The following is a 72089-nucleotide window of genomic DNA, read 5'->3' on the forward strand; positions in this document are numbered from 1 at the left end:
TGTTGCACAAAAAGAGCAGCAGATGTTTATGAGAAAAAAACGCAAGAAACATTTGCAAGTGAAGACATTTCTTCCATGGATGCATGAAGTCCCAAATTTAGCAGACAAGCAGAACCCCACATATGGCAGAACAGAGCTATAAAAGTTGTCAGCAAGTGATATTCATCTCGATTTAGAAACAACTTGTTCCTACCATGTAACGTAAATGCAATGGAAAACATGCTTGTCTTTTAGCTGCAAGTGTAGTAGGCACAGTTGTTAGATGAGCTAAGCAAAGTGCTGGCATGGATTCACTTTCTTTTTATTCTTTTCTGCATATGGTAGTATCAGATTTTCTCCTGATGTTTCTTATTCTATTATTCAATAGGTAACAGCTTCAAGCAAGTGATGTTGGACAGAATTAAGTAGCATTATTTTGTTTCCTGCTTCAATTAGTGATGCAAGACAACAGACCACTAAGGTTTCCACATTCTAAGAATGGCATTACTCAGGGAAGCAGGCACAGTCTGAGATGCTGCCTTTCCAGGGCTTGGTATATATCTACTAGTAAAGGACATGCAGAATAAGGGGGAAAAAAGGCTATTTACTAGCTTCATGCAATTACTTTACCTCTATTGTTCTCAAGTCTTGAGGAGCACGAGGATCTGAGCAATAAAAAGGAAACCTTGATAACCTCCTTTCTTTGGTGAAAGGAGTGTTGTTTCAAAAAGCTGTTGTCCAGGGTATTGAAGCAACTCAAGCAGCATTTACAGACACTCCCACACACTTGCAACCTAAAAGAGCAGTCCTGTCACTGATGTTTGTATGCTCAGACAATCCGTGAACACAGACACAAAGGTCAGTCAATCTAACACCAAAAGGAAAAAAAAAAGGCCAGTATTTACAAAAATATCTTCGCAGCAGTTTTGCTCAACAGCTTAGCTGGCAGGAAGATGTAACTGAGGAATGTGATATGCTTTCCACAGTCTGGGTTGGCTTTTGCCTTCACACAATTCTGTTCTAGAAGAGAATATCCTGAGCTGGAAGGAACCCATGAGATCATTAAAGTTTTGCTGCAGACCAGTGTCCCACCCCTGATGCACTGGTGCTAGCCGTGTCCAGTTGCCTTGTTCTGGAACATTGCCTCCCTCACAGCACCCTGAAGGTATTTTATTTCACTGGGCTCAGACAATAAAGCATTTGTTGTTCTTCATTGTAGCCATGTATTTTTTAGAGCTTAGTCTATCGGGCTGGTCAGGTCATGCTCAGGGCTACAAACTAATCCAATAAGCTACGATAGGAAGAGCCCACTCCATGATCATACCCCATCTTTGTCACAACCCACTCCTGAGAAAGGTAAAGGCTCACCTCCTCCATCCCAGCCCTTGCTGAGGGCCTCTCAACTCCTCCAGTCTCCCTTATTTTGAGGCCCTCCAACCCTCCTTCAAATCCACCCCTCACATTCACACCCAGTGCCACAGTCTGCCCCGGGTGCCCAGCAAACCCCACTGTTCCACCACCTCTGCAGCCTCCCCCACACTTCCTCGCACTGGGGTAAAACAATTACCATGCAATTTATGAACCCCAGCAATAACCACTGCTTCTGGGATGCCATCTGCTTCTTAAAGCCTCATGAGGCCAATTCTCAGCCCTTGGGCTCCTGTCAGGAAATCAAACTATCACCCCTCTTCTGACAGCAGCGCATCAGTGGCTTGTTTCGCTCAGACCACATTCACCTCAGCTCTAGCTCTCAGTCCTCCCAGTGATAAACCTTTCCCCATGAACTCACACTCTCATAAATTCAACCTGGTTTATTCCAAATATCACATAAATTAAACACATTTCCCATGAATATTGCAAATACACATGAAATGAACACAGCAATTTTTAAAAAAAGTTTTGGCTTTGTTTATGCAACAAGAAGTGCCAAATGTGGTTAGAACATGAACTTCTCCTGTATTTACTAGATACAAAAAGGTGCAGATTAATAATTTATATTTATACATATGTACACGTTCCATTTCATTTCTAGCTTTAAAACAGTAAAAAATGGTTTCAAGTTTATCTACATTAAACATACTCATTTACATCTGGTCAGAAGCCCCAGATAAGAGTTGATACAATCATTTCACAACTGCAAAATTAAGGCGCTACCAAAATACCAGTTCCACTAGTGTAAAATGTAACAGGAATAGAGTGTACAGCTTTCTATTTATCAATTTAAAAGTGGACTGGAGGACAAGGAAAAAGGAGCAGTAAGAAACATAACAAGTTCTACAGGTTAGAAGTACAAAGAGATCTTGATGACTATCAAATGAACATATTAAAATACAGTAGATAAAAGGCCTCAGTGGCAAACAATTAGTATGCTTCTGAAAGACAAAAAAGGTTAAAATATATATATCATTTTGTAGCTTGAAATTTTACAGGTGAACAACAGGTGTAGAGGTAGAGGGATTTTTTTTTTCTTTTTGGCCTCTTTATGATGTATAAAGAAGGGCCACATTCACCACAGTGAAAAGACTCATCATATACCCCAGCATCCTTGCTTGGACAGCAAGCAAGAAAAGTGTAATGAGCTAGAAAGGCAACAAATCCTGTCTATCTCTTCCAGGAGCTCAGCTCCAATGCTTCCACATGTACCTTGGCAACAAGTTACACCTAAGCGCAGACTGGCTGTAGCGTGGACATTTCCTCTAGAGAGCAACAAGACAGTTTTTCCTGTGAGGTACTACTGGATGCTGCAGATATTATATGGCAGAGGTGATTTGGTAAAAATGAAACTGGTACTTCCCCTTAAAAAGCAAGTACCACAGGGCAGTGGTGATTTTATCTATTTATTAAAGCTTTGCTATTTGATCAGCATTCAATGTTTTGGAAGAAATGTCAGCTTTGGGCTGCTAATATTATTATTTGCATCCATACACAGACAATTCCTTTGTTGTTATAATTTATCCAAAACATCAGTCACTGAAATATTCACAAACCGCTTTAAACCTTGACTAAAAAAAAATCCCTCTACAGTTCAGCTTTCTTTTCAATAATAATCACTCTATTAACTATGCAGGCCTTCATGAACACAGTAATGTCACTTCCCATGTAGAATGTCTTTACACATTACAAAACAGCAGTAAACAACCTCTCATTTCATAGGGTTTTCTGTCAGAAGTACCTCAGAAGTAGTTATCTTGAAAAAATCACTTTCGCAGAGAAGAATATTAACATTAACATTTACTGAGGCAAAGCCAAGACACTAACTAGCACCTTGATATTTTTTTCTTAAATGCACTCCTATCTGTAAAATTAAGCACATATACGATCAGGGACCAGCAATATACAAATACCATCAGCAACCTCTTCCAGCTAAACTAGTAATACTCAAAACTAGGCCAGACACACAAACAAGCAAGATGAATGAGTCTTGAAGAAATACACAGCATGGAAAGGAATGGGAAGAACACGAAGCTAAACACAAAGGATTGCGAGATCAAAAACAGTCCATCTTCTGGTCCAAGAATTAGTTTGTGAAATCACCCTTCAGTAGCTCAGCTGACAGTCGGCTGAAGACCTACTGACTTCTGACATTTCCTCCCCACAAATATAATTCCTTTATACTTCAGTGAATTCCTCTTCATCATCTTCAAATCCTGGAGGAAATGCATTCAACTTGAATTTTGAGTATTTTGGTGGTAGTAGCAGAACTTGCAGAAGGCTATTGTAGAGGTTATGACATCATTTGTTGTACATTATGCACTTCACAATTCAGAGAATATACTTACAAACTACTTAAATAGAAAAGGCGTGTTCAAGGTAGAGGCAGTTACAGTACATTCAGGGTATGTTACAGAAACCATTTGTGGTAGCCATATGCTGAAAGGAAAAAAAACTGAATTTTTGTTTCCCAGACCACAGAGGTTATAAATACAATACCCAAAGAGAGCAGGTAATATACGCCAATCACTGCATTTTAATGCAGTCTTCTTCCAGAATTCATGTACAAAGTGGAAAAAAAAAAGTTTAAATACCTCTTTATTGACAAATAAGGAGAAAAGAACTAAAAAAGAAACCAGGCACTTTGACCATTTAGGTAAGCAGCCATTTCTTCTTACCAGACTTCTGCACATGAACAAGTCTTTACATTGGTCTTGCTATGCTTGCAGCACATCGAGATTCAAGTCAACTTTTTTCCCTGTTGGTAGTATCAGTTCTAGTTACAGGAAACGATGCCAATTGAATTGGTAACACTGAGTTATTTCATTGGCAGTTGAGCATATGTTGATCATTTGACAAGTAATCAATTTAATAGCTATCAAAGTTAGATATTAACAAAACAATACATAAAAAAATAATCAAAGACACAAATGAAGATTAACACCTGACTGAAGCTTGCATTGAGACTTGCCTTTATAGGTTCGGTTTGTGACTCCTTTCACGGTGTTACTGTGGACTGATTTCCATCACATACAGCAACTGGTACTAAACTACAATACTTTCGGGTTTGAAACACGTTCAGTAGAGACCACCCCTACGTAACGGGAGGTTGGCATGACTCTGCAGGAAGGAGGGAGATGGGAACCTCCCCACCGTTCATCCTTGCTGGTTCCACTCGTGGAGCAGGTGTTCAGAGTAAACCGCAGCATGCCTCCCTCGTACTTGGGGTGAAATCATTATTTCACAGCAGTGTTTATCATACTTTAGTGAGCAACTTGGTATGAATTTAGCAGTAAGACTGGCTAGGATTACTTTGGGTTTTCTCTTCAAAGAAACCAAAGTACATCTTTCCAAACATTTTGTATATACTTATTCTGCTACAACATGTAAATCACAAAAGAGGGATTACCTAAGGCTACTGAATAGTGTGCTTATTCAGTAGCTATTATTCTTTCAGATAAATATCCTCAGATGCCTTGACGACAAACGGCTTAACCTGTTTTTTCCTCAGACTGTTATTTGCTGAAGAGAGAGAGAGAGGGAGATGTGGGTATATGACAGACTGCCTTCCAATTGACTAACAGAGAGTATTGTTGGTTATAGTCCTCGTGCATACTTCTGCTGGGCAGCACAACTCCTCTTCTGTTCACTACCTTCGAGAAAGTCTAGGAAACACCTCTTCAATCCACTGTCCAGTTTCCTCTTCCTACTGAGTGAAAATCCAGATCACATGCAGGCCAATGGTGCTACTCAGCTAGAAACATCAATTCTATCAAAGTACTTGAAGCAATTATCCACATCCATCAGCTACATTCTAAATGTAGCACAGCTCTGTAGAGGTTCAGTTTTCACCAGGACAACAGGAGAGTGTGCGAGGTTTGGTGAATACCCAGGTAACAAACCGATGCAATCGATGGATGCAGGATGCAGTCAGAAAGGGCTGTTCCTTCTTGAGGGAATCTTAAAAAAAATGCAAAAAAACAACCTCTCCCCCTTTGCCCTCCCCCAGAACAACTGTCATGAGATGTTCTTGGTGCCCACTCCCAACACAAGTCCATGTTATCTGGGTCTTTTGCGAGTCACAAATATCAATACACGCCTGATGGCGATCAGACGATCTTTCAGGGAGGTCATAGCCAATATAGCCAGCTGAGCTCTGTTTTCCAGAGGCAACACTGCCAAGAGCCACCAGTACCAGGCAGGACCACTGGGGTTGCTCTGCAAAAGGATGGAAAAACATGCAGTTACGTATTCACCAGCCCAGCCCCATGAAGAACATCACCTTCCTTCTCACCTTCTATTTGCTAAGAAAGTCACCACAAAACAAGCAACAGCTGAACACTTTATTGCAGGTGTTCTCTCTATCAGTATATACCATTAAAACTTATCTCTTCAGCTACCGAAATTACACAGGTATATTGTTTACCATGCTTCATGCTAACAGACCTAAATTCGGTAAACAAGAGTCTAGAATGTATAAAACTGTAGCAAAAATCTGTCAGAAAACAGTCTAGTGTTATAATTCTATGTAGAATAAGGTTGCATAAATAGGCAGGTTTTATTACCTGTGGCTCTGGTTCTTTTCCTGGCATAGATCCAAAATGATTGAGAATTTGCACTTTCATATTGTCTTTAAGAGAAGTGAACCAGGCAACAGCTTGATCATAGACTGAATCATGAAGGCGGACAAGTTCTTCATATTCTGGTCCTTCAACCTTATTGTTAAAAGAAGGGAGATGGAACAAAATAGGTTTGATACCGTGCAGTCCATATGCTTCCCCAGAAGCAAACGAAGCAAAATAATGCAGTGACTACAGCTGCTCAAATGTCCTTATCTAAACCAACTGTGACTAAGTCTCAGATTTCAAACCTATGATGGAGTCTTTTTACCCTCCCCTAGGTGTTCTGAAGCGGTATTTCTTGGAGCAGTAACTGCCTCACTAGTATCCATTCCTAAATGCTGGCATAATAGAAGAATATGCTCTCTAATCCTGGGACATATTTATCACCTCAAACCCACAACCTCGAGTCCTTGTCACAGTATGACCTCTGGACAGTGGTACATCATCTGGCAAAACAAAACAAACACTACTGCCACCGAGCACAGAGATGGGGGACTACAGCACTTCAGAGACCAGCACTACTTTATAGAAGTGTTAAGGCCATGGTAGGACAGCCAAGGAGAAAGGAGGAGGGTAGACACCCAAGCAGGCAGGAAGTAGGGAAAGTGATGCTTTCCCAATACCAGAAACAGCCGTGAAGAAACACCCTCATTGAAGCAGAGTATTTTAGTTGCACAGGCCTACTATCAGCTATTAGGGAAAGGAAAAAAAAAAGCATAAGCAAAAGTCACTACAAATTGGTGATTTGTTGCGGTTTTTTAGGGGGTTTGATTCTGGATTTTTGTTTCGAGTTGTTTTGGGGGTTTTTTTCCCTTTAACACGTGCACATCACACAGGTGATTTCACCTAGGCTACTCACTCAGATACGCATCTGATCTAGCTGCTGTGGTTGCCCTTCACAATTAAGAAGTAGTTCTAGAGAGCAATTAATCTCATCTCAAGGTAAGTATCTAAGAGCATATAAAACAGGTATCCTTGGACTGAGATTTTTGACCATCAGACATATCATGGATGTAGGGCACTGAACAGACACCAGTCTCCAATGTGAGACAAGTTAAATCTCACTCTAATTATGAAGAGATGGATCTCTATAAACAATGCCTGTATACCTGAGTTCCACTACTCTTCACTAGGGTTTTTAACAAAGCACAGCCCTCACTCTGAGCAGACTACCTATTCCAGCCTTTCACAGGCAGGGGCACCTCCATGAGCTCAACCTTTCATGCCCTGGCATCACCCTGCACAGGTTGGAAAAGCACTGCTATGGCTTTACAGACTTTCACTTCAACTGTGAGAGTGCACTAGAGCTGTATGACCAAACTGACTTCAACTGGCAGCAGATTGCCGCTAAGCTTAATGTTAACAGCTACCAAGGTTTTATAGACATGGTCTGAAGATGATCCAGAAAGCATGGCCAAAAATTCAGCCTTTGGCCAACACCCATCACAAACACCTGCCTTGATGCAGGTTTGCTAAGAGGACTTGTTTTTAAAAGCAACTCCTCTCTCTACATTTCTCTGCCCTCAGCTCTGATGGATGCTTGTACAAGGCATGGTTAACTACGTGTCCCTAAGAACTCATTTTAAGAGCAGACTCCCACGGTTATCGGAGGACCTGTTCCGTAAATGAGAACTTGGAGGACAATATGAAGTGTGCCAACTGTTCAGTGCAAGAGAACAGTCAGTTCTCTACCAACAGGAGCATGTGCTTTCAGAAGGCTTTAAATTCTGTACTGGTTTTAAAATGTTACTCTGACCTCACCTACACACCATGACCTCAGCATCCTAGAAGCTACTTTGAGATCCATGAAAGGAGTGTAACACTTTAAGCAGGGATAATTATAAGGGAAGAAAGGAAGAAAGGGAAAGAAGATACAGTTTGTTCCATGGTTTTTAAAACAGAGCTTTAGTGTATTTGTAATGATATTGGCTTAAAAATAATGCACAGCTAGCTTGAAATGCAACAAGGAAAGGCTATTTAAGTGAATCCAGCAATACATGGGTATGAATAACTTTGCACCATAGATCACCTTTTTATCTTCAAGATACTCGATGTTTGCTGTGTTATATCCATCTCGCTGGCCATGGCTTAAGACCCTAAAACGACGGACACCAACTGTATCAACAACTGAGCGTCCATCAGGAAAAAACTTTACGTCCCTGATCTCTAATATACAGCCATGATCTGCAAATCTGAAATGACAGAAGGGCATAAAAGTGGAAGTCATCAACAAGTGTTTACAGACATTAGGACAAATACTGGGCCTAATTCACCATTTCTTATTTGAAAGAGGATTCTGCTTTGGTGACAATACATTTCTGCTTATTCACATAAGGCACACAACCCCCACCCTTTCTGCCTTCCCTCAGAGGACCTGGGCAGCAGCATTTTCAGGGCAGGTTTGTGGGGTGGGAGGGTTGGAAAGGGACAGGAAACTAAATGAAGCATGTTTCATGCTGGGAGTTGCCAGCTGCTGGTGGCAAATTCATCTAGTTTGCACAGGAAACAAGATGAGTAAAGCTACTGTAAGGAAATACAGAAACTGAGGAACAAATGCATGGTTGTGAGGGCTATCCCCCCTACTCCAAGGTGTAAGTGGAAGACTGCAGGCTTTAGAAGAAAAAGGCTTCCTATATAGCAAGTCTTTTCTTGCATTTGTTTCCTTTAAAAAAAAATAAACCCAAAATATCCTCTTCACAAAAGCACATTTATATCCATTATATTTAAAGTAGGCACAGGTTTTAATCGCACTCTGGAAACAGGCACACAATAAACTTTTACTTTATCAAGCTTACTTAACTCTACTTTTGTGGTGCAGTGATTTCACTAGAGAGGCTGATTGCACAGTGACTCTTCACACCCCAATACATCTGCAGGTCTACACCTCAGCCTACTGTTAAGCAGGACAAAGCACTGTATGCAGTCTCAATACTCAAACCCTGCGGGGTCTGATAAATTCTTTATCATGGATATGCTTGTTTTACTAGGGCTTGGCCATTTCTCACAACGGAGTGAATGAAGGAATGACTCGTGTGTCTGCTCTACCAGAAATCATGGGTTTAGGAGGGGTAGGGGGGAAGCACACCACTGTGAACAACTGCTCACTCCCAGCCAGTGTACAGGAAAAAATCAGGAAGAGCAGGAGGAGCAGAACTGCACACAGCTAAGTCCTGGTGCTCTACCAGTAGGACTGTTTTTAAAAAGCAAGTCTGTTAGTTTATTATAGCAATATTACACTATACACTATTTAAATAGCTACATAACAATTGTTTTTAATTAATGATTTTAGTGATATCCATACTGGATTTAGAAATTAATATAGGAGTGATGATTTTTTCTTTTTTGTTCTTAGAGGAGTTACTTTTGAGTACACAGGGACCTGAATCAGCGAGACAAGAAAGCACCTGGCATAAAATGTGCTGACAACATGAAGAGCTTCTATTCTTTTACCAATTATAAGTTAAAATGGAGAAATAAAACACAGGAAGGTAATGAACTAAACATGCTTTCTCACTGTGTTTTTCAAGGGAGGTATGTATCCATGTCTCAGCAGAAGAGGCAAAACAAGTTTCCCCACTTCTTGTATTCCCTAGTTGATTTCGCAATTTTGAATAAACAGAACTTCTTTACTTGTGTAAGAAGCTGGAACAGCCTGCCAGGTGTCTGCACATGAAGGTTTCCTGCGCTTCAGTATTTAAGTTATCATACTCAAAAAGCTTAATTCTTTTAGCAACTCAAAACAGACAGGACATAGAAATCTAACCATACTGTTGCATTTTAAAATACCCTTCATGATGTTATCTAACAAACCAATTATTGTGTTTTGGGGATTGTAATGCCTTGGCCCTCTGTATCATTACACTTAATTCCAAATAAGTTTGGCTCTTCCACAAGCCTGCAGGGTTAAAAAGAGAGGTATCACTGAAGTCCTAGGGTGATTCTGTCCTCACTCTCACAAGTATTCACTTCCAGAAAATTGCTAATAGGCCTGAAAGGGACTGTGGAGCATCAGCTGCTGCTGGAGTCTGAACTCCACTGAGTGCATTTCTGACAGCATGCCAAATGGCATTGCAGCACAGCCACAGCTGACTGGAAGCTGCAGCATCTCCTGTATTCTTACAGCTACTTTACTGTCCAGTCTGGGAGAAAAACAAAATTTCCACCCCCACCCAAGAAGCACAGAGTAGACAAGGAAAGGCTGTCATGCCTCAGTAATGACTGCTCCCCTCTCAGCTCCAGTGATGATCACATACAAAAATGCTGCTCCTGAGGATGCCCTGTCTACTGTGTTCTTAAAACATGTTTGTCATCAATTCTACAGTCTGTCCATGTAGCTTCTGAAGTCAGCAACTATTGCACCTGGTAAGGCAGACCTCTCAAGATCACCTCATGCTTCTGCCAGGAACATGGTCTCAAAACCCCATTATCTGTGAGATACCTAAACTTGAAGGCTTTCGCAGAATCAGAGAATCGTTTTGTGTTGTAAGGGACCTTTAATCTAGTCAGTCTCTGCATAATGAGCTGGAAACTCATCAGTGTCAGAATTCCCAAAAATGAATGAAAGTGTGATCATATAGAAAGACAAACCCATTCATTGCAGATAGTTTAGACATTGCAACACAGCAGTAAAGACAAACACTCAAATTTAACATTCAGCAGCAAAACAGACTTCTCAGCCAAGGGTATACTTTGTCTCATTAAAATGATACCACTCTTTCAGGAAAGCTATGGGAGGTCTGGATGTTTTGCCTTATTTTTTTTTTTTAACTGAGTAGACAGAGGGGAACCTTACCCAGACAGTCAGTTTTCACTGGAACAAACAGGCCAGCAAGCTTTCCAAACACACAGCCAATTAAATGCTATTTCTGGAGCCTGTAGGAGCAGGATGAGTTGCACTCTTGCAATTATCCAACAGGGGAGTAATAAAATTACATTTTTGTGTAAAAAGGAATGTTTAAAGTTCAAAACTAAGAAGTAAGCAACTTTAGTATTTGTTCATACAGGCCTGGAAGGAATCACAGCGGTTTGGGGAGACAAGTATGCTGTGCTGCAGTATTCCATTAGCTCACAGCAGCTTTTGCAACCACAGGACATTCTCAGCTTATCTCCTTACCCTTTTAATTCATCAGCTAAGCACATGCCAAACTGCTTGGTACCAGTTTCCATGCATCTTCTTATCATTAGGCGATAACGAGGTTCAAAGACATGGAGTGGACAAGGGATGGTAGGAAAGGCCATGGTACATACGAAGATGGGAACATCTTTATTCAAGCTGTAAGAAAGTTGTTAAAAAGAAAAAACACCTTTTGTTCTGGGTGCTGCTATATTCAGCATATATCCTTAATACAAGACAAATGGCTACCTTAGATTAAATCTTTGTAAATGCCTATCTTTTTGAGGTTTGCCATTTTCACAAGACAATGTTTCAGGACTCTTTTCCTTAATACGTTAAGTAAACAATCCCTCTAAGCAACTTCCATAATGGAAAAAAGTCAAGATATAGCCAATTTCCCAAAAACATATCTAGTGATACATCTTAGATACCCATGGCAAGATTTTAGTGACAACTTTTCATAGTAACAAAGTACTTAAGAACAAGCCATGTTCAAAGCAAGATGGCAGAGAATCCCCAAACTCAGTAAACCCCTTTGATTTCAAAGCCCATTAATCCACTTAATTTTTTTCAGGATTAACTGCATGTTTTGTTTTACTTTTTCACTCAGTTATAGCATAACATTCACAAGTCACTGACAAAACTGGATCCTTGAACTCCTCCTGACCTGAAGTATAACCCCTTGATAATTTGAATTCTACTCCCAGAATACCCCCACTGTAACTTCTAAAGCTATTATGTTGTTTCAGAGGAAAAAGCAATTATCTTTATTTTAAGAATATTGTTGTGCCTCTCTACTATCCAAGCACATTGTTACTAGTTTATCTGCAACATACATGTCAAAAATACAAAACATCTGGCAGGTTCATTTACAAATTAATTCCTTTGGGCATTTTCATATCTTCTTCAGTAACTTAGATTGAAAAACACACTTCTGTAACAGCTGTCAGTAGTATAAAGAGAGCCTACTTTGACAATTCCTTCATTTCTTCCTCATAAACTTTCTTCCTTTCAGATAATTCCTCTGGCAAGTAACGGACTATCAGCTCTTCTGTAAGGACGGTCTTCTTGTAAGTTCTGCTCGCCAGAAACTACAAGGAAGAGTCAACTCTTAAGTCTGGTAACAAGAAGACAAGTAACATCTTTTCCTCCCAGCCCACTCTTCCCTGAGGCCAAAGTGCACATTAAATAGAACTGTACAGATTCCTTACCCTTTTCAGCCTCCAGGAACCAAAACGTCCATTTCAGCCTATGTGCTTCACCCCACTGTGCTTTCAACTCTAATCCCATGCCCGTTTTTGGCAGAAGTTGTACTACCAGGAAGAAAAAGCAGTCCATCCTCACTTCTGCAAACATACATGTATCTTTTTCATCTACAGCTGTCAGCTTACTGGCAAGAAGTACTAGGTATGGGATACCTCATATCTGCTGCTGACAAATATTGACCAAGGAGCAACCATTCCTCATACAGCAGTTTCCACACAAACTGGAAATCTGGTATGAATATGGCTATGGCTCGGAGTCCCCAGGCATGAGCCTGACGTGATACTGGAAGCCTCCATTTCTTTAAGAACCAGCAAAACCACTTGTATGGCATCGAATGCCAAATATATCCTTGAGTAAATGAGGTACCTATGCATAGCTTGATGCTGTCAGTACTGTCTTGTTTCAGTTTCACAAATCATAGAAGTTTGAGTTGGAAGGGACCTTTAAATGTCTAGTCCAACCCCTTCAGTGAGCAGAGACATCTTCAAATGGATCAGACTGCTCAGAGCCCCCCATCCAACATGACTTTTAATGTTCCCAAACATGGAGGATCTGCCAACTCCATGGGCAACCTCTTCCAGTGTTTCATCACCCCCACGGTAAAAAATTTCTTGCTTACATCTAATCTCTCCAAATCAACTCTCTACTTTAAAAGAATTACCCTTCTACTAAAGTGCCTGTCCCTATCTTTTTTATAAACCTCCTTGAAGTACTATAAGGCTGAGATCAGGTCTTCCCAGAGCTTCTCCTCACCAGGCTGAACAACCACAACTGTCAGCCTTTCTTCATAGGAGAGGTGCTCTAGCCCCAGACCATGTTCATGGCCCTTTTCTGGACCTGCTCCTCTGTGCTGGGGACCCAGAGTTGAATGCAACACTCCAGGAGGAGTCTCACCAGACAGGACTAGAGGAGCAGAATCACCTCCCTCACCCTGCTGGCCACACTGCTTTGGATGCAGCTCACAAGCAGAGCACGGAAAATCTCCACATAGGTGTTTTCAGAAGAACACAAGTTTGTGCAGTTTTGTTAATTGGGGCAAGGGCATACACTTACTTCTGACAGCTTCTCCTTGCAGAGTGGGCAAAGTGGATTATGGTCAAGGCAACGCTCAAGGCATTTGAGGCAAAAGGTGTGTCCACAGGGTGTGGTAACAGGTTCGTAGAACAACCTTAACATGAAAACATGGAACAGAAACACTAAGTTGTCAACAAAAGCAGTCCCCAATGTGTGGAGAGGAGTTACTAGTTCTAGCTCTTTCTTTCTTTTCTGCTTTTGGATAAAGCACGGGTGACTGCATTATCCACGAGTACAAAAAAGGTTTTCATTTTTACAAGTGGTAAACAATGGAGAGCTGCATACATAATGAAGAAAACCATATCTGTAAAGAGTCACCAGATCTAAGGTTCAGCAAAAAGGAACAGAGTAATGATGTGGACATTCTCTGGCAGGTTTCTCTTCTTACACCATGACAGCTTTTTTCAGAAGCTAGAGAGGCTTTGTTATGTTAATGCCAGGTCAACGCAGTCATACCTCATGCAGAGGGAACACTCAAAGTCTGACGCATCCACCAGAGTTGTTGGTATTTCACTTGAAGTGTCAGTGGTGTTTTCAGGTAAAACATCTCCATCTAAGTAGTCAAGAAGATTATTATAGTAAAGATGTAAGCATTATTGCATTTTCTAATGTTCTTTACACTGTTGACTTTTCATAAAGAACCTGATTCATGTCTTTTCTCAAGTTTTGTTTCTAATAAACATACTTCCATCTAAGTTATAGATTTTTTGGCAGGAGATCTTTTGGAGAGCAGAGGGTGATGCCTGTGGCCAGAGAGTACACTTTAGAGCTGAATACTCATTATTTGCTTCTCCAAAAATGATTGTGTTGTGGGTTTTTTTAGCCTAGTTTTTAAAATATTCTGCTATTGCTTTCCCACCACCACCCCCACATCAGCCAGGCCAGATGTTTTCAAGTACATTAAGTCCAGAATTTAATTTGTTTATACACAGTCAAAATATTTCATCACTGTTAATTATAGATTTCTCAGCAGGGGTAATTTTTCTTACAAATATAAAAAGGCTTACATTTTTCTAGACTAGGCTGTTGTAGAAATCCCAAATTTCAGACAGTTTAAAAGTTAAAAGGACTACTGGAGCGGCATTAGCTAACACCGCTTTTATTAGCTCAACAATCTGCAAACAGAGAGGCAAAACACTTCACTTAAAATTCTACCCAGACTGATTTTTGGGGATGGTTTATATCTCTGGGTTAAACTCACTTTAAGGCTAGGCACTTCAGACTTCACAGCAGCATTATTTAGGCTCAAAAGCTATCAGCTCCAGCTTCTGTTGAAATTTACACAAATTCTGCAACTTCTTTTATAATTTGCATCTTTGTGATGAGTTGCAACAGAGCCGTGACTGCTGCCTCCACGTTTTTTTATTAACCAAAATCTTGACCATTAAAAAGCTCTGCTTTTCGTGTTAAGTTAAAATGCTAGGATGCTTTGTTAAAGAGTAACTTATGCTCGACATCTGGTTTATCTCAAGCACAGACAGGATAGGTGGTGTGTGGCCTACAAAGGAAAACAGTGCTATCTTTAACCTACATCTCACTAAATGTTAGCATTTAGTAATAGCAAGAACCTGGCTGTGTTAATTCTGCAAATAGTAATATGGCACTGGGACCTAGCACAGACAAGAAATTAGTGCTTATGGGTAAAATACAATCTCTGGCCTTCCCTGTGAAGATACAGATGGGTCAGATTTCATAATGTGTTTACTAAGCCTGCAGTTCACAGGCAAATACATGGGTTTTTTTTCCTCCACAGCAACATGATCAGAAACTGGCCATATATTGATCTCTTGCAGAGGTCGCAGACAGGCAGCTGTACTTGACTTGGAACATTTTCAGGCAGAAGTCAAACTTTTCAAGGTGTGGGTTGTTTTTATTTTTTTTAAGGGAAAAAAAAAATCACACCAGCACAGCACCATTTTCAAAGTCTGTGTTAACCAATTATTACCCTAGTCATTGAAGTATCACTTTCAGCATATTTAGGCCCGAATACTGAAGCCACTCTGGAGGTCTTTGTTAGAAGCTTGAGAAGCACAGAAATTGTAAGTGCAGCTATATCAAGTAACAGAAAACTGGGACATGGGGACTTATTATCCTTTAAAAGGCTTCTTTGTTTGCTTGGAAAATTTCATGTAAAGTTGCATATGACCATTTCTAATCTCAGTTAGAGATTAGTTTCCAGGCTTACTTCATTTTTCAGTCATATAGAAAGACAGTGAAGTTCAGCTATAGCTGATACCTAGAAAATGGAAATGGCACTACCAACATGAAGACTAAACTGAGTGGATTACACACACATTACACTGGAAATGGCCCATTTGAGAAAGAAAAATACAGTTTTCATTCAATGAACTTAAACTGCTCTGGTAATAAGGTAAATAGGTTGTTAGAGCAGAAATAGACATACCAAAGAATAAAATATTATCCTAATTCCTGTAGAGAATGTTTTATTGACACCTATGAAGCAGGAGGAGTAGAAACGTTTACAGTTTTTCAGTATGTGCAAAAGAAATTGCTTTTCTAAGCTACAACACAAACCTTTTTTAAGAATTTTATTGGGGACATCCAAACTCTGCAAATCCCTCATATCACTGGACAGCTTTCTTTTTAAGCCAACCCCAGGTAAACTGGAGAGAATAGCTCCCAAAGACTTCTTGTTGTCATCAAAGTAGAGATCCAGAACATGATGGGTAACAGAAGAATCAGTGCTTCTGAATACATCAGATTCTTGGGACGGGGTTTTTGTTAACCTGAACACAGTATCCTAAAAAAATAAGAACAGTTACATACAACATGAGACAATTTTGGTTTGCTTTTATCTGTTAGTTTTATCAGCAATAGATCAATGTTGCCAAAAGAAGCCCAGCAACGGAGAAAGGTCTGTATCAAAGGTCACTTCCCAATTGCATGAAGTAGGGCCATGTCTCTCCCTACAGCTCCTATCTCTAGAAATTATGTTCCTGTCATACTAAAAACTTCAGTACAAAAAGGCACAAACACAAGTGACCCCCACATGAAGGCATCACATTGTTTTCTGAAGAAAAAGGTTCACTCTCTTATTAATCTGAGGAAGTACATCCCAATAAGAGATCCAACAGCAATGGAGAGAATAGGCTTACCATGAAAGTAAGGGCCTACACAGGTGCAGACAAAGACAATGTCACACAGATGAGAAAGATCCATGTGCTATTTTTGATTTTTTTATGTTCAACACTTTTTGCTTTACCTTTGAGGACCCAGCAACAGAGTTATCTTCCACAGCTGACTGTGTGTTTATGCTACTCAGAAATGCAGGTTTCAATCTTGTATGGGATGTTCGACTAGAGAAAGGTGCTGTTAGACTATCATGCACATTTTCAAAGGCTGGGAAAAACATCTCACACATTATCTAGTCAATTAGAGAGAAAAAAAAAAAGAAAAAGTAATAATTACAATATAGATATTTATGTTTGTGTGAACACAGATGCACAAGCTTGCAACATCCAAGACATTCTGCATTTCCCAATGCCCATGGGAAACCTGAATGGCAGTGCCCACCACAACCACAGTCACATTCCAAGGTGCTCTTCTGGTGCCCACCTCCCTCACCAAAGGCTTCTGCTCCCCAAATGCATCCAGGGCAGCAGTTTGTTGCATCCTTCTGATTCTACCCATCTCCATTTTTAACACGCAGAGGCTGCCTCCAGAAGTCTTCAGACCATGCTCTCCCATCAAAACCAGTTAACAGATGTGTTTAAACATTCCTTGTGCTCTTTTATCCATCTCCGCCATCCTCAAGCAGATTTAACCCCTAGCTTAAAGCTGTGTAGAGCCTGTTACCCCTCTCACCAGTCCCCACCAAGCATCTTGCCAAATCTTTGCCTCATTTTTATGAAAAGCTGCCTGTATGGATGGTCACAGAGGACCTGATGATAGGCTGTTAGCACTTAATATTTTTAACTTCCCATATGGAACAAAATGCTACAAAGACTGCAGGACTTTTCCAGCACAGGGCAGCACACAGCTTCCTCTTCTCAATCTTCAGCCACTTCCCACATAGAAGTCATTTTTGATGGGTACTAAAATTAGCAGTCTCAAGCCTATGCAGTGGAATTCACAAGTATTTAATCCCTCTGGCTGAGGGAACAACCAAAGCCAAGAGGTGCCTCCCATACCATAATGCTAAGAAGGTTTACTGGAGAATCTACTGAATCAAACTATCCTTTGGGTATTTACTATCACCTGAAATACCATGAATTTTACTTGGCTGTGGGATTAAAAGCAGCACAATAGCCAAGTAGCCAGTAAATACATTTTATACCTTTTGGGCTTCTTTCTTCATTGAGCTCCATTCAGGATTTAAGGCAACACAATAAAGAAACTCCTTCAATGCTTCCTCAGTCCTTTCCAATCCAGAAAGAGCTTTTGCTTTCACATAATGGCCCTGTTCACACAAAGGAAATGTAGAAATCTAGAGATCATTTCTGAAGTGGCAGCAAGACACTTGAAAACAAACCTGAAAGTTCAACTCATTCTGCAGGTGAAGAACAGGATGCTTTTTGGGTAACAACCTCTTTGACATGTGTGACAGAAAGAAATTCAGTCCCTTCTGGAGAAGAAAGATTCCCCAGTAACCCTCTGCTGCATCATCCCTTGCCAAAGGCACTGCTCATTTCCTGAGAGAAGAGCTGAGAATAACGAGGGGTTTTTTTCCCCCTCCAGGACAAAGTCTGTGACACATCCCACTGTGCTTGGATACACCAGAGAACAGTTTCACATACCAGGACAAACTTAAAAAGTAATGCACCTGCACAGAAAAGGCAGTGGCACAGGGGAGCCTAGAAGTGGCAGCTGAGAGAGTTCATGATAGTCACTTCTCCTGGGTGTCTTACTAGGACAGAGATAATTTTTCACCTGTTTATTTGGCCCAAAAATGGCTCATGAATTTAGGACAACCTACCAATGCTTAACCTGAAGCATTTTAACCCACTCTACCTCTCCCACGTGGAATGTGTTCTGAAGTAACACATCCATGGCCAGCAGTTATGGCAGCCAGCTTGGGAATAAATCTTACTTCACTTGATACTAGTAGCAAGAGAGGAATGCTTCACCTCTAAATTTACCTACAGATATCAAACAGCATATATGTTCTAATCTGACCATGGAAATTACTTCCTTTACAATGAAAAGAAACTAAGTGTGCATTTAGGCATTTCCCTCTTGTTTATTAGACAGAAGTGTGCTTTACAAGTCCCCCCCTGACCCACATGAACATCTCTAGGCTGTACTGAAAGTACATCTAAGAGACTGCCTAGGTAAACTAGACAAGCACATCCAGCAGATCTTTTCTTCCTTTACCACAACACTGAAAGATGCAGTATCACACAATCTTCCTGAGCAGGTAACTCCCTCATTCTTTCAATACTGCTGTCCAATCTGAGACCTGTTAAGACCTTTACCATTCCACTGGAACTAGAAGGAGGCTCATGCCAAAAGCAAGTAGCAAGTACTGCACAGGCCGGGTTAATTAACACAATTATCATATCATCTGCACAAGAAGTCTCAGTACACATCGGTTCTCCTCAGGTGAGACACATTTTTCTCCTCAATGCAATAAGAAAAGAGACACTATGAGGCCTGACCCTGACCTTCTTACCTGGATGCTTGCACAGCCTGCATACAACCTTTCACATGCCTGCCATCACTGCCAGCATTACTGCACTGCACTGAGGAGCCTACAAGCACGCTTGAGCTCATCCTTCAGGGCTGTAAGAGTAATGTCCTTATCTGACCTGCAAGGGAGACTAAGCAGGGCTGTCCACAGACAAAGTACCTAAAGATCCAACTCCAGGAGCTAGGCCCAGAGACTAGAGCCCCCTGGACTTCAGAGACTACTGCTGCCACCTTCCCTTTCTTGTTTTCATACACCCCTGACAAGCACCAGACTGAAGGGGAGATCCAAGCAGGACCACCAGCAGCAGGCAGTAGGGCACCTCTGTCTATCCTCCATATAAAAACACAACTGGAAACTTCTCCCTGCCTTACAGAGTCCAAGGACCTGGTTTTCATAGCACTGAAAAGAAATCAACTTATCTATAGCTCCAATGACTACAGCACACCAAGGAGTGTCACCAGTAACTCAGCAAGCCACTACATCTGCTATCAAAAAGCCAAAAGATACTGGTAGGTGAACACTTGCATTCTAGGAGCTAGTCTCAGAATTAAGTTCATTTTATCTTGGGTTGTTTTTTTTAAACTGCACAGCAAACGTTTGAGCTAATCTCTGCCACTGGATGAGAAGCTGGAACACACAGAACAAAGCAGAGGCCCAGAACTCCTGGAGAACATGGATTCTGCGTCAGCACAGCTTATGTCGGTGTCTTCACAAACATGAAAGCACAAGTGAAGTACGTCTGAGACGCTGCTGGTTACGCCATGATGACAAATTTCATTTTCAATTAACATTCTTCAGAGATGTGATTAATGAAACCTTTATCCGCCTACAACTGACACGCATCACATTTCCATGGATTCAGACAAACAGAAGACACTTCAAGAAAACATCTGAACGTGTGTAATTAATTTTTCTCCCTCTGACAGAAACCCAGCCAGCATCACCCAAGATGTGATTCCTGACTTAGTGAGAAATTACCTGAGACAGAGAAGCAAACCTGATGTAGTGAACTACATCTGTATGAACTGCCTTCCAACATGAAAGGTTTTAATGGGTGAGAGGACAGATAGCCTTCCGAGACAATTACCTAACTTGCCAGAGACTCAGTGTTTCAGACAGCACCTCTCTTGCCTGCCCTGCATCATCCCTGACTGGGAATGGAGCACTAGAAGCACAGCTCTGCTTGCTCAGGCAGGAAGCTGAGGCATTTATGTAACACCTCCTTAGTCTCCACAGGAAGACAATGCCTGGCTAAAATCCTTCCCCAATTCCCCATGCTATGCTCTCCCCAGAAAGAACCCAGAGGCTTTATCTGTTCAAACCTGTGCTGCAGTTTTGCTAGTGACAGAAGACAGACTGACTGCAGGTGTAATCCTAGGTGGGGTAGACTGTTGGACACTCAGTCCAGCCTTAGGTAACCAAGTGCTTCTTCCATTTCTCTCTCCTAACATGATTTCTGATACTTGCTTCAAACTGCCCACTGCTTCTTGTAGCATGTCCTTTGATTATGAAAAAAATCCCAACCTCTTTATGAAACACCATGACACAGGCAGACGTCAGATATGAAATATTAGGATTAACGAGGGACAGAAAATAATCCCGAAATACAGTCTGGGTGGCTCCTCAGAAAAACACACTGGCCAGCAGGCTTCAAAGCTGCCCACTTCCAGAGGACACATCATCCTAGAGGGACCTGCAGGGCCATCCTGGGCTGCCAAAGCCTTATGGATTGATTCTGCTGCCAAGCTGCAGCACAAGCTGTACAGATAATAGGCACCAGCATGAACAAAACCACTCCACCAGCTGCCCATCACCAAAATCACATCAGCTGGAGAGATTCTGAGGACCTTCCAGACTTGCTCTTTGAAGAACTTAAGACGTTTTTGCCCTGTTAATGCTGCGATGTTCTTCCAACAACACCCCCAGCAGCACTGCCCCCAGCACAGAGAGGAGCCCCGAGAAGAAGCAGTTCTCATTTTGGTCTTTACAAGAGGCAAGCACCGTACCGCGGGCCAGTGGGGTTTGTTCCGGCACAGGATGTCCGCGTCGTGAAGAGCTTGCTGGTAGTTCTTCATCAACGTGCAGAGCTCTGCCCGCTGTGCTATTAATGAACACTTGCAAGGAGCTGGAAAACAAAAACAGTTGCAAGGAACTTCACTAAAAGAAGTACTGGGACATGTTAAATAATCTCATATCCAGCCACTGTAACCAAAAAAATCACTACTTCACGCTCTTTACATTTAAACTCTCCTGTAATGGTAAAAAAGGGAATTCCTTCATTCTTTCCTGCTTAAAATATATTCTTCTCACCCTGAAGCAACCTCTGTGTTTTATATACCAGGACATAGCTCACATATCCACAAACAGGTGCCACTGCTCTTCTCCCCATCTTGTTTACAGGACACTTTGTAAAGCAAAAATAAAAAAGCTGCAAGTATTTCTACCCTCCGTGTGGAGAAAGAAATCCCCAGTGCGGGACTTCAGCTAAAATGTTCACAGAAGCCATTAAGTAACAAAAACACACGCAGCCTTTACACTTCATATCCGCTTGCCTTCCCCAGGCCAAGCAAACCTCTCATGATCACACACCTTGCCTCCACAAATTCATGAATCATTCAGCTCACATGGATTATGAATTTCCCAAGCATTATTATTCTGTCCTTTCTTAAGGTCTCTACAACACATTTTAATTTCCTAGAACCACAGAAACACATGGCTGATCCATGTTCCGCCTGTCCACCAGGACCTCCAGCTCTTTTCTGGAGATCTGCTGTCTAGTCCAACCCATCCTGCTGCACAGGGTTATTGTGTGCCAGGAGTATTTCCTTTGCAGAAGTAGACAAGGATACTCAACCCATGCCCCAGGCATAGGTCAGAATGGCAGCCCTGCCCTCCAGCACATGAATTGCTTCTTCCTCTCCCAGTTTGGTGTCAGGGACAAACTGGCTGACAGCATGCTCCCGCCTGTGATGGAAGGGTTAATAAGATGCTTCACTGTGTCAACCCCAATTACCAACAAGCCCATTACCTTGACAAGGCCGCTGGCAGCCATCCAGCTCTCAAGCCATTAGCGACCACCTCATGCCTCATGGTCCAGTCAATTCTCCACCTCCCTGCCACAATGTCCCCAGCTGGGCAAGAAGGACAGTGGAGCAGGCTGCAGCAGCATCCTTGCAAAATACACACTAAGTCCCAAATAAAGCTCTGCTTCTGCTCACTAGAACAGTTATGTCATCATGGGTGATGAGATTTATGAGGTTTACTCTTGGTCACTGCTGACCTTCATGTACTGGGAGAGGCCTCTGGAAGCTGGCTGCTGGCAGCTAAGCCCAGTAATCCCTTCCCAAGCGTGAGCTGGTTAAAACTGCCAAAACTGGCAATAAACTTTACAAAGGCTCCAAGGTGTGCTGAGAGACAGTATCACATTTCTGCGAATTTTAAACTTCACATCCCAACTTTTCCACCAACGCTGTCACCTTACACATGTTCACACACAGGGCTCCTGTCCCCATCCTTCTGCTCTCTTCAGCCTGCTTTGGCTTCACTGTTTGGATCTCACTTCAGCACCAGCATGCTAAACATGCCCATACACAGCCCAGGTACAAACACATATGCATGGACACAGAGCAAGCATGACTGCTGTGGGTACCACCACTTCAAGTTCAAGGACCTGCCAGGAGGGAGGGCCCAACATCACATCCTCCTCCCACCTCCTCCCCTCCTGGGCTGATGCTACTGCTTGTGCAGCAAACCAGGCTTGCATGGTTGCACTGAGAACCACAGCAAAGAATCTATTGACTGAAAGTTAATTCAATAGCACCAAATAGAAAGGTTTAAGAGGATCAGTTTCCCCTCAACTCGTTCGACTGTACAGCCACACAAACTTGAGTGTCAGGACACTGGATGAGAAGGAAGAAGCAGCAAGGAGCGCTTCCTTTTTTGGCTGGAGCATGGATTGATGCCAGATATCCTAACTGCAGCATGACTTTTCAGGGCTGATGCTTCTCCACTGGTCTCAGTGACAGCTAGAGACTACACTTAAAGAGCTCTGCAAAAGCTCACACGGTGGGGTTCTGTGCTGTTTTCTGTTTGTGTGGTTCTATCATGGTTTGTTGCGGGGTTTTTTTTAACTATTACACATGCAGACTGCTGCATGAAGTGATCCACATTTCTACCTGTTAGTTTTTAAAAAAACTGCAAGTGAAACGAAATTGAAAAGCAATTAACCTAAGATCTTCAAGTAAGTTTTTTGCTTCTTTTAGCAGGCGCTCAATTACAAAATTTCTTAATTTAGCTGCATTTGAACAGTAAGGAATTCATACTTTGTAGTTCCATCTTTGTATCTGCTCTAGGATACCCAGGTGCAGTGTATGCTGAGTGGGGGGGCAGAAGCAGCAAGCAGAGTTTGGCACCTCCACAGGAAAGCAGGGGGCAGGGTGGAGTATTTCTGGCACCATAAGGAAATAGTGTGAGATTATGGGTCAAGGCAGCTTGCTGCTTCTGTTCACTACTGCACATTTGGCCACACTGATGCTTTCCAGCACTCTTCAGAATGGTTCACACACCAAACAGAACAGGTTCATCAGCTCTTTTTCAGGAACTTGTCTTCACTGCAAAAGTTTTAAGCAAAATAAAGCCATTGCAGAGCACAACAGTGTGACAAAGGCTGCAGATCCTCCTGAAGCACAGTCCAAAGGGTCTCACAATATGAAAGGAAAATAAACCAACCTGGAGGCAAGCCAGAAAAAGCTATGTGTATTCAGGGCTTGTACCTCTTGTTCACTGAGACTCAGAAAGCACAAGGTGTGGCCCATCTTAATGAGTAACTGGCAAGAAATGTTTAGTGAACTGAGAGAAAGGATAAACCCAACAAACCGAGCAGCTTTGCTGAAGACAACAACAGTATTTATGGGGACATAGTGTAACAGGTCTTCTATAGGGAGATGAAGTACCTAGACTAGATGCCATAGGTAGAGTGGTGCCCAGCCACCTCCCTTCAGGCTCACCTCACTGACAGAGCAAGCAGTGCAGCCTGAAATCTTGCTGGCTCTACACCCAAGTCATGCATCCCCAATTCCCAGCCTCCTGGTGTCGGCAGGACTGTCCCAGGAGGGTCTGCATCTCATCAGGGCAAAGCTAGATGGACTGACACCTCCTTCTTTGTCAGTGGAACTGAGGTATCAGTTGGCTGACTCCAAGTCAGTGTCCACGTGGAAGTGGGATGAAAAAGTATATACCCAGCTGCAGTCTAAGTAACAACAGGATTTCTTGTGAGTACCATGATATTGAGTTTTTTCATGCCACAGCAAATGCTGTGGTGAGAATAATTAGTCACAGAAGGTGGAAGGAGAGTGCTTGAGGATCTACAGAGGCTGTGAACGCTGCTGAATGCCAGAATACAAGTGTTCAAGCCAGGCTGGACAATGCCTTGAGCACCCCAATATGTGGTCTAGCAGAAAGTGTCCCAGCCAATGGGACTAGGTGATCTTTAAGGTCCCTTCCAAATCTAAGCATTTTGATTCCACACTATAATAACTGTCAAGTTTATTTTTGCAATTAGAAACAAACAAACAAACCAACCAAACCCAAAGAAACAACCCAAAGAAAAAGCTGCACAACAGTCAAAAGTTTGTTTTAAAATAATGCACCCTCTCTCTCTTCTGGAGATAAAGAGCAGAGAAAAAAATTATTTTCTTTTATGAAATGGCTTATTATTTCAAGCCAAATTAAGAAAGAAAAGCATAGAAAATTTTACTGTTTCCACAATACCAGCAGATGGCATTTTGTGAGTCCAACTCCTCCTGGGAATCTACAGCTGCACAGCAAAATTTATGTCCTTGTCAGCATCAGGGATGCAGTACTGAGGCTCCCAGGATCTGCGGCTCCAGGCAGCTGGGACACAGGGACTTCCTCCAAGACACAAGTCCTGGAAGTCTTCCCAAGCAACTCCCTTCTCCCCAGCCATAATCCCACTGTACCAGACAAAACCCTGGCCCATACAGGGCCCAGAGCAGAGGTAAGTTTGGGTCTTTGCCTCCTGGACTCTCCTTCGGACCACCAAATATTGCCTCTCCTGAGTGTGGCTGGCTGCTTGGATTTCTTCAAAATCATTAATTTTGCTCTCACACCATGTTTGTGCTCATATGCATCTTTGTTACACTGTGCTTTTACTTACGTAGAGCTATCACCCAAAATTACTTTTCTTATCGCCAAGCATTCAAGTTTTTCAGAAAACTGTTCTGTTGAGTTCAGGAGGCTGGTAGGAGAACAGGACTCCCCAAAATCTCCTTGTTCCTGGAAGGCAGCTAGAGGAATTATGAAAATTTGCCCAACTGACAGTAGACCATGATAGAAGTTTTACTGTAATAAAGTACACTGTCATTTCTTCCAGGAACTCAGAACAGAAAGAACAGGTTTAAAGTTGCTAGAACACTCTAACTCTCCTTATCTGACAATTCTTCCTAGGAAATTGCATCTTATTCACACCTATTTCAATTCTAAGTATATTTCCTGAGGGCATGAGCAGAACTGAAATAGTGTCATCACAAATACCTTTCAGTCTTGTTTGTAAGAGTCAGCCTGCAGAGTATTTCAGCAGAAACTTCTCTCACATTTTAAAGAAATTTCTCCCCTGGAGAGAAAAGAAACTTGGCTTGTTTTGTTACATTATGCATTTAGTTCTGAACATTTCAGTATTGAAAGCCTCTTAATAAGCTTGAAAAACAATATAAAACATATATTTTCATTTCAGTGAGAAATTAGCAAGTTCCAGTAATTAACTGAATAGCAAATTAGCTTTTCAACTCCAACTACATGTAAGCATGACAAATTCACTCACAAAAAATGGATGCACAAGGTTTTTTGGTAGGGAAAGAGGTGGTGGTGAAGACAAAGGTGCAGTTTAGATAAAATAATTAGCAAAAGTAGTAAAGATATTCAGGACTTTAAAATAAAACTTCATTTCACAGCAAAGATGAAAACCAGGGTCAGCTTTCCCAAACCTGATTAAGGAGGACAACGAACATGACCATGTACTTGCAATCAGCAAACCCATGTTTTTTGAATCATCAGTCCACCTAAATTGGATTAACAAGTGGACTTGAACAAGTATACATATTTTCTAAATATCAGGGCTTTTCCTCCTTGCATTTGCACCACTGGTATCTTCCTGGAGTGAAGTAATCAAAGACCCCAGAGGAAATGTGCAAGAGCTTTTAGTGCACAAAGAGTGCAATAAAAGATGGCTCTTCCTCCAGAAGTCTACTTGTGCAACCCAGCATCCCTCCACAGCACTTACAAGGCAGGCCCTTGTGAACAGGACTCTGCAGGCAAATTAAACACCCATTTCCCCTGGGGGACCAAGGAATCAATACTGGCAGACAGTAGTGTATGGCCTTGGGTACTCTTGAAATAGGCTGTGGTGAGGATGAGGCGCACAGACACCACCATACTCCACCTGGAGTGCCACCCATTTTTAGGAAGATGTAATTTTAAGATTGATACTAATTTCTCTTGGGCCTCTCTATTTTGCTGTTCAAAAGCCCAGGCTTAAGAACATAGCTCTCGCAGTGTGCTGAACAAAATGCTTTAGATTCTCAGCAGTTTTATTTCAGGCTCAGTAAGTCCTCAGCTAGGAAGCCCCATATGTTATTTAAAGCTGGACTGTCATCACTGCTAAGCACAGCTAATTACTATTCCCGTCATTACTCAGGAGAAACACTGTAAAGGAAGCTGCATGCTACCCACAAGAGCTGCTAGAGATGATGCAGCTAACTTTGCACGCTCACTTTTGTGCTGTAGCTCAGGCCCAATGAGGCAGAAGCATGCCAATTATATTACCCTACATTATTACAAATTAATATATTACCAATTACACTAACCTACAGTTTAGTTTGCATGTCCCCGACTCCAAAGCCAATGATAACCTTCTTCCCAAACCTGTAAGTCATGAATTGCAGCAGCAGCAAAAGTCCCAAATTCAAGAACATCCCAGCACAGAGCTAGGAGTAATATATTAGATCATTGCTCCCTCCTATGCAAATCCTAATTTTTCAACACTCTGCACTCTCTCCAGGTAATATAGCATGAAACAACACACCCTCCCTGTATTTTCAGTTCCCACTCTACCCTTTGGACATTTGGGCTGCTTCACACTATGTACCCCAAGTCCATCTACGCCCTCTTAGCACTACTATAATAAAAACAGTAAGTACACAAATCTGACTCATTTTTCATTGCTTACTAATTCACTTAGCATTTACTTTGAGGCTGAGAAAGGTTTCCTACCAAAGCCTCAGTCACAATGGAATTATCCTCTCAAACAGCAGGTACAGACTCTGCCCCAAATCAAGATATCTATGGACCAAAGCATGATATAACAATATTCAAAACCAAAACAAAAAACATCAAGGGGTCAACCCCCTGCCAGATCTTCAAAGCACCCAAGGAAAAGTTCTGATCTTCGCAAAGAAACAGGGACCTATACTAGGGGCAAAAGAACCCGTGATTGCAAGGAGGCTCCACAGACACCACTGTACTTTACAGGCAAGGAGGGACCAGCCAAGTAGGTCTCCCACAGTCACACTTCATTTAACAAGATCAATTTAACAATCAGATATTCTGTCATAAAACTACTTTACCACTGATAACACAGTTGCCTTCTCAGACATGATTAGTACACAGGCTACATTTCTAGAAGTTACCCTTCAGGTCTCTCCATAAGCTCTTTTTCCAGTAAAAACTTGTTACAGAATTTCTGACTTTTACAAAAAGGACCCTCGTGTTTCTGTTACTACCTCGCTTCTTCTATCCTCAAATAGAGCAGATTCCTTAACACACTTGCAAAAAAGAAAAGAGTACTGCAATTCCTTGGTAATTTTAAGGAAGCACAAGTCAGTTCTATAAATGTCTTCTTTCAAAAGCAAAAGACATTCTGTTATACTTTAACAAAGAAAAAAAGAAGAGTATGCTGTTTGAAGAGACTTCAAAAATTCTTTAGACTTTGATAAGTAGGTATAGTTCATTCTCGAGGATTGCTGAAGTAGTTCAATTATTTATAGAAAATTACATCTGGATTTCATACATTAAGGAGGAGGGGAAAATACAGTTCTGTACCATTTAAGATGCAGTAAGTTACATGAGCAGTGTTAATTACTTAAAAAAAAAAACACACAAAAACCCAAAAACCCATGGCAAGACTGTCTTCCCTTTGCCAGTGATGAATAAGCCTCCTGAACACCTTGGCTCTGGTCTTGCAGCTTGGCAATGCCTCTGCCTTCAGCAGAGCCTCTGCAAGCAGGCAAAAACTTCCAGAGATCCAACGACAGGACTCGAGCACTTAACCACAAGCTCTGTACAAACCAAGAGTAACAGGAGCTTCTCATTCAAATGCCTTGACATGCTTCCAGTGGTGACATACATGAAGTATTTACTACTATTTTTCAAGCACTACTTCACAGTAGAAGTGGGAGGGGAGGTGGGGAGGCACTGAGGGGCAGAACTCTGCAAAATATTTCAAGTTTAAAAATAACTCTGGGATTACTGCAACAGTCTCTAGGTAACCTTGACTCCTACTTTTACACGGTTTTCTGTCCACGTAGAACAGAGCAAAGAGGTTTTGGAGACACACTTTAAGCGGATTCCAAGACGTGATTTTACAGAGGGATCTGAAAGTTCCTTTTTTAGCACAACTCCTTTGAGCAGTAAGCATCTACTATTTTTTGTACAGGTAATTTCAGAAACACTACCTCTCACTCTTATCCTAAAGTCACCGTACTTTAGGAGCTACAAAATTAAATATTCTTCTGATAAATTATTAAAATGACTGAACCAGTTGCTGTTGCAGGAGTCATGACAGCTGTCTACCACTGCTTTTTTGTTGTTTTTGCTAAATGGCTGGTGCAACATCAAAGACTTACTTGTTTACTACTGCAAAAAGGAAAGTGTACCCAAGACCCTGTGAGAAAGGAAGATTTGACCAACATCTTTTTTACCACATCAGGAAAGACAAATGACCTTATCTTTTAATAGCAGCCTTCTAGAAATGGTGCACAAAAGAAGAGACCATTAAAGTGTTCCAATATATATAATGCACATACAGGTGCGTGTGGATGCTCTCTAGCAGTTTTCTGTGAACAAGACTTCGGTGCAAGCACATCATTAACAAGGGTACAACCTTGGGAAATGGCAGAATTAATAAAATGCATACAATGGCATCAGCCACCTCTACAAAAATCTAAGCACAGCTCTCTCTAAGGAGAGCTCAGTAGCTTCCCTTTATAGATCAGGACTCTTCTTTGCTTCTTCTGACCCTGACCCAGGACTAACAGAGAAATTCATCACTGGTCAGGGCTGCAGCAGGAAAGCACCTGAAGGCTGTTCCACCAGTCCACCAAGAAATTCTGATCATCCTTTCCCTCCCTTATCTGAAACAACTTAGACTCACACATAGGAGGAAAATGCCCCAGCAAATTATTTCTGGGGCATGGCAGAATGCTTGCCCACACCTATCTTATGGCTGTAAGCACTCAGTCTGACTCCAAGAATGCTTGGCTGGAAGTTTACCTATGCCATGCTCTCCAGGAAGGAGTGTAACCCCACAATCTGCATTTATCTAGCAGGAAAATCTACAGCAGTTACTCTTGAATCAACTCACATTGACAGTTTGTAGCTTCCTTTGTGTCTTTTTTCTACTGCCTCCTGGCTTGCCCCACCCCCTTATTCAATTCTTACAAAGGGAGAATTTGGAAAGGCATCAGATAAATTTCCATTAATTGCTTGACCACAAAAGTAATTAGTGTTGACTGGCCACAATAAGCTTTCTTTTGGATCAGACCAATTTATGGTGCTCATCCACCGGGGTGAGGGAGGAGGGTTCTCCCAGGTCTGGCCAAGAGAGGCAGATTCTCCTCTTTCCACCAAAGCTCAGGAAAGCTTCTGCATTTTGTTTCTAGTAACACCACAACCACTACTCAGTGGGCCAGGAGAGGCCAGCGAGCAGCCCTCCACTCCGGGAGACTGGAGACAGAGCATCTCCAGCACCCACACAGCAGCACCTCCCTTGCTTGCCCTGCAGCACTGACACATTTTTGGGCTTGGTACAAACTCACCTCCTCTCCTTGGCCTTTCCTACACCATCCTTTATCCACTTGAAACAAAGACCCACACAGACATCTGTGCAAAGGAACCTTCTGAAGTCCTCAGTCTTTCACTGTGTTTTGAAAACTTTATGATACAGCTGAGCTTTATCTCCTACATGCTCATTCTGGAACCCTTGGCAGTGATGGAACTAAAACCATGGGCAATGTGAGCAGCTGCATGCATTACAACCCCCTCCCTGCCCCAGGACAAACATATTTCTGCTCAGAAAGAGTCCATCACACTAGAAGTAAACACAACCACTGAGTTTGCTGAGCTCTTACAGCGCTCCAGAAACAATGATCTTCTCAGGCCTGATAAACTTTGCAGCAGTGAGTAACTACACACAGAAACCTACTCACGTCTCATGTAGAAACAGGGTGTCCTGGAACAGCAGTGTCCAGACTGATGTGTGTCCCCCTCGGGGCTGGGACCCCACTGCACAGCACGCAGCAGGCAAACAAGCAGCTGCTCCAGCACACCACAGGAGCAGGGCAGGGTCACCCCTCCACGCCCAAAGCTCATTTGACATCAGGGTCAGGTGGGTGCAACAGGGCCACAGCCCTTCCCAGCAGAGCCACAGCCCTGTGGGCAGGCTTGAGAGACCACCCAAGACCTGCAACTGAGACACAGCCCAGGAAACAGAACCACTGCAAAACAGCAGCAACAGGAGCCACAGAACTACACCCCTGGGCTTTGTATCCCTGAGCAGACATCTTCAGGTTATTTACAGGAAAGGCACAGGATGTTAACAGGCTGTCTCAGTATGAAGAAGGGCACAGAGAAATTCTGGCTTAAGGCGTGACCCAAGACCACCCCACTTCTCACACGCACGTTGTCTAATGAATGTACTCTCATCCCAACAAGAACTTGATTTCTTTTAGAGCTGTACTTGGGAAGAGCTCTATTCACATTCTTCCCAATGAAACAACAGCTACCTGTTGCCTCTGTAAGTGAGAACTGCTTTGGAGAAATAAAAAAACCAAAACCAGAACACACTCCCAAAAGCACATCTTCAAAACACATTAATTTGTCACTGAAATCTAGCTTACGTTAACTTCAGGCACACAGCTTAAGAGTCTGTATGCCTGGATATAAGGAAATGACTTATTCCTCCCAAGCACAGTCCCTCCAGAGAGTATCTCTATCAGGGACACAGCAGCACGTGAAAGAAAAAAGGGTGCAAAAAACCATATGGCACAAAAAGGCCCTAAACCCAAATAAACAAAACAACCCTACAAACAAAGCAATCCTGCATACATATATCATATATTTAATTTTAATTACCCTAGGAGTCCAGACAATCAAAAGACTAGTTAGAAGAGATGTCAGAGAGGAAGCCCACCTCTGATCCCCACACAAATGAAATTCAGAAACCTGGGGTAACGGCCACGAGGGCAACATTTGGACAATACTTGATATTATGATGGCTGAACAGCATAAAGCTTGGCACAAAAAACGATCCATCTGGAAACAAATGCTTTCTTTCAAGCAGCCTGACATATGCTTGCTTTGAAGCTGTGGTAATTAGATACCTTACAATAATGAAGGATCTATTACAATGTCTATAGCAGCAAAAAAAAAAAAGGCAGTGACTTTGTATAAAACAGCAGAGATCGCATCTCAAGAGGACTGGAAGGATCAAATAGCAAAGCTGATCTTCTTAAGAACAAAAAACCCCACTCAACCACACCTGAATGTGGGAATACAGCTAGAGAGCTGAGCTGGGAGCACTGCTCAGCTCATGACAGAAGTGGGTATGTTAGCATTAGCAGGCCACAAGCCTTGGCAGCAGAAAGCAGAAGTTTGAGAAAGGAATGCAGAAGATAACGGTGTTCCTGGAACGATATGTGCTCAGCTAGCAGAATTTGTGTAAGACAGAAAGTACCTATATTGGTTAGTACTAGGCATGACTTAAGCAATATTACTTGGCAAAGTTACTTGTTATATAATGAAAAGGTACTTAAACTCAGCTATGGGTATCAATAAACAGCTTCATGTGTGCAACCCATGGAGTCCGTGTCTCTTTGTCAATCGACTGATTGATCGATCAATTGAATTTGTCAATTCATCACCTGAATCCATAGCAGACTATGGGAGTGAACATGGGAGCAGCAGTGTTGTTGAAGATGTGATAGTTAAGGACAAAAGATGAACATACTGGCTAAGAGTATGAGTTTGTAAGACTAAACAGTTCAGCTGGAAAAATTTGACAACTTGAAGGCATACAGACCTCATCCCTGGCATGAAATATGTACTAGACATTCCAGATTTCACCAGAAATGTAATTCAAGAATTGAAGCACCTTGAGAACTAAAGTGTGAATCAGGAGAAGGCCACAATCAGAATGAGCAAGTGATAGGAACTTGCTTTGATATTGCATCACACAAAGCTAGTTATAACAAATGGTAACAAATGGAGTAGGAAAGTATTTCACAAAAACACCAGTAAAGAAATCCTGCTGAAGTGTGTGTGCTGCCAAGAAACCTGGAATTTTACCTAACTTTATAGAACAATTGTATAATCAACGTGTTCATGCATCGTCAGTAGCTAAAAAGAAATTTTAATGATACCCAGTTTTAATGACACTCAATAGCAATACATAAGCATTTGGAAGTTGTAAAAAGCACTTATCTTCTCAAACATTAGATATTGGTTCAGCCGGGAGTAGAGGAAACTGAGGGGATACCTCATCACAATTTACAGGTTCCTCACAAGGGGAAGTGGAGGGCCAGGACCACCTTTTCTCTGGTGACCAGGGATAGGACCTCAGGAAACAGCATGAAGCTGAATCCAGGGAGGTTTAGGTTAGATTTTAGGAAAAGATTTTTCACCCAAAGGGTGGTTGGGCACTGGAACAGGCACCTCAGGGAAATGGTCACAGCCACAAGCTTGACTCAAGCTTCCTTGAGTTCAGGAAGCTTATGGACAATGCTCTGAGGCACAGGGTGTGACTCTTAGGGCTGTCCTGTGTATCTAAGTCATCCATATGCTAACATTTAAATACTGAACAGTTAGAAAATAGCTGTGGGGTTTTTCTTTCCTTATTTACCATGATACTTGGCTGGAAAACAAGAAGGCAACTCCAACATGCAGAAAAGCAGTACCTGATGAACATGTGGCAAGAATTAAACATGAGGCTCATACACAGCAGTTCAATTTGTGAGAAACAGCACTGGCATGCACAAAACATCAAGAGAGATGATGGGCTGGGGGCATGGGCTGCCCTTCATCAGCAGGAATTTGGACCCACTACAGGGAAGTTATGACACGCAGCCTGTGGCTTTTGGGTTTCAAAACCTAGCAAGATATCTGTTACTATTTACAATCACAATTTTAATAAAAAGAAAAAAATCAATTTCACTGACAGAGTGAGGACTTTCTGAAGAGATTCCCAGGCTGCTTGGGAAATCACCAAAGACAGAAATAAGGACACTGCAAAGGAGTTATCTTGAGACCCTGATGCACAACAGGCATGGCTGGAGATTGTACTCCAGGGACAGGAAGAAGATACGTGCTGTGTGAGAACACCAGCAGCACACCACAGTCTTCCCTCTCCTTTTACCCCCACGCAGACACAGCAAGAACCAGAAACAACAGTGAGAAACAGCTCTCTAAAAAACTCTTCAAACATTAATTTCATTGATGGGATGCTATTTTCCCTAGCAGTAGGACCCTGAACCCAAAATACTAGGAGGCTTCCCTACTGAAAACTCACTGTTATTCACCAGTGACCTACATTAAGCCTCTCCTCTCCCTCTGCTTCACCTTCCTTCTTGGGCTCCATCCTGCCCTACTTTAATAGGGATTACTTCAGCTAAACCACATAATAGTTTTATAGGGGACACTCAGCTAGGACTGAAAACTTGTCACAACTAGCTGGAAAAGTGGAAGAAATAGCATTAAGTAATGATTTCCACAGCCAGCATGAGCTGTGAGGAGATAGTATGCTATGCTATCCCATCCCAAACTCCTGTATCTCCGATGCCTATCATGAAACCGTGGCAAAATGTGGAAGTGAATCAAGGACTGGCATAACGGTGAAATTGTTTCTCCCCACAGCAAAAGAAATAAATCAGAGCCGTTTATCCCTGCATGTAACAACTAGGATCAAGGAACACGATTTTCAGTCAATGCAGGGAAGGAGCTCATTGTCAGAGGAGTGGCACAGATTTCCCTACGCTTGTCTTTCAAAGACGTTTACCCGCAGGATTTCGTCAGTGTTAAAACGACGGAGGCTTTCTCCCCCCTTCCTCCTCGATTAAACCGGACATCCATCACGCTGAGACCGGAGGGGCGGCAGATCCCGGGGGATTTGCCGAGATCGCGGCTCTCCCCCGCCGCACGCCTCCCAGACATTCACGGTGTTGTACCACCCCCACCGCTCGCAAGGGCAAACAAGCAGCACGCATACATCCACTACTACAAGGCTACAACCGAGCGAGCAGCATCCACCTACTACTCGGCGCAGAGCCTGAAAACAAGCTAGTTTTGATAAACTAAGGCTGCTATCGGTTTGGCAGAGGAAGAAGGCAAGCATTTTTATTTAAAGCCAAGCTTTTCAGAGAACACCCTGCACGCAGAAATCGTGCATGTCAACAAAGAGCGCCCGTGTACGCTCAAAACACGGGCAGACCATCTCTCCAAGGCTAAACGCAGATTAATCATAAGTATTTTACACAGTGCAAGATAAAGAGAATTGTCTGACCCTTTACACCTACTGCTATCTCATTAGGTGTTTTCAAAGCTTTTCTCTGCTGCACGTAGCTGAATGAATCCGAGCCACATACTCATTTCCTCCACGGAGCCGCGGCGGGGCTCAACACGACCACTACTGCGTATCCTACACCGAATGATGGCTTCCCCTTAAATAGGAAAGCGGGTTTACTGGAAATACTGCATAATGAGTCATCGGCAGCGAACAGCTTAACGTCAGGCACCTTCAAAGCAAGGACAGAAATACCAGTGGAACAAAAATAGCCATTCACTGGACCGGGGGGCGGGCGTGAGGAGACCCGCTGGCAGAATTCCCGCTCGTAACCTCCTCCAGGTGCCCTCTCCCACCATCACCGCAAGCCCTCTGCCCGCCCGGCTGCGGGGGCCAGCCCGGTGCCGGCGGGCAGCGCTGCCCCCGCCGCGCACCCTCCTCCTCCTCCCCGCCGGCGCCACTCACCCATCTCTAGGGCCTGGTTGTACTTCTCCAGGGCGGCCGGCAGCTCCTGGCGCTCCCGCAGCGCGTCGCCCTCGGCGCGGAGCCGCCGCGCCCGGCTCTCGGCGCCGAACCACTTGTGCAGCAGGTTGCCCAGCACCACGTTGACCCGCGGGCGGCCGGCGGCCGGAGGCAGCGCGGCGGCGGCCGGGGTGGGCTCGGCGGGGCGGCGCGGGCGGTGGCAGCGGCCGCAGTCGCCGGGCTCGGCGCAGCGGCGGCAGTGGGTGTGCCCGCAGTGCAGGGTCACCGGCTCGCACAGCAGCCGCCGGCACAGCGGGCAGGCGAAGAGCTCGGGCGGGCGGCAGCACGCCGGATCGCCCAGACCCTCGCCCTCCGCCCCGCCGCCCCCGGCCGCGCCGCTCCCCCAGGGCGGGAGGCGCAGCTCCTTGTCGCGGATGCTGAGGGCGACGCTCTCCGCCAGCTCCCGCAGCTCCTCAGGCCGGAGCCGCGCCAGCCGCGCCGCCGCGCCGTAGGCGTCCAGCGCCTCGGCCATGCGGCCGGCCCTGGCCAAGGCGTCGGCGCGGCGGAGGCACAGGCCCCGCTCGGGCTGCGGCAGCCCCGCCAGCTCCGAGCCGTAGATCTCGGCCGCCAGCTCGAAGTTGCCGCCGCGGAAGGCCTCCTCCGCCACCTGCAGCATCTCGGCGCAGGGTCCCCCCGCCGCCGCCGCCCTGGCGCCGGCCCCGACGGCGGGCGGCAACGCGCAGGGCCCCGGGCCCAGCTCCATGCCCGCGCGGCGCCGCCGGCCCCGGGCCGCCCTACTCCATGCTGGGCCCGCGGCACTGCCGACTCCGGCTTCTTCCTGGGAGGGGACGGCGACGGAAGGGAGGGAGGGATGGAGAGGGGGCGTGTCACATCTCTGCAGCAGGGGGGCGGCTCCCGGGAGGGGGAAAGGGGAAAGGTGGCGGGGAGGGGGGCGGACCGGCTCCCGGCTTATGTAAGGGGCGAACGGTTGGGTAAAACCACCCGAGGCCGGCAGACCGCCCGCCCTCCCCGGGGGTAGCGGTGGCGCGGCGGGAGCTCCTCGTCCCTCCCTCCGTCCCTCCCTCCGTGCCCGCCCGGCCGCCGCTGCCAGGTGCCGGTGCCGCACGTGCCCGCCCCGCACGTGCCCCGCGCCGCCGCGCCCGCACGTGCGCCCGGTCCGGCGGCGGCTCCCAGCGGGAGCGGGGCCGGGGGCGCTTCCGCCGTGCGGCTCCCGCCGAGCTCTGCCCCTTCCTTCCCGTTTCCTGGTGTCCGGCCTTAACCGCTTCCTCGCCGGGGCTGCCCGGCCCTCCTGTCCCATCGCCTCCCGTCCCGCCGCCGGCAGTGGCCTCTCCGCCAGCAGCACCGCGGGTGGGTCGGGGAGCGTTTATCGCTTGTTTCTTTTCATTTATCTGGCCCCCGAGAAAGCAAGTACTTGCTGTCTCTTAAGTAAATAAATAAATAAATAAAGACACAAATAAAAGTAATAACATTTCCCACACCCCACAACTGTTTGAAAAAAAATCCTTTTCTGTAAGTGGCAGCCTCGCCAGCACAGCTTGGGATCCACGAGTCGTGCTGAGCGCTGGCTTGTGCATCGGCAGCAACACTAAAGATAATGCAGCTGGAAGTTAGTTAATCATGCGTGAGTCAGAGAGGAATCCAACTCGCTCCGCAGGAATAACAGGGGCAGAAAAAAAAGTTAGGCAACGTTTATTTTAGACGCAGCTGTAAACAAACCGCTCTGAGAAGCGGAAAGCCTGTCAATCCAATGGGGAGATACCCACGTCCAGCTGTTTTTTGGGCTGCAGCTGGACAGCAGAGGGTATTTTTGGCTTTGCCTCTCTACTGCCGGGCCTCCGGCCCCCAGCTGATGGCCTTAGCCCACATCAGGAAAATCTCATTCATTAACTATTGTACCAAATTGTCTTTATACTATGAAAGTGTATTAATTTTCTAGATAGTATGTATTAACTTTCTTTAGATGTATGTGATTGATGTCATATTGTGCATAGTCAGGCTTAAGTAAGCATCAGTATTCATGGTGGATGTTATGAATGAAGTCAGACAACTAGGTCTATTGAGTTAGCAGCAATTTAATTGAATAACAATTTGGTATTAATGAATACAATTTAGTGAATATATTCAAGTATATATAAAAATTGGCAGTAATTAATTAAGTATGATTAAGGTTTGGATAAAGCATAAGCAAAACCAACTGGGGTACGGGGAAGGCTTCTCACCCTGCCTCACATACAGAACAAAGTAACCCAAACTAAACTTATATACTGTATGTTAATACATATTCATTAATATTTTCCGTAAATCTCCTCTTATTTTCAGTTCTTGAAATCTACGTCACTATACTGCATGGTGCATGCTTCGCTTGTTGCTAGGGGGTCTTCTGTCTTCTTTTGGTGGTCTTTGGGATGAAGGCTCACAGTCTTCTTCATTGTCCTCTGGATAACCTTACAGGTTGTGCGTGTGTTCTAAGTGTTGCGTTATGTTCCAAAAATAAGCCTTATATTTCATAGCTAAAACCACAACTTAGATTCCATACCTGGAATTGTCCCAACTTTGTCCATCCCAAGGCCGATTCTGTTTTGGGATTTTGCTTATCTCAGAACTACATCCTGTATCTTATTTTTCACATGTAACATCTGCAAAGGGTCCCATCTGCTTTGTGGCACTAATCACATATACTTTTTCTTTATTACTTTATAACAAATATTTTCTAAAATATTGATACGGTTACAATTTAGTTAGCATGAATCATATCCATTTATCACAGTGGAGTAAGCATGACCAAAAGACCCCAGCTAACAGCAAGGAACAGGGCCTTTGTTTCTCAGATCCTCAAAGCCATTCATGACAGATAAAGGATACCCCTGGACTACCAAGATAGTGCCAGCCATCCTATCCCCTCCAGCACCTCTGTGAAACCCTCCTCTTGCCTTTTATCATAGATTAGAAACTGTAGCAAGACTGACGTGGGGATGTCTAGATCAATAAAGGACCAGGTGGGTGATGGCTATAGAAGTATTTCAGAACAGTAATATGTTTGCGCCAAGTTGCTACATGATTTACCCATTTTGTACTGTTTGTGTTTCCAACAGTTGATTCTTTGAGTGATGCTCACTTCTCCAGCAATCCTACTATCCTCCCTGGCTCAAGGTTTCTACCCAGAAGGTGACCTTGGCATCCTGTTAGTATTTCATCATTCCCTTTCTTGACACGCTCACTTGGAATTAAGATGGGATGGAATCCCATTGCCATTTTGTCTAAGTCAGTGAGGGGCATTATTCACAGCATAGAGGGCAGGATCACTGTGGCTCGTTCTATTCTGTGGTTCTATTCCAAGGACAAGCCATGGAATCTTGGACGTATGATAAAAATGTGGACTCACTGCTTGAGCCACCCCACAGCATTATTCCCTCATTCCTATGACCCCGATAGGGAGCAGCAGCATTTTTGCTGACCGCCCCCATCCCACTCATCTGCAGATTAGGCTCTTAGGCTGGGAACTCCCCAGCAGCCCTCCTAGCTTTCCTGCGGAAGGAGACAGCAGGCAAGTCCATCCTGTCACGCCACTTTTCCACACGTGTCTTTGAACTGCTGTGTCATGGCCCTTAGCTCCATCTGTCCCTTTGATGGGTGGTGATTTGGGAGGTGCTGGCTCAGGGGCTGGTATTGAACATGGCCTCCATTTGCTGTGTGCATGTGTCGTGCCAGGCTGGTGTGCTGGGGTGGCTCCAGTCCCTTCCTCATCAATGCTTAGCAGGCACTTCTAGAAGAACCTCCCATGAAGTGAGGCTACTACTTTATTTAGCAACGTGATCAATAGCCTCTTGGCACACAGCCTCTACTTTTTTCCAAGGCATCTATTTGCAAGGGAACAAAATTACCTCACTGCTGTTCAAACTGGCACAGCATGCCATCTTTTCCCTGCTGCCCAAGAGCAGAACTGCTTGCTCCCTGTGTCTGAGCACACCTGCTTCACTCTTCTCCCCAGTGCCTATTTTGGGGGCCATGTTCTTTCACAAGCCTTCTTTGCTCCAGAACGTGGTTCATTTGTACATCTGGCTGCACAAATTTGCTGTTTCCTTATCTGTGCAACAAAGCCACTTTAATGCAGCTGCCTTTTGCAAAACTGATAAGAATTCACTGAGCTCCAGATCGTGGAGGGATGGTGAAAATGTGGACTCACCACTTGAGCCACCTCAAAGTATTAATAATTTTCAGAAAAGAATGATAGACTAAGAAACAGCAAGAACCATGGGGAAAGAAACAAAAGTAGAATTATTAAAAATGTATACTTAAGAAGCTAATGCTTCTTACTGAAATTATCAGTAGTGTGCCTACCACAGCAAACGTGACATGGGGACTCTTGCCAAGAAAGTCCAGTGGAACAGGTGCCCCATGACGTGGTCATGTGGTTTATGGCTTCTTGCTGCACAAACTACAAGTTACTGATTGCAACAGCCACAAAACAGAATGGATTTTCCATAAAGGAACTGAAAGCTGACAGAAACACCTACTTGAATTATAATTTTTTATTTGAAGAAAAGCTGTAGCTCCTGCATAGGATTGAAATTTCACTTTCCACAGGAAATAAAGGACCACCTCTTGTACCCACTAACTGTGGCAAAACTGCTTCTGGCTTCATCATTTTTAAAAAAGCCCCATCACCCAAAATGGACTGCCCCGTGGCAGGCTGCTAGAGGCTCTCTCCATTAGCAATATTATTTTCCTGTTAATACTGTGCTTCCCCTTAGGACCGGCCTTATCACGCACTCTCAAGCAACGTGTAGAAGTCCATCCACTTCCCAAGGGGAGAATTACAGGTGCTTACTCCAATGAGTCACAGTTACACACTTCAAAGTTGTCATGAGGTTTCCTTTAAGTTCATTGCCTAATTTGCAACTTCTTCCCGAGGCCCAGCTTCTGCAGGGTTTTCCCCAGGGTGGAATTTACTTGGAGCTTGAAGGGGAAAGGAGAAGATGAGGTAACTTTGTAATGACAGCATTTACATATTTGGAGGGCATTTTTAATTCCTCTAACACTTTTCTGTTCCAAGGTAGTTTGAAGTATTAAAGTCCAGTTGGTTTTGATGATTTTTTTAAGGAAATAAGTCTTTTAGTGTTTGAGAATAAGTTAATAAGGGTATAATCAATGCACAGGCACACATACAGGTACCATGCTAAGACATTACAGAAGCTGTAAAGTCAAAGACACAAAAATCGAGGGACAATATAATTAAGTCTGTGTAGGCTTATTTAATATCTGCTTCATGCATTAACCTGATATGATTTTAATTAATTACATGCTATTTTTTTCTACAGGATGCATGTCTGTCTTGGTTTAGTCACAGAAAAGAAGATAATTAATGGGCATCCAGACTGTAATGTTCTCTCTGGTCACTGTGCAGTCCCCTTGCACCTTTTAATTTGTATTACTCATACTTTGCCGCAGTAGCAGAATTATAAATTTTCTTGTGTGTTTTTCTGTAAAAGTCAGGATATAGCACTGGAATATTCACAAATACGCACACATATTTTCAACAAGAGTATGAGTCAAAAGAAATAAGAGTACACCCTCTGAGAGCTGGGAAATTGAGGTAAGTCCAGAGTGGCCGCTAACCTGAGGCACAGGATTTAGTGGATGAAATTTCAGAATATGATTTTTCAGATATGCAGACTATTTCAGAAGTACATCTTCCTTTGGTTGGGCTGCAACTAGCCAGAGGTGCTGAGACTTCAGTCTCTGTTTGGGCCTCAGCTAGAACACTCTGCAGAGAAGAGCTATACGGTTAGCCACCACCACCACCTCCCAAGGCATCATGTAAATGCCTTACCCTTTGGCACAGATCAAACCCACGGCAGAGGGCCAAATTCAGTCCTTCCAGCCAGCACTCAACTGCTTTTCTCCTTCCCTAGTCACTGACTCATTTATGACGAGCTTTCCAGCTTTCAAAAGAAAAGGTCACTGTATAATTATTACTACTAAAATCTTTTCCAGTTTAATGAGTTTGCCCCAACTGAAATAGCAATAGTATAAATCTTTTTTTTTTTTCTTCAAGAAAGCCTTCTTTCAGAATTATATTTGTAAGAAAGTTGCAGGGTAGTGCCAGTGATGAAAAAGGTGCTAGCTAAAATCTACTGATGTTAAACATAACAAAGATTTTTTTTCCCCCCAGAAGACATGTAATACATTAATCCAGCTGCTGTGAATTGCAGGAGCTAGGATGGTTTCTGGAGATTCTCATGTTCCTTTGCAAGATCCTAAAGAGGGAGATGGATCTCATCTTTCCAGAGTCACACGTGTGTTGTGTACAAAAGATGCTATTCGTAACTACAGCCTGCATGGACTGATGGGAAGATTAAACAGCTTAATAATTGTCCAACAAATCATTAACACATCTTATGATGCAAAAGCAGCCAATTAAAGTGTACTACCAGATTCCTTTCCAATAGCTTCTGAGATAAGCACTGCTAAGAAAATCCCCTTCCCTAGCTATAACAATCAGTCTTTATAGAATGAAAGTGTATTAACTTTTTCAATTTATGTATTAGTTCACATTATACACTGTAATCTAATGAGGTGGTATTGTTCATGCTTAAGTAAAACAAACTAAAGGACAGCCCAGTCCCAGCTTCTTTGCTTTCTCCCAGCATAAAATCAGGGAATTTTTTGGTCTTGTTTGGTAAGCATCAGCTTGGATTTTCAGAATAATACACAGATATTTTCCACTGTGCTGGTTCACATATCTGAAGAAATATCAAGACCTATATTTCTCTCTTTTGCTGACACCATCAGGGCCTTTGTCAGGCACAGAGCTGAAGCAGGATGTCCCCATGATGACTGATCTCCATCCAGCTTTTGATACCTGGGGTCAGTTTGCCCACTGAGGGGAGGGTGTTCTGCAACAAATCCATGGTGAAATAGGGTGAAGTTAGACTTGTTTGTAATCCCTGTTTGATCTGTGGCTTAGTGAAGCACATCTCACACTCCTCTTGGCTGCTGCAGATGCTGAAGTGCAGCAGCACCTGGCCAAGGCTGAAAGGCAAAAGCCAGGTGCATTTACCCTGCACGGGTGGAAAGCACTGTCACCTTGGCTCATGTTGCACCAAGGCATCCTGAAGTTCAGTGAGATGACACACACCCTGGCAAAGGATTCTTCTGGCATCTGACACTGAGCTCATTTTGAAAAGCAGGTTAGCGTGCTGCAGTCCATGGCATCCCAAATCCCCTCTGGTGCCAGCCATCCACAAGGGTGGTCATCCAGTTGGATGGTAGGCAGCACAGGTGGCATCCCCATGGGGATAAGAGACATCAATTGGCATCTGGGGGCCTCTTCCATTTCTGCAGCCCTGCAATAACATTTTTCAGGGAGATGGTCTGCCTTGGAAATGTGGTTGGGGAGAAGCTTTTCTCAAGGGAGAAAAATGTGAGAAGTTTTCTCAAGCTTCTCTCCCAGTCCTGCTAGGACATCATTATTTTCTTAGATGTTTTCTCTCATTCATGTCACACTTGACTTTTGAGTACATATATACTTACATCTCTTTTTTCAAATGGCATTTTTTCATCTTTTTCTGTGGCTGCTACTATTAATGGGAAAAGTATCCACTGAAATGAAGCACTTTTAATCCATTTAATAAGCAATTCCCCTATAGTTTTACAGTGTTGGCATGACACCACATGCCAGCGAGTCTTTTCTGAGGCTCTGGAATGAGTTTTCTAGGAGACTGGAGGACATCCTGGTGTTGCATTTGAGCATCCTACCTGTGGTCACAATTTCCCATGCTCTGTGTGACAAGGCCCAGGTACTGCCCATATTAACAGAGGTGTGAGGGCTTTCATTCAAGGAGTGGTGCCTGGGATTCACTGAAGGGAAAGCTGGACTTCAAATACAAATTTCTTTCCCAACTTTGAAATTCTCATTCAGTGGCAATCTAGTATGCAAAAGGCAAATAACATCAGTTAGATGCATACATGAGATTCTGTTTTGCCTGGAAGAGATTTTCTTGTCCTGTTTTGATTGCTTCTTTACTGTGAGTCAGCCTATGACACATTTTCATGAAAAATCCCAGACATTATGCTAGCAAAATTAAATGTGGGTCAGATGGGAAAAACATGGTGAAGTGCTGACAGTGTTAAGGCAGAGGAGAGGTGCTGTTCTTACAAGTGGGGAGCAGTACCATGCCTTGTTTTCCCTGGAAACTGCTGATTGCTGTCTTCACATCCCCACTCAAGGAATGCTCTAGAATTTCCTGCTGCAACTCTCAGTGATTCCTGGTAAAATGTTCAGTGTGAGTCCCTCACAGAGGATCCATCACCTGAGCCACATTATTCTCATCAGCTTAAGCACTAGAAACCTCTCGATATACCTGGTACTAGGAGCCCGTCAGTCTACAAAATGCATTGGCTAGTTTGGTGATAAAATTTGGGGAGAGCAAAACTATAATGTCTGTTGTTTTTTGCCAGCCAAGAGCAGACAGGACAAGGTAAATTTTCATCTCCTAAGCAGTGAGTGTTTGTCTTTTTTTATTTGTTTGTTTGGTTGGTTGCTTGGTTGGTTTTTTGGGGGCAGAGGCAAGGATTGGAAGAAGACTATAGTGGTATCTCATATTTCAATTAAAAGCTAATTTTGGGTAACCATAGCAGAGCAGACTGCTGCAAAAGCCAAAAAGCCAGGCAAGTAGGGCTGAACAAAGCTATGGAGGAGTCTGAGGGGGTGTCCTTCTCAGGAAGAGGTGAGGCAATAAGATAACCTGAAGGAGAGATAAGAGAATAACAAACAGGAAGGGAAGGAGATTTGAACAATTGACTAATAAATGAGCATCATCTGAAAAGAGGACAGAGAGGGAGAGCAGGCTACTCAGTCACATGGGAACAGCGTGGCTGAGACTAGGAAAATAATACAGGAGCATGAAGAGATGTGAGATCTTGTTTGGAAAATACACAGCAGGCAGGAATAAAAATATTGAGACAAAACCAGAACATTAGGATCTAAGCATATGAAACCAAGATTACAGGTCTTATTTATAAAAAGTAAAATGATATGGATGATTGTGATCAAGTGGGCTAGCCAAGGGCTGGGTACCCACCAAAGAGTATGCATCCTGTTTGTGGGGAATTAGCCGTGGGCAGAACAAAGCTAACAGCTGAAGCTGTGTTTGGGGCTCACATTGCTCAGAGAGAAAAAGCTCTTAGGGACAGCAGTCTTCTGCCTTAAGAGCTGAAAGAAAGGGAATCAAGAAGCAATGGTCCCAAGGTTTCCATACAGGACAGGATGTTACTGAAAAACACATTGGGTAGGACACATAAAAATACTGGGGTGACCTAAAGTAGAATGAGAGTAGCACATTGATGGCATTTGGAGGTGAGGGGTAGCAGGCAGTAAGGGCAGTCCTGTATTGTGTGACAGCTGCAAGAAGTGATGTTTTCCACATAGGCTAGTAAGAAGCTGAGGGGAAGCATGAGGAAAGGGTAAGAGAAGGCAGGAGATGAGAGGCTCCAGTCTCTAGGGAAGGAGAGGTGGAAGAAGGCAAGACTTTTCAAGCTTCTGCAGCAGCAGTGCCATGGAGGGGATGAAACATCCATGAAGCCCGTGAAACATGATGAAACAGAATAGGCTCTTTCAAAAAACCTAGGATGTTTTCTCAAATGTCTTTTAGCCTTGAAGAAATGAGCAAGATACCAAGTAGAGAGCATTTTGAGCAAACAAGACTGGATTCAGCCACAGAACCAGACGGATGGAAAAGTAGAGGAAAAAAGACAAAATGCTTGCTTAGATTTTTTAACCTCTGTCAATGGAATTCATCATTAATTACTGAAGAAAACAAGGTCACTTAAGAGAGCTGGCAGCCAAAAATAATGTTATGTGCGTGTAGGTTGTCTCAGTAGCAACAGAGATATCCTTTATGCTGCTTTATTCACCATCCAGATTCATTGGGTGTTTATCCAGCTACGAACTGATTAGTTTTAAGACTGATCCAGATCTAAGGAAGCCAATAATAAAACTTCAAAGATCAGTCCCTCTAATGAAATATCTGAACACAACCCTGTCTATCAAAAGAGCTGCACAAGCAACATGTAGGTATTGGCTCCACCACAAATGGGTATTATGTGAATCACTGTCCAGGAGCTAAAGAACACTGTAAAGTGAGTGCTTGTGTCATAATCACCATCTCCCCAGTTAAAACTAATTACTTGGAAAGAAATAAGACAAAAAGGGAAAAATACATCTGTGATAATTGCAAATGCAGTGTGTTAGCTAGCATGCAAGAAAATATTTTGTACATGGGAAGAGTACAAATATAAGTGTAGGGAGTTTGTAGCCATTTTCATTCAAAATATTTTTAATAAAAGCAGCCATGATTAGAATGAGTAACAACACATTAAGAATGTCTTCCATCAAGATATTTAGAATGAGGTCTCTGAAAGCTGTTAAGATTTCCAGGGAAATGCACTCTGAACAGCCACCAGAATCATGCAGAACCAAATACGGCTTTCAAATGTGTGTGAAGCTTATACATACAGCATTCTTCCATCCACATGACATAAACAAAAACCATGTAGTTTCTCAGTCACAGAAATATATGGTACTTACTTTTAAGACTTGTAGGGGGGTTTATTTTAATTGGTCATCCTTATAAAGTACTATTATTGGATAGCCACTGCTGACAGCTAAAGCTGACTGTTAATTTACTGATTATTACACAAATAAATCTTTTTTCAGCTTACTCTCAAGCATCTTGTGCACAATACATAGTCTATACAGTCTACCTTAATTCTCCCTGCATACATATACATATCTATTTTCTGGCTTTATTAAACTAGTAATCAGCAGCCTACATACCACTCTGATCTCTTCCAGCAGTCTCTTCTTTCCAGACTGCTTGGCTCAGGTCCTCTGTAAACCTTATTTAGATGGTGTCTTTCAGTATCTTTAGTTTTCTAAGTAGGGCAGCCTGCCCAATCCTTCATTAAAGTCAGCAGATTTCACATACCACAGAGTCAATGCCAGCTAACCAGGTAAAGTAATACAGGTAAGGTGTCACTGATGAATTACAACTATAGTCAAGGCTCATTAGTTCCAAGGTGTGCCATATCTCACCAGGCAGACAGCTGGCTCACTTAAGCTTGAAATTCAAATTGGTCACTAAGAAAAAGACTCACAGTGTCTGGAAACCTAATCCTCTCATCTCTGGTTTGTCAGGTCAAAGAGAACAAACAACAGTGCTGTTAAGTGTGAATAGATGAAGATGACTTGCAGGAAGATACAGACTGCTGCTATGCAGCTACAAAATTAAATGTCTTCTGGATACCATGCCAGGGGTTTAGATTTACACCATGAGGAAATAAACGAGCTCCTAATGCCTCTCCTGTTAATTCCTGGATCTGTCAGCTTGATTTGATTCTTAAAGCAAATTTCTCTTGATCCCACGTATCATGGGGCTGACATACAAGGTCAAAGAAGTTGAAAAGCTGACCATGCTTCTGTAGTGCATGCCAGGAACAGAGCCTGATTCAATGAGGGTTACTGGAGTGGTGACACATGAGAATACCAGGCTATAAACCCCACTGCTGCAAGGCAATCCCCATTCTTCCCACCTCCAATGATTCTTCTGGTAAAGTGCAGGATCCTCCACTGTGCCAGAACAGACATCACATTGAATCTCCTGGCTGTAGCAAACAAAAGCATCCCAAGTCTGAACATAGGAAGCTTGAAGAAAGTTTAGAGTAGAAATGAATAATAAACATTTAACTGGGGTGATGATAATGGAAGATAATTACCTGGAAAGGTAATAAAGACTAAGACCTTTTACCAAGACTGTGACGACTTCTAAATTAATGAACCTTTGTAAATCTAGGTCAGAATTCCTTCCTCCTCCCATTTCCTAAACATGCACCTGTGGTCAAAACAGAGTCAATTCAGGAGCACAGTTTAATGGCTGTGTAATATAGAAAGTCAGAAAAGATGACTACCAAGTCTCTGTACAACCTATGAATCAGTCTAGGACACAGATCCCTAATACAACTTTTTCCAAGCTTCTCTGCACTCATTGTGGTTCAGAAGTCTCTCTTGGAGTTGTTGGCCCATGTTTGGATGAAGTTTCACTCAGGGCTTGCACAGCAGCATTAATATTGCCCTGTCTTCACCAGAAATCACCACATACATGTCTAAATAACAAATAGTAGGCACAGGCGTGGTGACAATGCTTGACTTGGTGCCAGAAGATCTGCATGGAAGCATTTGCAGCAGGGCAGCTTAAGGATATTCTGATTTAATTTAGAACTCAAGCATAATTTTTCCTAAGTACCAAAAAATACTCTCTTTGTTTCTAAAGTCTGACCCTGGCCTCTTCCCAAACCATAAAATGACCAAAACCCCTCATGATAGGCCAAATAAGCAATAATGATGTAAGCTAATCATCACCCATTTACAAGGATTTTCTCCATGCACATTTCATTACCTTCACACAAATATCCTATGGCTTCTGCAGCTGTAGAAGCTGTAAGAGTGGTTTCCTTTTCCACCACACCCTGAACATCCCAGTTCCTATGTGAATGTCAGGCTTCAATCAAGGCAATGTGTAGCAGCCATCAAACACCTACTGTGGACCTTTGAAAGGCACAGTACACGCGCAGAGCCACTCAGGTGTGCCAGAGGGACTGCCCTCCAGTAAAACTGGGTCCCAGAGCACTAGTGCTCCAGGTTAAAAGCCTCCTGGTGAGTCAACAGCATGAGCTGTCAAGCCAGAGGAACTCCCCGACAAGTGAAATTGCTGTTTGTGCTCTGCCCAGCACGCCACACCCAGTCTGTTACTTGGAAAACAGCGTGTGAGCAGGAGGTCACATTGCCTGGGTACGAACGTGCTGGTGGAAAACAAGGTAAGGAGGCCAGGAGTACAGCCAAGCTAACTTCGTGTCTCAAAGAGGGGATTTGGAATGCAAGGAATTCTACAAGGTGCCTTGCTTGCATGCCAAGGGGTTGAAGAAAGTAATGTTAATCAGATGGACAAAAAGATCTAGCAGAAGAGAGGATCACTAAATGGGGGTGCTACATCCACAGTTGAGTGGTTTCTATTCAGAAAAATAAGAGCTTTACTTCACAGAAATGCTCCTGACTCCCACTCATAACTTCCACAAAGGCATGCTCTGGACAGTCTGTGATTTCATAGCCAACATTAATACCAGAAACCCTGATCTCTAGGGAAATGTGCTTGCTAATCCTGGCTCCCTAACTTGTCCCCTCACATCTATGTGTTGTGCCTGGTTCTCCTTCGTGGCTGAGCAGCTTTTCTCTTCTTAGTTTTGTCCTTCAGGGCATGTTTATATGACACTGCCCAGAGCAAGACTGAGAAACTCCCCATGTTCTCTTTTTCTAGCCAGTAGTTTCTTTCTCAAAAAATAAGCCTGTGAGACAGAGCAATCTGGGTTTATAAGTGGAGAGCTTCTGTACAGCAGCCTAAAGAAAAAATACTAATCCATTTGGGACTGACAGCTGAGGTACCTGAACCCAAATGTCCTATTCAGGCTCCAGCCTTTTCAGACTTCAGTTGCAGCTGTGACTAAGCAGGGCTTGTACAAGTCATAGCTGAAGGTTTGCAGTTAAAGAATGAGGAACCTATAACCAGTGACAGGATTTGTGAGACTCATGGTTTGGTCACATAACTTGCATTATGCGAAACTTTTGTGGCAACTGCTTGCAGATTATAAGATTATTCTTTTTCTTTATGCAGTTCTCCCCTCTCTCAGTACCCACCTTCTATTTTCTGCAAGAGGTAAGAAGACTGAACCACAGGCATTTTACTCATCTTCAAGACATGCTCAAGACAGGAGCCTCATTTCTCCAGTACAATGAACGAGACATGAATTCTGTGGACAAAATAGCATGTGACAATGTCATGAGGATAACTTGTATGCTAAGAAGTGTGGGTGAGAAGAGCTTGGGGGAAGTCCCTCATATTGGTACTTCCCAGCCTTTTGTACCAACTGTTGCAAACTCAGCAATTACTAAATGTAAATGTCTAGACATTAGCCCAAAAAAAAAAAAAAAAAAGTCCCATCAGCCTGAGGATCCTTTCCAAGTTCTTATATTGAAAGACTTGCACAGTCAATCCTTTGCTTTTGCTCCACCTCCCACCTTGTTGGAATTCACTACAATTATTCTTCCCTCCCAAAAGCTTCCTTAAGTGTTCAGTCTCCTTACTCAAGCCTATATTCTGAATTCCCCTGAATTATCCTTGCCCCTCCAGTGGCTCAGTGGATCTAGCATCTGAAGCTGCAGTAGGCTGCTGAAGTGAGGAGCGGTGACTGATGCAAGAGCCCTCTTCACCAAGTGCAGGCCAGGACAGGACATACTCTTTTATAAAGGATTTAGCCACCAAGCTCTAGGACTTTACAGGTTGCATGGTCTTCAAAAGTTTGCCATTTTCCCAGTGGTTCTATCCCACAAATAATACTTTCAGAATAATACTTTACAAAGAAACTCTCAAGTATATGTTCAAGTTTCAGATGGCAAATCAAAGTACTGCTCGCAGTCCAGAGCATTAGGTTGCTCCAGATTGCAAACACACCCCTGATGATTTGTGTGTCAGGGAAAAATTAACATTATGCATCAAAATAAGCTCTTGACAGTATTCTGTGTACTGTATGTTAGCTGTAAGCACTGGCAGCCTATAGGCTAAGTTCACCCTGCATGATTGAACAATTCTCTTTTACAGGTATCTGCTGATAATAAAGCCATAAATATTTTAGTTCTGCTCTGTCTCCTACAGGAACTTTTCACCTTTTCTAAACGTGTTACAAATATCTTCAGGACTTTGCCTCATAGCAAAAGCTTTGTTTATAGGGTTCAGTCATCAATAAAGCTTATTTGGTGTGCTGCCCCCCAGCAACAGCTTCATGTCTGACAATGGCAAATCCCTGCTGCAGAAAAGTGCTCTTTAATCTCCTCTTCAGGGACCGGAAAGAGGAGGTGGATTGAAGATTCATGATCCATTTTCTAGAGGAGATACCTGTTTGAGTGGGATCAGCAGAGCCTACAGCAGTGATGCCTTGCAGAGGTCCTGAGTAATGACATCTGTGTGCACCCTGCCACGCTGACAGTGAAGTCAGTCTGGCCAGTTAGAGATGGGACATCAGGATTTGGAGTCTGGTTGCAGCATGCTGTCCAATCTCTCCCTTGGATTAGGAAGGGAGAGTGGCCAGGGATATCAAAAACATTAAATGAAGAATTTACTCCATGAGACTCTTTACTTCCCCTCCTGTTTTCTACCAAGTCACTTCTGTTTGTATCAAACATCAACTCAAACATGGACGGGGAAGCATCGTAAACTTTCCACAGGAACCATAAGCTTTCCACTAAAGGAAATGTCAGGGAATTGACACTGTGCTCTTGGCTTCATTCAAGATTTGACATTTCTTTCACCATCTCCAAATGTGATTAAGAAGTGCTAAAGAAGAAAAGGAGGCAGGAGATGGCAACATCTCCCCTGATATATAACCCATGCCATGGCATGCAAGACTGAGTTGAATGTATGTGGCTGTGCAAGACTGGCCCCACTTGCCTCTGTGGATCCTTCTCCTCCCAGCCAGATCCCCAGCCTCACAAAGGCACCAGCCCTGCTCTGCTGTCCTCACAGCCACAGCTCACTGGGCTGAGGGAAGAGATGGGACCCGGAGGATAGCTGGGAGCTGGGCTTGTCAGGGGGGACCATCTTGCTCTCCACATCTATCTGAAAGGAGGTTGTAGCCAACTGGGCATTGGTCTCTTCTCCTACGTAACAAGAACAAGACAAAATGGCCTCAAGTAGTGACAGAGGAGGTTTAGAGAGAATTTTAGGAAAAAAAAAATCTTCACTGAAACAGTTGTCAAGCACTGGAACAGGCTGCCCAAGGAAACAGTGGAGTCACCATCCCTGGAGTATTTAAACGCTGTGTAGCTGTGGCAATCATGGACATGGTTTAGTGGTGACCTGGCAGTGTTAGGTTAATGGCTGGACTCCATGAACTTAGAGGTCTTTTCCAGCCTAAACAAGTCTACAAAGTCATTGCCTCTGCTGCTTGAACAGGCAGTGGCATAGCAGCCTGTTATTATTTTGCTCCCTTTGTGTATACCAAAATGACAACACACAGCCTCAGGGTAGGAAACCTCCTCCTATTTCCCAGCCTCAGCTGGCTCCTGGCCAACTCAGACTGCTTTGTCTTTGTGATTGCATTGTCTTCTGGCTCCACTCCTTCTCTGGATGTGAGATTCTCTCACTACTTCATTTGTCCCAGCACAGGTTTAGACACCTATTATACCCCCTTCTCCTTTCTTAGGCTGAAGAAGTTCCGGTCTTTCTGCTCTCAGACCACCAGCTCTTCAACTCTGCCAGCTCCTCAGAGAATTGGAAATGGGGTCAAGGCAAGGCCTCTCCACAGCCTTAGTCACAGTATTTATATACTGGCCACTACTGGAAATCCTTACTTGAATGCATGCAGAATCAGGTGGTAGCTTTCTCACAGCGATGTTACACTGCTGGTTTGAAGTTCCTCATGAAAGCCTTCACACTGTCCTTCTGGTGTACCCACAGTCCAATCACACACTTTCCAATGCAAAGTGCTTAAACCTGAAGCAGCTTCAACTAGAAGCTGCAGGAAAGAGTTCCCAAAATAACAAGAGGTACGAAATTTCTGCCAGTGCTACTTTAGAACAGGAGAGGAGCACACAAGACAAATCTACCATGCTGTATTTTAAGACTCAAATCCACAAGTAAGAGGATTACAATAAAAAAGCATTGCTATCTAATGAAGTTATTTTCCTCTGACTGGTAAGCCATCATATGACAGATTCTCACATGGAGACAGAAGCAATGCACTTAAGTTGTTTTCCATCAGAATGGCATTTCCAATGCTCTATTAAGTCAAATCTAAACCCACAAAAACAAATTACAATTTACTGCAGTACATTGCTGTCACACAGATATGTATTTAAACAATGTTCTACGATTAAAACCTGATAAAAATACAGTTGTTATCACTGGTCATCTTCCAGAAAAGTGAAATCATGTTTGTACTCTCTGGTAGTCAAGAAAATTAAGGAACACACTGTTACTGCTCAGAAAGGGGAAGTAACACCTTTGCTCCATCTTTGCTACCCAGGACCGCAACACTGGATGGAACAAAGCTCTCACCCGTGAGAGTGTTTCCTGATTCTATCAGAGAAGAGCAAGTGTGTGCAAGCACACTACACACCACACTTCCCGTAAGGCCAAGAACCTGTGTCCTAAAAGCTGTCAAACAAGAGTATTCAAGATGGAGCTAAAGGTTTGGAACTGTGAAAAGGAGTGTGGAAGCCTGCCCTTTCCTGCTGCAACACTCTTCCTAATCCCTTTCCTCTTACACATTTCTAAATCTGTAGCTTCATCCACAAAACGTACAGCAATGGGTTTTACAGCAAAGAACTAGACTGAAAAGATAATGAAAGCAGATGCTGTAGATGGAAGCAGCATACACATAAAGGCCTGCTTTGGAGTCCTGTTCTCCCCAGAATATTTGTGACTCTTCTTACTCATTCCCTTTTCATAAACACAAGTGCTACAGCATTTCAAAGAACAGTCAGAAATCAAAAAAACTGAGTAAGAACAGACTCTTACTCTAACAGCTCTTACTCTACAAAATATTTACAGGGGAATGTGAGCAAAATAGATGGATCCAAAGTGAAGCTTTGTGGTACGGCAAACTTCAAATTTTACTTGCTGTAAAACCTTACTGGGAGTTATTCAAAACATAAGAACAAAGATGCCAAACAGAACAGCAATAAGTTTTCCCTAAGTGGATTTCTGGTCAACATATGAAACATCTAAGAAGCAATCCATGTAATCTTAATGTTTCAGTCACCACAAGTTCATTCATGATTGATAAAAACTTTCTGTATTTTTCTTGTGTTTCTCAAAATTATGGAGAACATTTTGTATTTCCTACAGCCTCTTCCACCCTTCTGACAAGAAAAAAAAAAGATATGTCCTACTGCGGTGTATCATCCAAAGACCTCTCAGGACACAAGAAAAAAAACCTGAGTAAAACAGAAAGGCTGCACAGAAGAGCAAAAAAAGATGTTCAGGAAAAAATGTTCCTATTTCTTAAATCACAGCAGGTGCCTAACACTTGGTTATTGAGAGAGTTAATTATCCCACAAAAGCTTTTTCTACTGGTATGCTTCCACTATAGCTATGCATTTTCCCTAGATGAGATGCACTTACTTAGGCACAATTGGGAGCTTTGGCTATCTTCTCAGTATTAAATCACTTTCCAAAGCACATACAGATGCCCTACAATCGTGGTTTACCCTCCCACTTGCAGATTTGCTTTGGTCCTGAAAACTGCTCAGAAATTATCTGTACACTTTCAGGGCAGTCAGCATGTTTCTGGCATTTAAGAGGCACTGCATTTCCACGGGTGCTGCCTTGAGGATTAGTTTTTCATTTACTTCCTTCCCACCTTTTTTTTTCCTTTCCTCCTTTCTGTGATTTCAACCAGATACGCACAGTAAATGTTTCACACTTTCAGCATGCCATGTGCATGCTCTCCCATCAGCATCTGCTCCTCTGGCATGCACATACATGCTACAGGGAGCATGCTTGCTCCTCTGACACCTCCCAGGAAGCTTCAGCAACTCTCCTTCAACATGTCCAGCATCTCTGGGGGCCTTAGAAAAATTGCCCATGGCTTTTTTCAGCATTGCTTTCCCAGACTTTGCCTTCCCTGGGTTTACCAGTCTGGAATTTCTAACAGCATGGCTCCTTCTCATGACTCAAAGCAAACACACATCTTTGTTCCCTTTCTCTCCTGCCTGGATTCAAAGAGAAAATTATGATTTTACAGCAGAAAGCCCCAAACAGCAGCATTTTCGTGCTTAAGCCAGCCAGTTGCCACCAGCTGCATGGCTGCAGGCTTAATGCTGCTCTCTTCATCAGGGAAATGTCTCCTGCTGCACAGCAGAACAGGCTGCGGGCCTTTCAAAGCCGCTCTGGTGGTGAAGAGATGAGTCACCTCAGGCTACTGCCACACGCAGGAAAGCAAGCTGACAGCTCAGCTGCACACAACTGCATTAAAAGCACAAAAATAGAGATTTATACAAGGTGGCACCAAAGCTGGCTGCACACATCAGTGTGTGTTGAAGTCACTCCTCCTCCAGGAGGGAGGCTCTCCATTCACCAGCCCAAGCACTGCAGGCTTTGCTGCTAATAGGATCATTTCCTTCTAAAACCTTCCCCACGGCAGCCACCCAGGAACACGCACAGCTAACTTAGGCTGAAAGGGAATTTTCCACCACCCACAAGCCTCTTTCTACCTTGCATAAAACTTCTCAAGCACAGGCCACAAAGAATCCGCACCAGCCTCTGTAGATGACACGTAACAAGTAATTGGACACAATAAATCTCCAGCAACCAACTCCCATGTCAAGTTTCCTTTGCACTCTCGCATTTCAAATAAGCACGCTGACTTTACACCTCCTTCCAGGTCCCTTCATGTTGCTCTAACAAAAAATAGGATGGGAGCTTAGCATAAATCACTACAATGGCCTTAAGAAGAAAGATCATTCCCCCTCTCTCTGTCAATTAAGAGATATCAGATACAGGCAGATACACTGACAAGACATCCTTTTTCATCTGAGAAAATAAGCTTAAGCAATCCCTATATAATCACTCATTTTCTCAGCAAACTTTCTGGAGCACAGATAAGATCAAAGGCTGCTTTCCCAGCCAACAAAGTTATTAACACCTCAAGAAAAAAATAATGTTGCACAAAAGCCAGAGCTGTCTGATGGCTTCCCTAATCTGAGAATGGAGACACAGAGCAGCAGGGAGCCTTACACCCAGTACAAACAGGGCAGCATCTGTGCATGAATCGAAAACAACCTGCTTTTTTGGGAAGAATACATATTTTTGAGACATTTTCTTTGACAGAACAGTTCCCGAAATAAAAAAAAAATGCACATGTATTTTTAACTACAGATAAACATCTTCATGGCACGCAATCAGAAAGCACAGCAGTGACAATGCACTGTGTGCTGAAGTTAAAAGGAAAGGGGATAGGCATTACCACAAAGTTGTTTCACAGGCAAGTGAATTTTGAACCCATTTTCACAAGACAAACCCTCTTACTCCCAAGATCTCAAAAAACTCAGCTCAATTTTATTAGGAACATGAAGGTAACAGACCCCACAGAATACATTTTAATTTAATTTTTGTCTTTGTTAGCTGAGATAAGAGGCCAAACTGTAGGGAGCACTAGGGAAGGGAGTCCATTAGAAACCAGGAGCTCCATACAAGCAGATACAGTAAAACTGTTTCCTGTCTGTACTTTTGCTAAAGCCAACATACAGCATGGACTGTCTAACATAAAAGGAATCTTTTTCCTCCTATTTTCAAGAAAATTGCTTCAACTCAATATCCTTGACTTTCCTTTGCAAAATGTGGTTAAAATGGGCCAAAGGATTCAAAAGCTGCAGAGGAGAGACAACAAAGAGACACAGATGCACAAAGTAAGGATGTAATTTTGTTTTCTGAAGTTGTAAAAATAATAAGAAAGGAGAAAGAATAATCTGGGCCAGCAGTTCCAAAAATGACATAAGTATCATCTGCAGTTTGAAAGTGGTATGCAAATAACATCTGAACAGCCAAAGGATGTTTGTGCATGCCACTGAGACTCCATAAAAGCTTTGTGCAGAGTACAATCTAGCTAAAACAAACCACAAGCATTTAATTTATCATAACTGGCGTGGCAAGAGCCTCCTCCCTAACACAGCACACTCTGACTGTCCTGCCTGCACTGCAGCAATTTAAGGAGAGCCCTACCACACCTTGCCAAGGACCATCATGGTATAGAAGTTTCCTCGAGAGATATGCCGAAATTGCACCATTGTTACTTCAGCCGTGTAAGGAAAAAACCCCCACACCTCAAGAAAGCAAGTATAGCTCAGGAACATAAAACTGAAAGGAGAAACTTTGCGTTTGAATTGAAGAAATGATAACGTGCATTCCAGTTCCAGCCTGAAAAGCACAAGAACACAGAGATGGGAGAGGATTATCCACCTCTCCCTAGGTTAGTCCACAGCTCTGTTTACAGATGGCTGAGGGAACTCAATGCAGAGAAAGATATCAGAAAAAAATTATTATTACTTATTATTTATGTAGCACTTTCCATCTGGCAATTTTTAAGCAAGCAATACATAAATAATTTACCAATAAAAAGAAAAACATACATTGACCTTCTGTGTGATCAGTAGCTTATACTTTCAGAGGAAAACAATTCTACTTTATTAAACTTTAAGGCCTGAATTTACTTTACATGATTCACTGTTACATTTTAAATTGTCAGCAAGGCAATCAATCTAGTTATTAGCTCCAAAATGTATTTATCAGTGTATTTTGCTAAGTTTCCATATTAAGAAAACCACAGAAAAACCTGGAGCTGTTATCTTTTTTTCATTGGTTAAGAACTAACAAGTTAGGGCACTGTAATTGTTGTTAAAAAGAACCAAAACAAACCAACCTGAAAAATATCCTCACTTCTGACTTTGCCACCCTGGATTGTTCTCTTGCTAAGAATGCCCAGTTAATGATTCTCCTTTATTTCAGTTCATCTGTTGAGATCTTTGAAATAATTTCCAGCTACAACAGGGCTTCCTGTTTGTGGGTAGCAGCACATGTCAGCTTGGCACAGCTTTCCTTTCACACAAGTGCAGATACTTCCTTGTATTAATACAGAAAGTTATCAAAAACATTCAGTGGCTAGATTTAAAAGCAGATTCCATAGCACTGGCTGTCATTATCATTTCTAGCCAGCAACATTATGGTGATCTGAAAATATATCTTTTGGGACCATGATTAAAAAATACAGTTCACATGCTCACTGTGACAGAGCAATTCATGTATTTCAGATATTTGGCCTCTCTCTCTTCCATGGCCTGCAGGATGAAGTGGCAGCACACTGATTTTTATTGCTGGTGAACTCAGACAAGAGACTGCTCTTTATGAGACACAATACAAGCACAAGTAAATATGATGGCTGCATCCACTCAATTCAGTTCTTTTTTTTTTTTTTTTTTAATGCATAAAATGGGTAAACAAATTTAGGTGACATTTAAACTTTTGGCAAATAGCCAATCTACCACATTAGTAACATTAATGTTAGTTATTTTTGACTTGGGACACTGTGGCAGTGAATCACTGGAAAAATCAGGGAGTCATCCTGTCTCCTTCTCTCCTTTAGCAGTAAGGAGATGAATTTTCAGAAGAACTTTCTGTTCTCTGAGGTATTGAACTGAGCAAGGCTGGATATAAGAAAAAGGTGGATTGTTAATCCAAGTAAGCAGATCTTAATGATGACATCTTGCTTATGTAATTTCTTTATTAATCTTATCTGTTAGAAGAAAAGACAAGTTAAATTGGGTGAGAGCATCTTGTGATTATTATATGTGCTCCCACAAATACAATTGATACTTTAAATTAATTTTTCTTAGCAGTTTCATATTTCTTCTATGCTCCACTTGCAGCTGGTGTTCTCACATAACTTACATAGGCAGGAGTTAAATAATCTCTTGAAAATCAAAAGTAGAATTATGAGGCTCAATACATAAGTAGTAAATACAGTAAACACTTGACAAAAATACAGAGACAACTGGGGTGTAGAACCAGTTCATTTTCTATATCTCTAAAAGCTTCTGTCTAATTAGGTTCATTTTTTGACAAACAAGAATGGGATTAGATCAGTGTTATTGTAGCAGTCACGTGACAGAATCTAGATGGTTATATTTGTCAAGCATTTAATTAATTTCTAGTCTTGTACTGGCCTCTCATTTACAAAGCTCATGGGAGACTACATGACTCTCTCATGAGCAGGAATCATTATGTTTACCCACATGTCAGGGTTATCTACAGTGAAATTGCCATCTTTATAAATACTTCACAACATTTCAAAAATGGCATTCTGTCTGGAAGGGGAAGAGGGTGGTGGCCCATTTGTTCTCTCTCTTTTTTCTTGGAGAGAAGAGGGGAGAAGTCAACTTCTGTATTTTAGATAACAGAGACTGCAATGTCATGTACTGAAAACGTGGTCAGGAAACAGCAACCATAAAAGCCCCTACTTGTTCATATGACAAATATTTCACTGAAAAATGGAGCAACATCAAAAAGCTAGAAAACAAATGGTCATTCTCATCTCTGCCAGTGTTGCAGCTGGTATTCACACAGGTTTAGATTAATCCATAAGACACTTCTTCAGATCTTATCCCAGGTGTCAGTTAAGCAAGAAATCAGGCTCACGATAACCAAAGAGTTTAAAATCGCCTTCAAATCGTGCATAGAGGCGTCTTATGTCTCTCTTGCTAATTCCTGAAAAATACCGCTCTACTTTTGTTCTGTTGTACACTGTGATGCCTGGTGGGATTGTGGGGTATGACACCAAGTGGTCTATGCCAGCTGCTTTCAAGATATACGGAGCATCGTCCTCCAGGGTTTCATGGTGTCCGATCACACTGTACGTGATTTCACAGGGAGCACAAAGTTCCACATATGTTACCCAGTGAATGATGTGGTCACCAAACTGAACATCCAGCCATCGGTGATTAGGGTCCCCCAGGTAGCGCACAAAGTCCTCGAACTGCAGCCCTTTGGTCTCTGTGCGATTCTTTCTGTATTTCCGAATGATGCCGGGAGCGATTTCGTGCCGGTACCACGGTTCAAAGCGAGGATTGTGCACAAACTTGTCTTTAAATGCAGAAATAAGTCTTTCAAATGGATCTCTAACAATAAAAAACTTGAAGTACAAATTCAGTCTAAACAGGGGAAGAAAAAAAAGTGTTTAGCATATACTTACAAAATGTACATAAACTGACCACAGACACACAAATGTGAATCTTAGAGAACCTGCATCAATATTATAATCAATAGGACTAAATACAATTTCTGTCTTCTTACCAGCAGGTTTTACATACAGGACAAAGAAGAAATAGTTTAACCTACTTTTCACATTTTATTCAAACTGGAGGAGTTTAGCTTATCTCAATCCATAATAAACAGGAGACAAAAGACACTGAGAGCTCCAAGTTAAAGATATTTGTAAAGTCACGTGACCAAGCTCAAAAAGCAAAATACACAAGGACATGGGGAAAAGTGCATTGGTGCAGCTAAATGCATATAAAAGGCTGCACTTTTCACTGGCAGGCAGTTAAATAATTTGCTGCTTAAGTATGAAAAAATTAAAAACGGTAATTTATTTTGATGTTTTGTTATGTTTTCAATAATTTCTGAGAGCACCACTGAAACGTGAGACCACAGTTTTCAAGAGAATTTCATGTATGACTGTGATACTGTAACATGTAGTATTCTGTAGTCAGATTATCTGTAGGAGGAATAAACTGAAAACAAAGTTTATTTCTATAAATAGCTAAAAAAAAACCATTGAGAGCCCAACCCTCACTGAAATACAGATGGATGTACTGGATGTGGATGGACTCCTCAGCTTGTACAGCACTTGAATTATACTTAGAAACTCCTGACTTACTCCTAGCCTCTGTCTAAGCAGGGCTAGATAGAAGTTAGCAAACTATATCAACAGATCCGTACCATCCTGCTTTCCACACCTAAAACTCTGGTAATTTCACATCCCAACCAAACCCACGGTACACATCTCCAGCACAGCTTCCATGCTGAGCAGAACACAGCAACTCAAGCAATAATGGATTCAACTTCACATCTCCTAACTAGGGCTCATCCCAGGTGAGCCCCTCCTTTCTGCAGGGCTGCTCACAGGGAGGGAGAACAGATCCACGTTCTCAAGAACGCAGTGACAATATTTTCCTTCGCACAACATCAACACAATCAAGTGACCCCAATTCTACAGGCACAGCAGTGATAAATGTCCTTGTGTCACTACATGCAACAAAAAAACCTTGGGCTGAGCTCTACTGACACGTGACCCATGTATAAAGGCGTGACTTTTCAGAATGGTGTAATGCACACAAACCCATGCAAGCACACGCTTGCAGGTGTCCACTGTCATCCTATGTCCTGCTCTCTCCATGTTGCCACCCCTTACAGGGATTATATATGGCACAGGCTCTTGTAGAGAGGAGAGCAGGCACAGTTAAAAGTCTGCTAATGTAGAAGTACTATTGCAGAGTATTTTTTTGGCTCTGAAAATAAGCAGAAGGACTTAAACAGGAAGAAAAAGTGGTTCAGATGGAAAGAAAATATTCTGGGGCTAGGAAGCACTAACAATTTAAACCTACCCAGTTCAATCCCAGTAAGTACATCTGCTGCAATGACACTCTTACCTGTAGGCAATAAGCTTTACCATACAAGACCTCAGGATGGGCTTTATCAGGATGGTCCAATTAAACCTTCAATTCTGAAGATCAACTATCTAACAACTAGGTATACATTGAATTACAGAAACCTTATATCCCAGGGAGTTGGTTGGCTCACCTAACCATATCACAAATTACACTGATGTTCTCCTTCAAAGCCACTAGGAAGGGATGTTGCCTCACAGCAGCATCTGTGAGGATAACTGAACAGTGCCATAATACAAGTGGTGGAGCAGAAACTCTCAGTTTCAGATGCAGACTTCTGCTGATTGCTCATAACAACACTGACCTCAAACCCTCCCACACTCACTGGCAGGGCCACTTACCGTTTTTTAATTTCAGAGTCACTGAAAGAGGACAAGCGTGGAAGGCCATTCTTTTCATGATCATGTACAATGTTTTCTGGGATCTCTTCTATGGAAGAAAATGCTCCTAGACAAATCAAAATGAGAGAGGAAGTGATTAATTCAAGGGAAAAAAACAGTGAGTACAAGCAAGCATGTGTGCCTTTGGCTGACAGTTTTATGTCTCTTTTCTTTATTTTTACTATTTAATGCTACTATGTTTAAAACTGTTAAATTATGAGAGATTCTGACAGTGAAGCTGAAAACTGTTGAAATTCTTTATGGTATGTGACATCAAGGTCCAAGACCAAATGGCCCCAAAATTCTCAGAAAAGCATATTATGCAAATTTCATCAGCAATTATGTCTAAGCCTGTAACTCCTCACATGTCAGTGTCCCCATTCTCTTTCCCTCTGCCTGCATAGAAATGGAGGAAGACTTTAAGGATTAACTCAGAAGAGGGAACCAGCTTTATGGCTGAGCTTCAAACACCAACAAAAATAAATGCTATGAGCTGCTTTTGGAACTGCTTCAGTGCAAAAGTACTTTGCTTTCAGGATCCATGAAGTTTTTTTAACAAGTATGCTGTGCTGAAACAAAAATTCCAATCAGAGAATACTCCACAGATTAAAAGGCACTAAAATTAACAACATAAGTCTCCAGATATTCATTTCTGCAAGCACATGAGCTGACAAGAAAAATAACATCACTTAACTCTGCTGCATTCATTTTAGTATCCTGATCCTGGAAGGTTTTCTGACCTTGAGAAACATCTCATGTGGTCCCTTGGGCTTTGGGCATAAGCCTTTACATAACAGCATCATTTCAGAATATCAACCTGCAACAAGCACAGGGTGCTAGCAAACAAGCCCGTTAAGTGAAAGCCTCTACAGCTTTCTTGTTTCCAGAACTGAAGTGAATAATACACACCATTCAGCTGCTCACTTTTCCGAATTTTTTTTTCCTGGGGAGAGCAGAGTGAGGGGTAGGGACTGGAATTGTATTTTATCAGTTTCAGGTTTTCAATTGTATTTTTTGGTACCATAGGTGAATTGCATGTGGACAACAGATGTCAGATTAGACAGCCTCAGAAACTGATATCCTGTGTTCATTCAGAGAACATATTCAGTACAAGCAGTAGCAGAGTTAGCTCCCCCACAGTGCCACAGCTGCACTTCCCTATCCTGAACCTCCACATACCGCTTAGGTATTTGGACATCAATTATTCCCCCTCAAGTATCAGTCCTGCCTTCTGAGACTACCCAGAGAGGAGAAAAGTTAGGTCAACCGCAGCAGTAGCCTTCATCAGCAGATACCAGTGCACTGGCAGCTTAAGGCAAAAGAGACCAGTGTTTATGTGGAAGCAAATTTGTATCATTATCCAACAACACAGAACTAGGAAACTCAAGGTGAAAAGTTCCCTGCTGTTAAGATGTGAATTATCCTCCACTCAGCATATCAAATACATCCCTCCCCATCCTGAGGAATTCTTTGCATATCATCTCTCAAATGCTGGTGAGAGCAGCTACTTCCAATGCCCTCATATAGTTCCATATTTAGTACTTTGAGTGTGGCTTTCATAGGTACTAAGGAACATGCACACACATAGGAATGGGCATATCTCTGCTAGATTTTTAGCTCACATTTATAAATCAAGGATGAAATTAACACTGAAGTTGTTAAAGTTAGTAATGCTTGCCAGAAAAGCTTTGCAGAGGGACACAGCTCATTTGCTAATTTTTTTCAAACACACTGATCCCTTTATTCCTTCTTTCACTATCTTTTATAACATAGCTTTGGTGACCAAACGATTGCATTAAGCACCTCAGAATATTCATAACTCTTAAGATGGTTCACTGATAGAACACACATAAGATTTCAGCAATATAGAGCAACAGCAGCTGCCAAGTTTTAACTCGCTTTCTTCATGGCTAAAATTTCTAGTCAAAAGTCAATGGCCTTTAGCCAGAAATTTCATATAATTGTTATTTAGGAACTGTAAGAGCTTGTCATTTACTTTAAAATTCTATAAATTAGTGCACCCCTTCAAAGATAAGAAACCTACATACCACATGCATATGGGTACTCTGTCATGACTCAAATAACTTCTGAGCCAAGTAATAACAAAACTTATTTTTACAGAAAGAACAGATCTCATTTTAAGGGGATGTTTTGAAAGGATGAGGAACAACTGTGATAAATGAAAAGCTGAAATTAAGTATCAGTGTACATAAACGCAGGAAGAATTCATTTTAGTTGTCCCAGTTAGAGCAATTCCATTTCCTCCTCCTCCTCCTCAAAGAAACCAACACACCCACAGAAAAGTAGATACCATTTAAAACGATTAAGACTTTTTTCCACTGTGTGTTGCCCACTTTTGGCGTCTGACAAAACAGGATCTTGTGCTTGTCACACACAAATATTCGGTCCAAGACGAATTTGGAAACTGTGGTATGAGAGAGATCTCTCAATGCAGTGTCTCTGCAGACATTCCTGAGAAGCTCAAGTCTTTCCATATGAACCAGGGGTTGGCGGATCAGATTTCCTGAAAAAGCTCTTCCAGTTGGCTTTATGAAATGCAGAGGAGAAAGAAAAAGCAAAAGTTAAAGACTTGAGTTTTCAGATCAAATTCTAAAGCATAAAAATCCCCGAACTCTGCACCCTAATGACTCCCAGATGCATGATTAAAACATTGCTACCTCTGTATTAACTAAAGGAGTAGCCCACAGTTTGCTTCCTGTGCTGCTGCTGTACATTGGTTCAGCTCTTTAACGTTACATGGTAGTGCACAGTACTAAGAGCTTTTCCATACAACAATTTAAGTCTGCTGCACAGCAGCAGGGTCTTATCTTTGGATAAAACATGCCTTGATCAAATACTGGAATTCCCACAGAGTTTCCACAACCTGTAAGAAAGCTTCTGAGAGGTCAGGACAGTATTACAACATAAATTATGCTTTAAGCTCTGAGAAGATGGTGCTGACCTATCTTGGGTCAGCAAGTGTGATTCTTGGGGACATCCTGCGCAGGCTAAGAGTTGGACTCAATGATCCTTGTGGGCCCCTTCTAACTCAGAATATTTTGTGACCCATCTGGTTGGAAAAAAAAATTAGGATAAAAGCTCTGTGGTGTTGTGTTGTTTTCTAGCACCTGTAGGTATCCAGTGTTTCCATTTATCCAAGTTGAAATAAAATGAGGTAAATAAAAATAAGAAGTAGCAGGATACCTCTCCCCAAAAATGGATGAGCTGTTTCATATTTTCTGCATTTTTCTGCAATTAAGACAGGAACCACAACCACCTCTTGCCTCACAACTGGGGGAGTAAGAGGAAAAAGGAGCTTCTCTAATTAAGAGGTGATGGGAAAGTTTAAATTTCTACTGACAAATTATCACCTTTCCACTAACTGAACAGCAATCCCCAATATCAATACAGACTGGGGGATGAACTGAGACCAACCCTGCTGAGGACGGGATACTGATGAAAAATTGGATGTGTGCTGGCAGTGTGTACTTGCAGCCCAGAAAGCCAACTGCAGCCTGGGCTGCATGAAAAAGCACTGTGGCCAGCAGGTCAAAGGAGGTGATTCTCCCCCTGTTCTTTGCTCTACTGCCACCTGGAGTGCTGCATGCAGCCCTGGGGCCCATGAGGATGGTCAAAGCTGGAGCACCTCTCCTATGAAGACAGGCTGAGACAGCTGTGCCTCTTCAGCCCAGAGAAGAAAATGCTCCAGGAAAACCTCACTGCAGCCTTTCAATGCTCACAAAGGGCTTGTAAAACAGACAGACATTTTAGCAGGGCCTGTAGTGACAAGACAGGGATAATGGTTTTCAAATGAAAAAAAAATAGGTTTCAACTTTAGGAAGGGTCAGGTGCTAGAACAGGTTGCTCAGATCAGCTATGGATGACCCACACCCAAAATGTTCAAGGCCAGGTTGGATGGGGCTCTGAGCAATGTGGCCTTTCATTAAGGTGTCCCTGTCCATGGCACAGGGCTTGGAACTAGATGATCTTCAAAGGTCCCTTCCAACTTAAACCATTCTGTGATTCTATGATTTTAGGTACAGCGTCCAAACGACAGATGAAAAAGGAATTATTTTACTTTTTGTCCCAACCTTGCATAAGGAAAAAAAGTCTACTTTTTCTGTTTGTTACTCTTCTCTAATACCCCCTGCTCAGAATGTAATCTGAACAGATTTTTTTATCTGTCCAAAAAATTCTTTCTGCATGCAACCAAAATGAATGTTGTTATTCTACATTTCATGCTGTCAGGAAGTCAAGAGGGATTTTTTTTTAGATCCGGAAACCTTACTATCCTCTTCCATACTAGTTAAGAAAGCTATTAAAACTCACTATACACATCTGCCAGCCTTCTACTGAGCAGAGGGTTTTTCCCAAGTATTTTGAAAGTAACTTAAATTTCATGGGTTTGAAAAATGAAAACAAAAGGAGTCATGTTTATACAGCTAACCTACCTTCCATGCTGCATCACACAGATACTTTATACATAAGATGATGTATGTATTAATGCAAAAAAAAATATTTAGCCCACTTTGCAACTGGTCTCAAATTTACATTTGTATAAAGGATTTTCAGAGTTTCATTGTCAATTTACTGAAAGGACAAAACTATACATCTAAAAGATCAGCTGGTATTGACTACTATTACGTTCATGTTCTACTTTGGAAAAATGCTGAAATGTGAAACACAAAGATCACAAAACACGAAAAATAAATTGACACTGACAAAAAGAAACAGAGAGATTGGGCAGAAATCTAAGAAAACAGAGAAGACACAGGCTTGCCTTCAACAACAACAAACCTGATTGTTATGGCAAGACAGAATACAAGTAATCCAAAACTGGGCCATTATATTAAAAAGGCTAATAAAAACAACTGTCCTGACTTGATAAAGGAGTACTGTAACAATTTTCTCCTGGAAATGGAAATGCATTAAGTCAAATCATTCAGATGAAACAAGACAGCAGGTTACTGTAACAAACCACCTTTGTGAAGTTAAAATGAATTCTGTCGGCTCTATCTAAACAGAACAGTCTGAATAAATAATTCCTGTCTAGCAATTCATCTTAACAACAGGAAGCCCTTCCTTAATCTCTTGTTTTCTTCTACTCTTTAATACCCATAACCCTTATCTCAACAGTATGCACCTGGAATTCTTCAGGCCAATGTTTTTCCTCTGGCACATGTACCTCCTCCACTTTTGTCACAGCTGTCAGTATCAATGGCTCTTGCTTGGCACCATAGCCTAAAGAAGGAAGAGAGGTAACAGAAGTACAGAAGATGAGGAGAAGGCAACTATTTCTGCCTTACAACTAAAATATACAAACTTTACTTTCTGTATTAAGCTTACAAAACATTAGGATTTGTTTCTGCATGGAATGGTCCCAGACAAGACAGACATAGACTTGAATATTTTAAAGGATGTACTCTGTGAGAATTCTGGATGCCAACTTCATTTGAGTTTTATAAAAGAAACATACCCATCATATTTTACTTGCTTTTTTTGGTTGTTTGCTTTGCTTTTTTTCTAAAAAGTGTGCAGAGACACATCAAAGTCTTGAATCCAAATACAGCAATTGATAGACAATTTGGTATAACTATGGGGACTTGCACATAGGAGATTTTTATTTTTCAATGAACTTGCCAAAGGATGTCCAAATAAACTTAAATCTATCAGGTTCCTCTCTCTCCTTGTACTAGTAGAAACATTTCTTCTTTTGTAGACAAACTTACAAGAAGAAAAGTGTTGTTATGGACACCCTTTTACTTCTGTGGTGCTCTAAGTAAGCACCTATAACCAACAATAAAGATCCTCTATTCCTTTATTACTGGACCAATGATCTTCCTTAGAGATTCTCACAACAACAAACTCAGCTGATACTCTTGTTCTTTTTTACAAATTTTACAGCAGCTAATAGCTTGAGATCAAATTAAAGCATGTAAGGAAGAACCCTTTTCATCTTTTGCATTTAGTATGGTACAGAAGAACAAAAAAGATAATACTATAGCTTTAATCTACACTGCGCAGAAAGATCAAAAATAATTTGAAGCAGCTTTCCCTAACTACAAAGCAAAAAGAACATGATTTCTCCCTGAAAATTTATTTCCATCCATATTGGGTTACTTTTCCCTTCATATAGATTCTTCTATGAATAATGTTTCCTCATCTACATCCACAGGGGCTTACTGTCTCATGGTTGAGAAAATGCGTGCACTGCCTATGTTCTTTTCTTCAGGGAGTACTCTACTCTGCCTACACTGGATTTTAACAAAGGGCACGCACGGAAAAGCAAGTTAAAACTGAAAGCAATGTAAGCATTCAAGCATTCAAAAACTGTAATTATTGCTGTGCACAGACTTACTCCATGGTGTTCTTCTGTAAAATACAAGTAATCTGATTCAGTGAAAGAGCAGTTGAACTATTTTTCACTATTGTGTAAAAGCATGCCTGTAGATGCAACTAGGAATGATGGATAGAAACTTGCTCCTTAAGAAGTTTTTATTGCTCATGCACCCAAGGCATCAGTAAAAGGCTTAAACAAAAAAACATTGATTCATTGAGCATTTGCTGGGTTTATTCTATCTGCTAAGAAGACACATCCAAATAAGCAAAATTTCTGACAAGTCATATTTTATTAAGTCTAGAAGAGCTTCTCCAGGATTTGCCATGCTCTTTGGACTTCCTCCAAAATTCTGTTGGTATATTCAAAGTATTTCCCTTCATTAGCTTTATTATAAACACTCTAACACATATATACACTTAACCGTAGTCATGCCTTTGCAGGACAAACTTAAGAATTTATATATCATCTGCTCAGAGAACTATTCAAAAGGAATGGAAGATTCATCATAGAAAAAAATAAAAAAGAAAAAACTTGGCAAGCCAAGATAATAAAAAGCAATCAAATGCAGAGGCTATGCTCTAGTAATTATTTTTTTAAACTATATTTTAATTTTCCTGACAAATTCTGATGAAAAGAACCACCCAAAGAATAACTGAGCTGGGAAACAAGAGTTGGCATAGAGTGAAATACTGGAAGATACAACTACCTAACATGAGACTAGCTGATTTGCAGATGCACCAGGACAGAACAGCTGGTCCAAGGAAAGCTAAGTTAGTCTACAGTTCTCTTCTGTAAGTCTTGCTGAGTAAGTCATCACATAGATGCATGCTATTTATAAAGGTACACCTAATGTATTTATCCATTATCAAGTTAGTGAACAATATGGCCCAAGTGTCAATACTTCAAAAGTTACATATTTTTGGCATGTTTTAGGAAGATACAGAAACACAGACCTCTTAAGACTTGAAGTCATATCATCACCTTCACACAAAGCTCTCAGTAGGATGGCTTTGTAAGAGCAGCTCCCCAGCAGACACAAAACTAACATGCTGTGTGGTGTCATCAAATGGCTTAAATTCCTCTTCATCTTAATAACATCTCAGCTGCTTAAGCTAAGCAAAAGCCTATAAGCTGTTTACAAGTCAAACAGCAGGGGATAAAACTGAATGCAAGAAGCAGGCCAGAGGTGGCTAGGCAAAGAGCATTGCAAATGAAATAAAACTTTTCACAAGTTTCACGTAAAGCCTCAGCCACAAGACAAGCAGTAACAAAAAGACAGAAACTAGTATCATGTGAAATAACTCTTCAATACCTTCTGAGTCTCTTCTGACTTTAAACAGGTAATAGTGCTCTGTTGTTTTTGCACATAACTTCTACCCCTAGTAGATCATGATACTGAAACTAAATGTATTTGAAAAAGCAGACCTACTAAGACAGTACTGCCAAACATGAGCCCTTCTGCTCTTAACCACCAAAAGAATCTCCTCTGATGTTAGATTTGCAGACTTCTAGCAAGGAAAGGAGCTGAATATCAGCACTCTCACTTCCAGAAACTTAGTTGTTCTGTTCTCAGTCCTACTGAAGAAATGATAACATGCCAAGAACTACTTTTCATAGAAAAGAATTTGTGTGAAGCACTACTCAATTTTAGCTTTAATGTTCGATGTGAGACAGAAACTTACCATCTGGGTCTTTAAAAGTCAATGTGATAAACTTGCTAGCAACCATGAACATGAATATCACCCAAAAGCATGCAGCTAGCAGCAGCCACTGGTGGTGCATGTTGTCAGATGTGAGCCATATAAAGCTGGCACTTCCTGTTTGAAAGAGAAAAAATTGACACATTAATTATTTTGTTACAGTTTAGAAAAACACTTTCCATAACCAAAAATAAAATAGAAAAAAAGTATGTGTGTCATAAAACATAGCAGCAGATTTCACTTTTTATTTTTTGTTCATTCAGCTGTATTTTTAACCAATATTAAAGCTGAGGGAATGTAACCACTGGCTGCTATCAAAGGGAGGCTTCATTCCTTCACCTCTGTGTACAGATTCCCAGCCCACTGCTTGTGCTGATAGCACTGTCTGACTGCCTGGGGAGACAGATCAGCAAAACCCCATTTTTTGTAAAAAAGAGTTTATTTCTTGATTTAGCTTAGCAAGACAGCCCACTGTAGGAAAGGAAGGGAGAATGAAGAAAGCTCTCAGTGGTAGATGTAACATTAGAACTGTACTTGGCTATCCCAAGTCAGCTAATTACATCGAACGTGGACTCTTCCCCTGTCCAGCCTACAGAAATGAACAGGCTGGATGCTACCAAGCTGGAACACTAAGCTTAAGCTGGCCAAATATTTTTCAGTTTCCTTGCAGCAGTGCCTTCTACCTGTAGCTGTATCCCTCAGGTAAGCCTCAAAGACAGAACTTCCCCAAGGGTGCAGGAAGGGTTATCCAAACAATTGAGACTGCAGTTTTAATGTGTAAAGAAACCACCCACAGGAACTGACTGAATACACACAGTTCTATCCTGATTTTTGAAACTATCTTAATAAGTTATTTCTATAACTGTAAGATTAAATATAAGGAAACCAATGATAAAAAAAGATTGATGTTGCCAGCCACTAAGAGAAATAGAAAATTTTAAGCTGTATCTTTAGCTGAATTTCCAATTTCTGATGGGCATACACATGGGAGTGGACACCAGGTATCTGTGAAAGCCCCACTGCAAATAAAAAAACAACCCACATCCAAAAACTACAAATGTAAAGCACTATTGTCTCTACTGTTGCTGGAGAGATAAGACACCTGAGGGACTGAACTCAGCTGCCGAAAGGAGAATGCTTCCTTTTGAGGACACATGCAATACAACATCTGAATATTTAACCAAAGAGGATCTAATACAAAAATTTCATACAATGACATCCTCACAACAATCCTGTAACTAGCAGCAGGATCAAACTCAGTCTTAAGGTAGCCATATGCAACTTCACTGAGAGTCACTCTGCATGGTTTGTGATCACAACTTCTATACAGCCATTTAAGTGAATTGCCAAGGAATACAAGAAATGCCCTCATTCCCAGTTACAATGCAAAAAAAAAAAGGTTAGTTAATACTTCTAAGGAAGTGTTTATTAATTTTTTTCAGTCGTATACCAGTATTCCACCTTATTCATTCCCTAAAGCTTAATACAAGAAGCAAGCCTGGTTTTGACAGACATGTTTCACCATGTCCACCTGCAAAGTCACTTACAACTATTACAGGTGCCAATTGTTTTTCCAACTTGCTTTTGCCTTCCAGCAATGCAAATGTTTCCAGGAAGAAGTCTCTCTACAGCTGACAGCAGTGAACCACCTTCAGGATATGCTGAAAGCCTGTGCAGGCAGTCAATCAGTTCAAAACAGACTTGGGACCCAAATGATGTGTGCAAAATGTGTAAGAGGAGGAAAAGAATTGAATATCTCCAGTTAAAGGGGGAAAAAATTGGCTAGGATGGCAGTGTTCAGGCCTACTTTTATCTTCTCAGTGTAGCATTTTTCAGCTTGGCTTCTGAAAGTTCCTTTCTTTCCCCCCTCTTCTTTCATGAGTCCATTTTTAAAGACTTCTAAAAATACCACACCTAGGTATCAACTGTCTTTTGGACAATTACAGGTGCTGTGACCTCCATTAAGACAATGTTTGTCATCTCCTGGTTTTGGTTGCAATTCCTTGACTGACAACTGACCACGCAACATCCAAAACATGTTTCTTCGTGATCTGGAAAACTGTTGACCAGGAAAGGCAAACATCATAAGAATTCCATCAGACTGGCCTCTTTTCAGCTAAGTAGTTCAAAAGTTATTCCCATCCTGCTACTGCACTACTGCAAACCTGCCCTAAGATTATGCTGAAAACCACCAGGTCTCAAAGGTCCTCATTTTTCAGTCTGCCATGAAATGTACCTTCTTCCACATAAGCACTGAGATTTGTTATCTTTAATCTCAGATACCACATTCATTTCCAGCTCTCACAGAAGACAAAAATTTAAATCAGATATCAAGACATAGAACTGTAGCAATGACATTTTTTACTTTTTAGATAGCTCTGCTAAAACCATGAGAACCGTTCAACATTCAAAACACTGAATGCAGCAGAACAACAGAAGCTTCCAGAGAACACTCTGCAGGAGGAAAATCTCTAACCATCAGCTATGGGCTTTTTAGAGGTATAATGAAAAGTGTGGGCCAAACCTCCCTGCCCAACTCAGAATATTTGCTCTACATAAAAGAGTGTGGAAATGGCCTCCATAGCATCCCTGCTAGTCTGCCCACTTCTGTAACGGTGATGGATGCACATCATTCAGTAAGGACTATTGATCTATATCCCCTTATGTAATTTATGTATTGAATTTCTAAGAAATTGTGTTAAATCACATGGGAAATGCAGTTCCTGTGTGCTCTGACCTGAAATGCAGTTAGTGGAGAGATGACCCTGCTGCCAGGTCCTGTGCTGTAGGGACAGGAGAGCATTTCAGCCACTCACCTACAAGCAGTACAATTCTCGCCTTAAGGACAGGGTTCAGAGAGCAGTAAGGGGTCAGAACTGC

The 72089-nt window shown here is 42.3% G+C and overlaps 2 protein-coding genes across 2 annotated transcripts in view; both read right to left on the reverse strand.

Annotated features, from left to right (window-relative positions):
• Positions 1 to 1775: 1775 nt before the first annotated feature.
• Positions 1776 to 36352, reverse strand: LONRF2 (LON peptidase N-terminal domain and ring finger 2). Its single transcript, XM_063392585.1, has 12 exons — positions 35445 to 36352; positions 21142 to 21260; positions 17783 to 17905; positions 16709 to 16870; positions 16021 to 16246; positions 13942 to 14038; positions 13465 to 13579; positions 12115 to 12236; positions 11146 to 11304; positions 8062 to 8224; positions 5976 to 6125; positions 1776 to 5628 (listed from the first exon to the last, which is right to left on the reverse strand). The coding sequence occupies exons 1-12, from the start codon at positions 36202 to 36204 to the stop codon at positions 5470 to 5472; spliced, it is 2355 nt and encodes a 784-aa protein (XP_063248655.1). The 5' UTR covers positions 36205 to 36352; the 3' UTR covers positions 1776 to 5469.
• A 20368-nt stretch (positions 36353 to 56720) lies between these two features.
• Positions 56721 to 72089, reverse strand: part of CHST10 (carbohydrate sulfotransferase 10) — a 17648-nt gene continuing 2279 nt past the window's right edge. The window contains exons 2-6 of the mRNA XM_063392587.1: positions 69192 to 69326; positions 66313 to 66410; positions 63481 to 63715; positions 61131 to 61236; positions 56721 to 59271 (exon numbers count right to left, since the gene is read on the reverse strand). Coding sequence (XP_063248657.1) covers positions 58734 to 59271; positions 61131 to 61236; positions 63481 to 63715; positions 66313 to 66410; positions 69192 to 69291 — 1077 coding nt within the window. The 5' untranslated portion in view covers positions 69292 to 69326 and the 3' untranslated portion in view covers positions 56721 to 58733. The remainder of the gene's footprint in view (positions 59272 to 61130; positions 61237 to 63480; positions 63716 to 66312; positions 66411 to 69191; positions 69327 to 72089) is intronic.

Source organism: Prinia subflava, chromosome 3 (genome assembly GCF_021018805.1).
Source record: "Prinia subflava isolate CZ2003 ecotype Zambia chromosome 3, Cam_Psub_1.2, whole genome shotgun sequence".
Classification (NCBI taxonomy): domain Eukaryota; kingdom Metazoa; phylum Chordata; class Aves; order Passeriformes; family Cisticolidae; genus Prinia; species Prinia subflava.

Coding starts and splice junctions, on each gene's coding strand:
- LONRF2 (XM_063392585.1), bottom strand. CDS start 36,204: ATGGAGCTGGGCCCGGGGCCCTGCGCGTTGCCGCCCGCCGTCGGGGCC. Junction 21,261..35,444: donor CAACCAGGCCCTAGAGATGG/GTGAGTGGCGCC, acceptor TTTGTTTTCCAG/CTCCTTGCAAGTGTTCATTA. Junction 13,580..13,941: donor GAGTGTTCCCTCTGCATGAG/GTATGACTGCGT, acceptor TTTCATGTTAAG/GTTGTTCTACGAACCTGTTA.